We start from the raw sequence: 60948 nt of genomic DNA on the forward strand, positions 1-60948 counted from the left end.
GTTAGCAGCTGAGCTGTTGGTGGTGTTTGCAAAGTTTGGTTTCTCTGTGCTTTTCCAGTAGGAAGCTCGTTAGTTTTCAACCCAAACGCCATAATGCTTTAATTTAAGTGAATCGCGGTGTAGATTTGAGTCCATAGTCGAGTGGTACTACTTTCAAACTTTTTTTGTGTGTGTTCTGAAAATGTATTTCTGTTGTATTCTTAATATTGGGTACTTAATCATAGAAATGCGTTCATTCTAGGAGAGCAAGATGCACTGCCACCCACATTTAAAATAGGAAACTAATGGGAATAAGCATGCAAACATTCATACACGCACATACACACAAACATACATACACATACACACAAACATACATACACACGCACACACACACACACACACACACACACATGCACTCAAACATACATACACACACACACGCACGCACAACCATACAGTATGAAAAGCTTTGAGGAAGAATGGAGGCTTTCTTCAGTTTTCCTTCCCAACCTCACCTACCCCATGACCTTTCAGTTCACATCTCCACCCCACCCCCACCTACCCTCCTGTGTGGAGTTTCTTCAGGTGGAGCGATGGCCACGCCCACCCAAGAACCATCAGACGTGTAAACGGTGCTCATACACATGGAATTCCATCCCATAATCAATTGGCATTGTAGTTTGCATTCCAAATGTTCCTGCAGCTGATTGGTTAGGTTTTAATCCAAGAAGCTAATTAGATAGATAGATAGATAGATAGGAAATGCAGGTCATCCAGTAGCTTATACACATATACACTTATACACCTCACCGACATACATACATAAATCACATATACATAGGGAAGACAAAATGTACACAGAGTGTTTTCAGATACAGGAATGGGTATAGAATGCAATGATTGTGACAGTGTCGGTGTCCAGGAGGAAAGTGTTCTTGTGCTGCTGGTGTGGATAGTGAAAAAAAATATGGTGATCTTGTGCTTGTGTGGATGGATAGTGCAAGATAGTGTTCTTGTGCTTGTGTGTGTTTGGAAAGTGCAAAGAGCAAAGTGATAGTGCAGAATATATAAGTGGTAAAGTCTGTGCATGGGGCTGAGATGAGATAAGATGAGCAGGGGAAGGCAGACTGAGGTAGACTCATGCAGAGAAGTCCATCTCCCTCCCCCTCCCCTTCTGCATGGCGTTGTAAAGCTGAATGCCCCTGGGGACAAAGGACTTCCTCAGCCTGTCTGATGAGCATGACAGTGACAGGAGTCTACCACTGAATATGCTCCTCTGTCCATTGAGAGTACTGTGTAGTGGGTGGTGGACATTGTCAAAGATGTTCAGCAACCTACTCAGGATCCTTCTCTCCGCCACTGTAGTGAGGCAGTCCAGTTCAGTGCCAACAACAGCTCCCGCCCTCCTTACCAGCCTGTCCAGTCGGCCTGCATCCCTCTTCTTTATGCTGCCTCCCCAATTCAATTCAATTCAATTTTATTTATATAGCGCCATAACAATACAATTGTCTCTAGGCGCTTTACAGAGCCCAGAGCCTGAAACCCCCTTAGTGCAAGCACAATGGCAACACGGGCAAGAAAAAACTCCCTGTTAGTCAGGAAGGAACCTTAAGCAGAACCACGGCACATAAGGGGGAACCCATCTGCTTGAGGTCGGCCGGGTGGAGATAGGAAGGGGGAGGGTTGTGTGGCAGAAGGGGAAGGGAAACAACAGGTGTTGTACATAGCCTGCATTTGGTAGATGTACATCATATATATACAGACATCCAGTGGTAAATACATGATACAGACAAGACCAGTTTAGTGGATATACACTGTGCTGATAGGGTTACTATTACAGGGGTAAGGGGAGTAGGAACAGAGAAACATGTCGATGGTGGCAATAATATATATTGTATATAAATGCTTGCATAGGGTATGAGGTAGAGTAAGTGTACGGCAGTGCGGTGGCGGTGGGTGCAATTGGTCGAGGGTTTCTGCAGGTAGACCGGGTAGAGAGACTACAGCAGCGTCCCATGGCGAAGATAGTCTAGATTAGGAGAGAAAGAAAAAGAACAGAGTGAGTGGGTTATTATAGGCATTAGCAATGTGATAAGAAAGGAGAGGGAGAGAGAGAGAGAGAGAGAGAGAGAGAGGCTGCCTGGCTGGGTGTATGGGGATTTTATTTAGTAAATGTCTTTAACATATAAGACATTTAAAATGCCCGCCATCATTTTGTCTCCAGATATCTAACTCATGTGCCTGAATCTCTGCTTACATTAACAATGCAGTCTCTGGGTGTTCACTTCTAGCCTAAGGGACTTCCAAGTGATTTACTATCAAAAAAAATTTCAGTTTTCTAGTGCTAATGTTACAAATAGTGGAGAAAGAGGATATTATTTATAAAATATTTTCTTATGTTATAGGAGACGTTCAAATGATCCAATCATGCAAAAGGAGTACAGGGGAAAGAAGCAAGAAAGTCATCATACATCAGCAATCGAACACAAGGAAGGAAAGACATGAATGCTCCCAGTGTTTCAAAACCTTTGCTGCACCTTCCGCTCTTGCAATTCATCAACGAACACACACAGGAGAAAAGCCCCATCATTGTTCTCAGTGTGGGAAAGCCTTTAGTCAAATGTCTCATCTCAAAACACACCAGATGATCCATACTGGGGAAAAGCTAAATCAGTGTTCTCAGTGTGGAAAGGCCTTTACTCGAATAGGTGATCTCAAGACACACCTGAGGATCCACACTGGAAAAAAGCCATATCATTGTTCTCAGTGTGGAAAGGCCTTTAGTCAAATGTCTAATCTCAAGGCACACCAGATCATCCATACTGGGGAAAAGCCATATCTTTGTACTACATGTGGGAAGGGTTTCAGGAGAAGCAAATCACTTACCATCCACCAGCTGACACATACAGGAGAAAAGCCCCATCAATGTTCTCAGTGTGGAAAGACTTTTAGCCATACGTCTCATCTCAAGAGACACCAGAGGGTACATACAAGAGAAAAGCCCCATCAATGTTCTCAGTGTGGAAAGACCTTTATTCAAACGGCTGATCTCAATAGACACCAGACGATTCACACTGGGGATAAGCCATATCAGTGTACTACATGTGGGAAGGGTTTCTGGAGTAGCAGAGAACTTACCATCCACCAAATGACACATACTGGAGAAAAGCCACATCAATGCTCTCAGTGTGGAAAGACCTTTAGTCAAATGTCTAATCTCAAGACACACCAGAGGATACATACGGGAGAAAAGCCATATCAATGCTCTCAGTGTGGAAAGACCTTTGCTCGAACGCGTAATCTCAAGATACACCAGAGGATTCATACTGGAGAAAAACCACATCAATGCTCTCAGTGTGGAAAGACCTTTAGTCAAACGAGTGATCTCAAGAAACACCAGAGTATCCATAATGGGGAAAAGCTATATCAGTGTTCTCAGTGTGGAAAGTCCTTTAATCAAATGTCCACTCTCAAGAAACACCAGAGGATCCACACTGGAGAAAAGCCATATCAGTGTGCTCAGTGCGGAAAGACTTTTAGTCGAATGTATAATCTCAAGACACACCAGAAGATTCATACTGGAGAAAAGCCACATTAGTGTTTTCAGCAAGGAAAGACTTTTATTCGGATGTTTCATCTCAAGACACACCAGATGATCCATACAGGGGCAAAGCCTTATCATTGTCTTTAGGCTTTTAATAGAATATCTAGTATCAAGGTACCCCCATCACTTTCCATTGCACATAGCTCATTGGTTAGATTTTGAATCCAGGAAGATATTGTGTCAGAAAGAAGATTCATTATAATAACACCATAGAGTGGAGTCAGATTACTGAACTCACCTTTGTAAGGTGGCACTGTTGATAAGGTTACTGATGGGTGTGTATGAAATGTAGGCTCCCAATCATTCTTACAGTGTCTTTATGGCCTATTTACCAGCATGTTTATATTATGTCTGCTGGTGCAACTGTATTTAGATAAAAGTCCTGTTTGTTTAGTAGGAGTACCACCAACAATAAAGCTTTTGTATACATTCACGTGATTTGCGTTTATTCCTGTTGTGTTCCTAAAGTAAGATACACGTTCAAAAGGCCCTTAGTATATAGGGCCAATGATTTTCCGCGGTAACGGAAAACGGAATGAACCCTTTGAAACGAAATTGCAACTTTCAGACGGAAACATCATTTTGTGCATACAAATCGCCCAAATTCCCCTGTATTTTGGGCTGCAAGGCTATATTTCTTTCAAATAAACACAACAACGATTGCAACGATGAACAAACATTAATTAAAGAACAAAACCACTGAGAAAATGTCACGTCTGCGCTGAACTCTGCTCCGGCCACGCCCCCCTTTTCAACGGTTGACCCACAGACATCCGCTAAAGCCACATTCAGGGCCTCATTTACTAACAGGATTGCGCCCATTTCAGGCGTAAAATAGCGGGTAAAGACATAAAACCGTATTTCCAAAGGAGGCGCACCTGAGTAAAAGCGCAGATTACCGCTGCTGGGAGGGTATAAGGGAAAGTGGGTGTTCGTCGCAAAGAGATGAGAGGAGATGCGTAACGTGCGCCTAATTGTGTATTAGTAACGAAACAAGAGGTGTTTTAGCATGACATATCAGCTGCTAAATGAAAACTATGTGCCTGCGAGAAATTAGAAAAATACGAACATCAGAAATGTTATTTTTTTTTATGTTTATTTTTTATATATAATTTAATATAGGCATATACAAACTGTCCCACCAGCTAGCTGTTACGCAGAATCACCGCTCATTACATGGTTTAAACCGTATTTTCACTTATAGTTCAAGCACACAGAGTACAGTGCACACCTTCTGCGTAGGAGTAACGCGTATCTATTCAGGAAAAGTATTTGTACTCGAAGTACACTAACTAAACTACCGGTAAGTAAATTGTAGAGACAGAGCAGCATATTCATTTCACCTTCCATGTTTATTTTGATGTTATAGCCTTTTGAGCGCAAGCTACCCCCAGTGCCATGGCAACCAAACGTCTGAAAACTTCAGTTTCCCCTGTCCAGGCTACAACTCCAGTTTTCAAATGTATCCGCCTAGAGCAGCGTTTTTGAAAAGCATGGTTTTCAGTGCTGGAATACGCCGTTTTAAAGTAGGGGGTGTTGTGTATTCCTACAAGACTATTTAAAGGGATGCTATGGAGCAGTTAACCTGGCTATTAAGTATCCTAGCTATCTCTAGCTTAGGGAACCATCTTAACAGTTTGCAGTTGCCTGTGTGTGATTAACTAATATGTGTGAATATGAACTTGTGAACATAAACTCGTTAATATGAAACTGTACAGGCACCCTGGGGGTAACCATAGCAACCCAGAAACTCAATGTTCGCTGAAAAGATTAATTTCCCCAAATCAGCTCACCAATAAAAGACAGTCTTGAATTCAAAGTGATCACAACTTTTAGTGTGGACGGGAGGGCTAAACGGAGAAATATTTATGAGTTTCTATATTTACCCGGGTTAGTTTGCTGTAACCTCGTGAACCAAAAGCTCTAATTCTAATTCATCATCCATGGTGGCAGGAACACGCAGGCGCTAAATAACACTAATGGGCGGTGTTAGGCGCTGATTACGACGAGGTTCTAAATACCACGGAAAAATACCGTGCGGTATATGCGGTTTGGCAAAAGCGCAGATTAAGCTGCGGTCGCAATGTTAGTAAATGAGGCCCTCAGTCTCATTCACGCGCTCGTCTTCCCAATCGCATTTTAAACAAAAAATGTTTAGTCTTCTGTTCTGTTGATGGCTGGCAAACAACAATCTAAGAAGAGCACATATTATTCACTCATTTTAAGCCATCAATCTACCTCAGGGTGAACAAAATGAGCTGAAACGGAAAAAAAACGGAATTCACCAAATGTGAAACGGAAAATGCATTTTTTTGAAACGGAAAATCATTGGCCCTAAATATATAAGTAAAAAAAGTGGAAGTGCCTGGACTGAAACATGACTGTAAGACTGAAACAAAAACATCACCAACCTTGACCTGCAAAGAAGAAAAGTCTTGAAGATGAATCTGATTTAAGAGAAAATTATCGCATTGCCTATTCGCCCACAAGTAAGTTGCAGATTATTTTGTATCATGAGAAACCAAAAAAAACAACATTCATTGCAAAGTGTTAATTTTATTTACACCACCTGAAATTTAGTGAATGGCTTTAACTTGTACTTTATTCAATAAAACGTGAGATCTGTACAGAGAGTAGACATAATATGCATACTACCTTAATCAAGGGATAATATTATTGTCACATTCGAAAGCAAGAATAGCCAATAAATAAAAAGATATAAAAAATATGAAGAAATTCTTTGTATAATGAAAATCTTGACAAAAACGATAGTTAATATGCAGTGAATATGTAACCATGTTACTATGAAGCTTCAAGGGCAACCAGAGGGTTTCTGCCTATTGTAACTTTTTAACTATCCTATCTGTCTCTAGCTTAGGGAACCTTCTTCACATTTGGCAGCTGCTAGCGTGTGTTAATATTAACTCATGTTAATATCTGTGAATGCTAACTTGTGTCAATAAGAAGCTGCACAGGCACCCCGAGGGCTTGTACCTTTATCTATTATATTTGTATAAGATAAATTGAGGAGAATGTAACATCAGCTAGATCAGTGGTTCTCAAACTGGGGTCCGCGACGCCTTGCCTGGGGGTCCGCGAAAAAGTTTGGCTTCCAAAGGTTTTTTAATTTTTTTAATTTTTTATTTATTGCAATACAGTATACAAAACATATAGACTAATGTTGCACGGTGTACCGGTACTAGAAAGGTACCGGGAAACCTTACGTAAAAAACGATAAGGATTTGCATATTTTTAGTATAGGTACTTCATTAAAATAGCACGCAATCAGAGCGCACTCACTGTTCCGCTCCCTGTCAGGCTGCCTGCACGCATTGACTGCAAGGGCGGGGCTTCCCAGCTCTCACACACTGCGAGTGATCTCAGGGGAGACATGGCCTCATTTGCAGGAGCTCTTGCCGACCGTCCTCGGCTTGTATTAAAAAATATGTCAGAAATAAGATCTGGAAGTACTTCGGATACGAAGCAGAATGTGAAGGAAAGCCCATCGACACACAGAGACCCATCTGTAAAACATGCTTCAAAGTCACTCTGGCAAAGGGAGGCAACACGTCAAATATAACTAAGCACCTCTCAGACAGACACCCGAACTTTTCAGAGAGTTCAAAGAACGACAGGTTAGCAAATGTGATTATAAACATGAACACCCCCAAGCTCACCCATATACAGCCTTACACTAGTAGTTTTAGCCTAGTTTAGCGACAAGCGATTTTCCCCATCACAGAATTTTGACGATGCGTAGTACAATGATCATAATGCAGTGTGACTAACGTAACTAAACCGCATTTTTCACGCTAGTAATGTTAACTGCCATAATCTGAAAGTGATGTATTTAATCTTCCATCAGTACGGGTCGTGTTTATCGTTGCAGAAGGCCCTTTTTTAAAGATAGGTTAGCCGAAGGCATATCGGATGGCCCTATTGCATGTATTCTAGTTTAAGACGTTGATCTAGCTTTCAATTTGGCTGCAAGAACGTAGCCCAGTTCATTGTCAAAATTAACCTCTAGAAAGAAAACGCCATACGTGTATAATCAATGCTATGATGTCACCATGTTGTTTTCATTAGTATCTTGCTGGAGGCTAATACTAATATGAATGCCATTTGTTAAGTGTTCGTGACAACCCTAATACAGACAAGTGCTCATCACATCAGCCATAAAGCAACAGCAGATATCTGGCTTCCAAAGGTTGCCATCATTCAGTGACCGGGTAAATAAACTGGACTGGACAAACTATGTGCTGAGAGACAGGCACACCCTTCTCATTGATCACACACACACACACACACATCACCACCACTGAAAAGAGGTAATCATATTTTTTGTACTGAGATTTGTACGGAGTGTCAGTCGGGGATACAAGTTTTGGATAACATTAGGTGGATATTTCATGTTTGTTAATGTCTTTGTTAAAAATAAATCTTCAGAATCATCTCCGTTGGAAAACCCTACAATCTGCTTTGATAAAAAAAAAAATTCCATCAATATGTTTTTATGTAAGGTAAACATTATTTAGCTTCTCAGCACATTATACAAAAATATAATTAAAAAATGTATCCTACATACTGTCAAGTAATGCCAAATCTAATACAATGACTGTCTAAAACTCTTGTGATATTAGTACTATATGATTTTAGAGTAAAAGAGTCCAAAAGCATATAACATTACAAATAGCTATAAGCCTATATGGTTTAATTTGGGATGCGATTATGAGGGGGTCCTCGGAAAATGTTCTGTCCTTTGAGGGGTCCCTGGCCCCATAAAGTTTGAGAAACCCTGAGCTAGATAACTGATTGGATATTTAAAATAATAATAATATATTTTAAAAGATTTCATGCCATTGGAATTTAGACAATTTTACTGTTTAAGGCTGAATCAAAGTTGATTTAAAAAACAACAATTCAATCCCCCTGGCTTTATCTTCTGCTTTACTCAATGAAATGTGAGACCTATTGAGAGAATAGAGATACCATGGGAAGACCTTAATGATGGGATATAATTTGCAGTCTTTAACATTTTAAGACATTTAAAATGCCCGCCATCATTTTGTCTCCAGATCTCTAACTCATGTGCCTGAATCTCTGCTTACATTAACAGTGCAGTCTCTGGGTGTTCACTTTTAGCCTAAGGGACTTCCAAGTGATTTACTATTCTAGCAAATAGCCAGTCAATCATAAATACATTGTTTTCAGTTTTCTAGTGCTAATGTTTCAAATAGTGGAGAAAGAGGATATTATTTAAAAAATATTTTCTTATGTTATAGGAGATGTCCAAAGGATCCAATCAGGCAAAAGGAGTACAGGGGAAAGAAGAAAGAAAGTCATCATACATCAGCAATCGAACACAAGGAAGGAAAGACATGAATGCTCCCAGTGTTTTAAAACCTTTGCAGCACCTTCTGCTCTTGCAATTCATCAACGAACACACACAGGAGAAAAGCCCCATCAATGTTCTCAGTGTGGAAAGACTTTCAGCCATATGTTTAATCTCAAGAGACACCAGATGATCCATACTGGAGAAAAGCCATATCATTGTTCTCAGTGTGGAAAGGCCTTTATTCAAATGGGTGATCTCAAGACACACCTGAGGATCCACACTGGGGAAAAGCCATATCAGTGTACTACATGTCCGAAGGGTTTCGTGAGAAGCGAATCACTTACCATCCACCAGCTGACACATACTGTGGAAAAGCCATATCAGTGTTCTCACTGTGGTAAGACCTTTATTCAAATCCGTGATCTCAAGATACACCAGAGGATTCACACTGGCGAAAAGCCATATCAGTGTACTACATGTGGGAAGGGTTTCAGGAGTAGCAGAGTACTTACCATGCACCAGATGACACATACCGGAGAAAAGCCCCATCAATGCTCTCAGTGTGGAAAGACCTTTAGCCATATGGCTAATCTCAAGAAACACCAGAGGATCCATACTGGAGAAAAGCCACATCAGTGTTCTCAGTGTGGAAAAGCCTTTTGTGAAGTATCTAATCTCAAGAAACACCAGAGTATCCATACCGGAGAAAAGCCCCATCATTGCCCTCAGTGTGGAAAGACCTTTAGCCATATGTCTAATCTCAAGAAACACCAGAGGGTACATACTGGTGAAAAGCCATATCAGTGTTCTACATGTGGAAAGTCCTTTAGTCAAGCGGGTGATCTCAAGAAACACCAGATGATCCATACTGGTGAAAAGCCCCATCATTGTCCTCAGTGTGGAAAGACCTTTAGCCGTACGTCTAATCTTAAGAAACACCAGATGATCCATACTGGTGAAAAGCCACATCAGTGTTCTACATGTGGGAAATGTTTCAGGAGTGGCAGAGAACTTACCATCCACCAGAATACACATACGGGAGAAAAGCCACATTAGTGTTATCAGTATTGAAAGACTTTTATTCGGATGTGTCATCTCAAGACACACCAGATGATCCATACAGGGGTAAAGCCTTATCATTGTCTTCAGTTTGGAAAGGCCTTTAATAGAATATCTAGTATCAAGGTACCCTCTCCTTCCCCATCACTTTCCATTGCACAAAGCTCATTGGTTAGATTATGAATCCAAGAAGCTAATGGGTCAGATAGAAGATTCATTATATTAACACCACAGAGTGCAGTCAGATTACTGAACTCACATTTGTAAGGTGGCACTGATGATAAGGTTACTGATGGGTGTGTCTGAAATGTAGGCTCCCAATCATTCTTATGGTGGCTGTATGGCCTGTTTTCCTGCATGTTTATATTATGTTTGCTGGTGAAACTTGATAGTGAAATATGAAACTGTGACTTTAATCAAGCCTATGAGGCCCGTGCCGCTCCCTGAACTGCCAAGACTTGGGTTTGTTGTTGTTGTTGAATAAATGTACTTACATGCACCTCTGGAGTCCTGAGGTATCTTGAGTGAAATCTCACCTAAATAAAACTGTATGTAGATAGACGTCTGTTCCTGTTTGTGTAGTAGGTGTACTACCAAAAATAAAGCTTTTTTGTATTATACTCATGAATTGTGTTCATTCCTGTTGTATTCTTCCTGTCTGTTCACAAAGGTGCGTGGACGCTTCGAGGACCCCCCCCCCCCATGTTTTTAACACGTGTTCAAATTCCCCTTAACTAATCACGGCCAAGATAAATATATATTTTTCTGAAACAAACTTTAATAATAAAAGCCATATATGTTCTCTACGAAACTGTGTTGTTATAATTCGCCAAAGTACATTTAATTCCTTGTTCTTCGTTAATTTTCATTTGTACTACACACTGCTACCTAACTTTGGTATCACTGCTGGTTTTACGAAAATGGCTATTCCTCCTATCAAGTTACTAGAAACTGATTGACACTTAGTTTATCCAATAGTACTCATTCTCTGGTTTAAAATGTTACCTCCTTTGCCTGTCGTTGAGTAATGTAAAGGTCTGATTGGATAATACGTAACCGACTGAACAAGATTCATGACCCGTGCGTAATGACGCAGCCCATTGCTCTCTTCACTCTGACAACCGGCAGACGAAAGTGACGCGACAGACGAAATACGATTTTCATGCAAGTTCAGATCATAGTTTATATTATAGTCCTATAGTTTATATTATTTCATATTTTATATTATTGTCTATATTATTGTCTATTCCTTCATTCAAAAATGAAGAAATATACCACCGAACAAGCTTTAGAGTTTATGTCAGCGAAGAAGACGATGTTGGAAGCCTTGATTGGGCAGATGATAATTCCGATGGGGCAAGTATTGATTGGATTGGATTGGGAAGAACGCATTGACCGTGTCCTTGACATGTAAGTACAGATCTGCATTTACTACTATGAGCATGCATTTTGGTATGTTTCCACGATATTATTACCAAGTATTATCTGACTAAAAAGCATGAATGCTAGCAAGCTGGCTGAGCTACTTATGTTATGTTGAGCATCTTATTTTTTTGCTGTTTACATAGTAATAGTGTTGTAATAGTAATAATATAATAGAACTAATAGTGTTGTTTACATAGTAAGAAATGCTCATAAAAAGCACGAATGCTAGCAAGCTGGCTGAGCTACTTATGTTATGTGGGTGGATGCAGCCTTCATCACACATTGCTTATTTTATATTGACGTTTTCCTGGTCTTATTTGTTTGCTGTTTACATAGTAATAGTGTTGTAATAGTAGTAATATAATAGAACTAATAGTGTTGTTCACATAGTAAGAAATGCTCATATGACTGATGGAACAGAATATACTATTGTCTATAATCTTTGATTTACGGACACGCACCTGACCCATTCGCACCTCGATAAACCAGCCTCATTCCTGCTATCAAAAACCCTGATCTCATCCCATCAACCTTAGAGTATCCTCATTAGTATGTATTATCAGACTCTGTAACCCAGACATCTAGATATATACTCTCTTTTGTCTCACAGATAAATGAGCAATTAGCATCTGGAACTCTATAAACCAGCTCCCTTCTTGCTATCAACGACCCCCTCTTCACCCTTTGTCCCCTGTTCTCATCCCACCAACCATAGAGTATCCCCATTAGTATGTATTATCAGACTCTGTAACCCAGACATCTAGATATATATTTTCTTTTGTCTCACAGACAACTGAGCAATTAGCACCTAACCCCACCCCATAGCAGGAAGGAATAAACCAACCCCATGTTGCATATATCTTATTTTTAGTTGCATATTGTGTTTTGTTATTTTACTAAGTTGTTTTGGAGATGTTCAGTTATGCTTACTCAGTAATCTATAGTTTTATTTTCGCTGGGTTGCTTGTATAACATTTAGAGATGTCCCTGCACGAGACACACCTGTCCTCTCCCCTCTCCCAACACCCCTCAGCTCTTCTGACCTGCCTGGACCGTCAAGGCCTCCTCCAGCTCGAAGGCAGATGAAGGCCAAAAGGAGAGTGAGGTCATCCTCCAAGATAGCAACAGCATCCACACCATGGCTGCTTCCTTCAAAGAGGAGGAGACCTGCCCCACTGGGGGATAGAGGGCATGCTGGTGGTTCTGAGGAGAACGTGTGCCCATCACAGATTCCTGCAGGGCAGACGAGGGCCAAAAGGAGAATGAAGTCATCCTCCAAGACAGCAACAGCACCCATACCACTGCTGCCTCCTTCAAAGGCCCCCACCAGACCTGCCTCACAGGTGGATAGATGGCATGATGGTGCTGAGGAGGACGTGTGCCCCCCACAGTTTCCGTTCTGCCCTAAGAGGATGCCTGGACCGCAGCTTGATTCCCAGAAATCATACAGCCCCAAGGAAATCTTCTACCTGTTTTTCACAAACAGTGCCATTACAACGCTGTGTATCAACACAAATAAATATGCTGCCCGGAAGATTGCGGAGGGTGCAAAGATGCGGTGGAAAGACGTGAAGCCATCTGAGATGTGCAACTATTTGAGCATTGTGCTGTATCTCGGCCTGGTCAAGGTGACCACTGCAAGGGACCTGTGGAAGAAAGAAAACTTTTTCAAGTTTCCCTATCCTCGCAGTGTCATGAAAGGCTACAGGTATGAGGCCATCACAGCAAATTTACACATGAGTGACCCAGCTGCTGATGTGGTAAATGACCAGCTCCGTGGTCAGCCTGGGTATGATGGCCTTTTCTGCCTGAAGCCTCTTCACGATGACATCCTCACGGCCTGCAGGACACACTACCACCCACATAAGAACCTGTCAGTGGATGAGCGCATGGTAGCCACAAAGACAAGGATCGGGATGAAACAGTACATGAAGGATAAGCCCACCAAGTGGGGCTACAAGCTGTTTGTCCTTGCCGACAGCCAGAGTGGTTACACGTGTGACTTCACCATTTACGAGGGAAAGGCGACGTCTCCGAGTGGCAATGGACTAACTTTTGACGCAGTTGTCAACCTGCTCAAGATGCCCTATCTTGGCACGGGGTTCCATGTTTATGTAGACAACTTCTACACCAGCACCAAGCTTTTCACCTATCTACACCAGGTGCGCTTTGGGGCCTGTGGGACCATCCGGGAGAACCGTGTGGGGTTTCCACGGACAACAGACAATGCGCTGGGCAAGAAGGCTGCCAGAGGGGACATGCGCTGGATACGTGAGGGCTCCTTGCTTTATGTAAAGTGGAAGGACACACGTGACGTTACCATGTGTTCCACGATACACAAAGCGAACAGTGGGCAGTGTGTGCAGCGCCGTGTCCGCAACCCCGATGGTACCTGGTCCAGGAGGGAGTTTCCTGTGCCTGATCCGGTCAAGCAGTACACCAAGAGCATGGGTGGGGTCTGATGCTCCTCTCTGATGCTCTCATCAAATATTTCTCTGTTACCCGGAAAACAAGTAGATAATGCGGTGGTGAACAGTTTCCTCATCCACAAGGAGATGGCATTTGTAGGGACACACATTGTGGAGAGGCACAGGTCACTCTGCTATTATAAATATGTAGTAGTGAAACCACACACACACTTTCTGAATGCTAAACTCACATATGTATAGCCAACACCTATGTTTACAAGGTTTAGAGTTCAAAAGTCTCGGTCCGAAATCTTTACAATGTTTTTTTGTACAAATTCTGAGCAGCTCTGAATGAAGGTTTTCGTAAGGGTGATTTTACATTTGATTTAAATACAATTTTATTTTACTACATTCCTTTTACTCTAATGTTGTTATTGCTGATGTCTTCTATAACATAATCATATATGCCACTTGTGCATCAATACTTTTAGTTAGGGGAAATATACAAAAACATCAAGGCATGTGAGACTTTCTAAAAAAGTCAAAGGGTTAAGGGTAAGTCTCACTTTTAATGATGCTGAGATTACAGATACAAATATAACATAATAAATAACACAGTAAGAAAACAAATACAAATCGGACAATCTAAATGAGTTAATAAATCATAGCAAACAAACCAAAACAACAAAATGAATCAAAAGTTAAGCATACATTTTCTTAATTGACCGTTGGAAAGTAGAGTTGATTTTTAGAGTGTGTTGAAGATCATTCCAGGAAGTAGGAGCATTCAAACAAAAGGCTGTCTTTCCTAGTTGAGAGCGTGTTTGTGTGTCTCCCTTTATGTGTATGTGTGTGTGTGTGAGTGTGTGTGTGTGAGTGTGTGTGTGTACATGAGACACTTTATCATAAAGCCCCTACCCCAGTTACTGAGATAGGCCCCAAATAAGGCCCCAAATAATCCCTACTGCAGTTACTGAGACAGGCCCTAAATAATCCTTTAGTGCAAGAGATTCAAAGCACCTTGGTATGGTGATAGTTGGCATGGTGATAGTGTACCCTTTCATCTTCTGCAGTGTTTTCCAAAAATGATGTGGATGTTTGCATGTTGGAAACTTTGTTATTGTGTCCGATACTGATATGCTTGAGACAGATTTGTATATATTTTAATGGGGTACTAAGAAATGTGTCATGAACATTTTAAACATGGTAATCTGGAATGATATCCAAAGTGACATAGGCTGTAATGAAACAGGTGTAGTCATAAGTCACTGAGCAGGAACACTAAACTGGTGGTGGAAGACATGGCAGGGGTTTACATGAGTCACTGATGATCAGGCTACTGATGGGTCTATATGAAATGTAGGCTCTCATTCATTGTTATGGTGTCTGTGTGACTTAGTTACTTAGGAAAAATGGAAGTTTTCTTCAGTTCCCAACCCCATCTTCTCTCTCCTTCCCCATCACTTCTCAGTTCACACCCCCAGCCCCCTACTACACTCCTGCAGACGTGTAAACACCAGCGGTCCTCATACACATGATATTCCTGCCCATAATCCTTTGTCATTTTAGTTTACATTCCAGAAAGCTCCTCCAGCTCATTGGTTACATTTTGATTCCAAGAAGCAAATGAAGATCAGATAGAAGATTAATTATATTAAAACCACAGAGTGGAGTCAGATTACTGAACTCACCGTTGTAAGGTGGCACTGATGATAAGGTTACTGATGGGTGTGTATGACATGTAGGGTCCCAATCATTCTTATGGTGTCTTTATGGCCTATTTACCAGCATGTTTATATTATGTCTGCTGGTGAAACTCTATTTAGATAAAAGTCTGTTCATGTTTGTTTAGTAGGAGTACCACCAAAAATAAAGCTTTTGTATACATTCACGTGATTTGTGTTTATTCCTGTTGTATTCCTAAAGTAAGGTACACGTTGAAAAGGCCCTTAATATATATATATATATATATATATATATTTATATTTACATGAAAAGTTTCTTGTCGTATTCTTAAAGTAAGGTACACAATGAAAAGGCTCTTAAATTCTTCTTCAGGTGAGCATTCCACTGCCACCCTTAGTCAAAACATGAACAAATAAAAAGTATTCAGAGTGAACTGGGGAAAATGTCTGGGATTCTGGTGCAAATGATAATGCCCTCTGTGTGCTTAAAACAATATAGTTTCTTAGGTCAACTGTTTTTTATTGAACTCAGTTGTGTGGGGTTTTATATGAGGCACTGGTATGTAGGTCTGAAAAAAAACCTTATATCATTATTAAAATACTAACACAGAGGCTTTCTACAGTTTACCAACCTACCCAATCATCTTTCAGTTCACACCTCCACCCCACCCCCACCTACCCTCCTGTGTGGAGATTCTGCAGGCTGAGCTATAGCCACGCCCACCTTAGGGCCATCAGACGTGTAAACGGTGCTCATACGCATGGAATTCCTTCCATTATTCCTTTGGCCATTCTAGTTTGCATTCCAAAAGCTCCTGCAGCTGATTGGATGAGCCACCTTTTTAAGGCAGGCACTGGGATGGTCTGGAAGTTTAGCGTAGAAGTGAACCTCACAGGCAGTACAGCTATACAGTAATTCTTTGTCTGCATATGTTCACTATATTAGTCTTGCATTGAAGGCTAGTTCAAGGATTTATTTTGCAAAACAGAACTAAAATGTCAAGATCTACTGAACCATCACAACTGCTGATGTCAGTGAAGGAGGAGATAAAAGAAGAAGAATTTGATGATTTCCTGCAAGAGTATCTGTCTGCAAGTAAAAAAGTGGAAGTGCTTGGACTGAAACATGAGTGTAAGACTGAAACAGAAAGATCACCAACCTTGATCTGCAAAGAAGAAAAGTCTTCACTGAAAGTAATTAAACAGGAGGATGAATCTGATTTAAGAGAATATGATCACGTTGCCTCTTCGCCTACAAGTAAGTTGCATATTATTTTGTATCATGAGAAACTAAAAAAATAACATTAATTGCAAAGTGATATTTAAATATACACCACCTGAAATGAATTTGTACTTTATTCAATAAAACGTGAGATCTGTACAGAGAGTAGACATAATATGCATACTAACTTAATCAAGGGATAATATTATTGTTACATTTGAAAGAGATAAAGTGTGTACCGTTATCTTATCTAGCGTTTGTTTATATTTACTGATGTTACTATCTGTGAATGCTAACTTGTGTCAATAAGAAGCTGCACAGGCACCCCAAGGTTTTTTTTTTACCTTTTTCTATTATAGTGTTATGAGTTAAATTGAGGAGAATGTGACATCCGCTAGATAACTGATGGGATATTTAAAATAATAATAATATATTTAAAAATATTTCATGACATTGGAACTAAGACATTTTTACTGTCTCAGGTTCAATCAAAGTTGATTTAAAAAAACAAAAGTTAAAACCCACTGGTTTTATCTTCTGCTTTACTCATTGAAATGTGAGACCTATTGAGAGAATAGAGATACCATGGGAATACCTTAATGATGGGATATAATTTGCAGTCTTTAACATTTAAGACATTTAAAATGCCCGCCATCATTTTGTCTGCAGATCTCTAACTCATGTGCCTGAATCTCTGCTTACATTAACAGTGCAGTCTCTGGGTGTTCACTTTTAGCCTAAGGGACTTCCAAGTGATTTACTATTCTAGCAAATAGCCAGTCAATCATAAATACATTGTTTTCAGTTTTCTAGTGCTAATGTTTCAAATAGTGGAGAAAGAGGATATTATTTAAAAAATATTTTCTTATGTTATAGGAGATGTCCAAAGGATCCAATCAGGCAAAAGGAGTAGAGGGGAAAGAAGCAAGAAAGTCATCATACATCAGCAAACGAACACAAGGAAGAAAGAACATGAATGCTCCCAGTGTTTCAAAACCTTTGCTGCACCTTCCGCTCTTGCAATTCATCAACGAACACACACAGGAGAAAAGCCCCATCATTGTTCTCAGTGTGGGAAAGCCTTTAGACGAATGTCTCATCTCAAGACACACCTGAGGATCCACACTGGAGAAAAGCCATATCATTGTTCTCAGTGTGGAGAGACATTTAGCCATATGTTTATTCTCAAGAAACACCAGATGATCCATACAGGTGAAAAGCCATATCATTGTCCTCAGTGTGGAAATACCTTTATTCAATTAGCTGATCTCAAGACACACCTGAGGATCCACACTGGAGAAAAGCTATATCATTGTTCTCAGTGTGGAAAGGCCTTTAGTCAAATGTCTAATCTCAAGAGACACCAGAAGACTCACACTGGAGAAAAGCCATATCATTGTTCTCAGTGTGGCAATGCCTTTAGTCAAATGTTTCATCTCAAGACACACCAGATGATCCATACTGGGGAAAAGCCATATCAGTGTACTACATGTGGGAAGGGTTTCAGGAAAAGGCAATCACTTACCACCCACCAGCTGATCCATACTGGTGTAAAGCCATATCATTGTCCTCAGTGTGGAATGTCCTTTACTCAAAAGAGAGATCTCAAGATACACCAGAGGATTCACACTGGGGAAAAGCCATATCAGTGTACTACATGTGGGAAGGGTTTCAGGAGTAGCAAATCACTTACCTTCCACCAGATGACACATACTGGAGAAAAGCCACATCAATGCTCTCAGTGTGGAAAAACCTTTATTCAAATGTCTAAACTCAAGATACACCAGAGGATACATACGGGAGAAAAGCCATATAAGTGTTCTCAGTGTGGAAAGGCCTTTATTCGAACAAGTGATCTCAAGATACACCAGATGATTCACACTGGGGAAAAGCCATATCAGTGTTCTCAGTGTGGAAAGACTTTTAGTCATATGTCCGCTCTCAAGAGACACCAGAAGATTCATACTGGAGAAAAGCCACATTAGTGTTTTCAATAAGGAAAGACTTTTATTCGGATATGTGATCTCAAGACACACCAGATGATCCATACAGAGGTAAAGCCTTATCATTGTCTTCAGTTTGGAAAGGCCTTTAATAGAATATCTAGTATCAAGGTACCCTCTCCTTCCCCATCACTTTTCATTGCACATTGCTCATTGGTTAGATTTTGAATCCAGGAAGTTAATGGGTCAGATAGAAGATTCATTACATTAACACCACAGAGTGGATACTGATTACTGAACTCACATTTGTAAGGGGGCACTGATGATAAGGTTACTGATGGGTGTGTCTGAAATGTAGGCTCCCAATCATTCTTATGGTGGCTGTATGGCCTGTTTTCCTGCATGCTTATATTACGTTTGCTGGTGAAACTTGATAGTGAAATATGAAACTGTGACTTTAATCAAATCTCTGAGAGGGGCCCGTGCCGCTCCCTGAACTGCCAGGACGTGGGTTTGTTGTTGTTGTTGAATAAATGTACTTACATGCAACTCTGGAGTCCTGAGGTAACTTGAGTGAAATTTCACCTAACAAAACTCTATGTAGATAGACATCTGTTCCTGTTTGTCTAGTAGGAGTTCTACAAAAAATAAAGGTTTTTTATTATACTTGTGAATTGTGTTCGTCCTGTTGTATTCTTAAAGTATGGTACCAGCTGAATAGGCCCTTAATATATATATATATATTTATATAATATTTTTTTTTCACAATTGCTCTTATTCCTGTTGTATTTTTAAAGTAAGGTACACAATGAAAAGGCTCTTAAATTCTACTTCAGCAGATCATTCCACTGCCACCCTTAGTCAAAACATGAACAAATAAAAAGTATTCAGAGGGAACTGGGGTAAATGTCTGGGATTCTGGTGCAAATGATAATGCCCTCTGTGTGCTTAAAACAATATAGAAGTTTCTTAAGTCACCTGGTTTCTATTTAAGTCAGTTGTGTGGGTTTTTATATGAGGCTTCACACTGGTATGCAGGTCTGATAAAAACCCTTATATCATTATTAAAATACAAACACACAGGCTTTCTACATTTTACCAACCTAGCCTGTCCTACCCAATCACCTTTCAGTTGACACCTCCACCCCACCCCCACCTACCCTCCTGTGTGGAGTTTCTGCAGGCTGAGCTATAGCCACGCCCACCTTAGGGCCATCAGATGTGTAAACGGTGCTCATACACATGGAATTCCTTCCATTATTCCTTTGGGCAATCTAGTTTGCATTCCAAAAGCTCCTGCAGCTGATTGGATGAGCCACCTTTTTAAGGAAGGCACTGGGGTGATCTGGAAGTTTAGTGTAGAAGTGTAACTCACAGACAGTACAACTATACTGTAGTTCTTTGTCTGCATATGTTCACTATATTAGTCTTATATTGAAGGATAGTTCAAGGATTTATTTTGCAGAGCAGAACTAAAATGTCAGGATCTACTGAACCATCACAACTGCTGATATCAGTGAAGGAGGAGGTAAAAGAAGAAGAATTTGATGATTTCCTGCAAGAGTATTTGTCTGCAAGTAAAAAAGTGGAAGTGGCTGGACTGAATCATGACTGCAAGACTGAAACAAAAAGATCACCAACCTTGACCTGCAAAGAAGAAAAGTCTTCACTGACGGGAATTAAACAGGAAGATGAATCTGATTTAAGAGAATATGATCGAGTTGCCTCTTCGCCTACAAGTAAGTTGCAGATTATTTTGTGTCATGAGAAGCCAAAAAACATTCATTGCAAAGTGTTATTTATATTTACACCACCTGGAATTAATTTGTACTTTATTCAATAAAACGTGAGATCTGTACAGAGAGTAGACATAATATGCATACTACCTTAATCAAGGGATAATATTATTGTTACATTTGAAAGAGAGAAAGTGTTTCGGTAATCTTTTCTACAGCTCTGTAACTTTTTTGTGTGTAGTTAATAATAATAAAAGTTAATATACAGTGAATATGTAATCATGTTACTATGAAGCTTCAAGGGCACCCAGAGGGTTTCTGCCTACTGTAGCATTTTAACTACCTTATCCGTCTCTAGCTTAGGGAACCATCTTCACATTTGGTAGCTGCTAGCCTGTGGTAATATTAACTCATGTTACTATCTGTGAATGCTAACTTGTCTCAATAAGAAGCTGCACAGGAACCCCAAGGGCTTCTACCTTTTTCTATTAGAATTTCATGATTTGAATTGAAGAGAATGTAACATCAGCTATATAACTGATGGGATATTTAAAATAATAATAATATATTTTTTAAATATTTCATGCCATTGGAACTCAGCCATTTTAACTGTTTAATGTTGAATCAAAGTTGATTTAAAAAACAAGAGTTAAAACCCCCTGGTTTTATCTTCTGCTTTACTAAATGAAATTTGAGAGAATAGAGATACCATGGGAATACCTTAATGATGGGATATAATTTGCAGTTTAAGACATTTAAAATGCCCGCCATCCATTTTGTCTCCTGATCTCTAACTCATGCGCCTGAATCTCTGCTTACATTTACGGTGCAGTCTCAGGGTGCTCTCTTCTAGCCTAAGGGACTCCCAAGTGATATACTATCCTAGCAAATAGCCAGCCAATCAAAAATACATTGTATTCAGTGTTCTTGTGCTAATGTAACAAATAGAAGAGAAAAAGGATATTATTTTAAAAATATTTTCTATTGTTATAGGAGACGTTCAAATGATCCATTCTAGCAAAAGGAGTACAGGGGAAAGAAGAAAGAAAGTCATCACTCATCAGCAATCGAACACAGGGAAGAAACAACATGAATGCTCCCAGTGTTTTAAAACCTTTGCTGCACTTTCCGCTCTTGCAATTCATCAACTAACACACACAGGAGAAAAGCCACATCAGTGTTCTCAGTGTGGAAAGGCCTTTAGCCAAATGTCTCATCTCAAGACACACCAGAGGATTCACACTGGAGAAAAGCCATTTCAGTGTACTACATGTGGGAAGGCTTTCAGCCATATGAATAATCTCAAGAGACACCAGATGATCCATACTGGAGAAAAGCCATTTCAGTGTATTACATGTGGGAATGCTTTCAGGAGTAGCAATGCACTTACAATCCACCATCTGACACATACTGGGGAAAAGCCATATCAGTGTTCTCAGTGTGGACAGACATTTAGCCAAATGTATCATCTCAAGAGTCACCAGAGGATGCATACTTGGGAAAAGCCTTATCAGTGTGCTACATGTGGGAAGAGTTTTAGGAGTGGCTCAGATCTCACCATCCATCAGATTACACATACTGGAAAAAAGCCACATCAGTGTTCTCTGTGTGGAAATGCCTTTAGTACAATACATAGTCTCAATAGACACCAGATGATTCACACTGGGGAAAAGCCGTATGAGTGTTCTACATGTGGGAAGAGTTTCAGGAGCAGCAAAGAACTTACCATCCACCAGATGTCACATACTGGAGAAAAGCCACATCAGTGTTCTCAGTGTGGAAAAGCCTTTTGTCAAGTATCTGATCTCAAGAAACACCAGAGGATCCATACGGGAGAAAAGCCCTATCAGTGTACAATATGTGGGAAGAGTTTCAAGAGGAGCACACATCTTACCTCCCATCAGTTAAATATCCATTAGAGGACACTCAAAGGAGAAAAGGATTGTCAGTGGGGAAAGTCTTTCAATCAAACTTCTCTTTTTGAGAAACATTAGATATGGGAGAAAAACCTGACAAATGCTCAATATTACAATACAAAACCTTAAAAGAGTTTGTTGGAAATGGAGACAAGACAAAATTACTGGATTTGTAACTTTCACACTGTATTCCTCTTTGAGGAGTATGATTACAAAGGAGGAGTACAATCACAAATATGTTAAGTCTGTGTTACTGTGTTACTTGCATGGCGATATTGTAATGTCTGATAGTAAGCCTGTGCCTGTGTTTGAAGTGGGATTTCTGCCAAAAATAAAGCTTTTAAATAAGTGAATTGTATTTATTTTGTGCAGTGATTGATGCTCTGAATATTATAACAAGTGAAACTAATGTCCATTGACGTAGTGGTGTGAATTGTCGTTCATTCATTCAACCTTTATTTATTTCTCTGCAATGCATTAAGGGTAAGTCTCACTACCCACAATCCTTTGTCATTTTAGTTTGCATTCCAGAAAGCTCATCTAGTTCATTGGTTAGATTTTGAATCCAGGAAGCTAATGGGTCAGATAGAAAATGAATTATGTTAACAGCATAGTGGAGTCAGATTACTGAAAACCCCTTTGTAAGGTGGCACTGATGATAAGGTTACTGATGGGTGTGTATGATATGTAGGGTCCCAATCATTTCTATGGTGTCTTTATGGCCTATTTACCAGCATGTTTATATTATGTCTGCTGGTGAAACTCTATGTAGATAAAAGTCTGTTCCTGTTTGTTTAATAGGAGTAACACCAAAAATAAAGTTTTTGTATACATTCACGTGATTTGTGTTTATTCCTGTTGTATTCTTAAATTAAGGTACACTGTGTCAAGGCCCTTAATACAGCATATATAAACATATTTATATTTACATAAATAGGGTTTTTTCCTGTTGTATTACTGAACTCACCTTTGTAAGGTGGCACTGATGATAAGGTTACTGATGGATGTGTATGAAATGTAGGCTCCCAATCATTCTTACGGTGTCTTTATGGCCTGTTTACCAGCATGTTTATATTATGTCTGCTGGTGAAACTCTATTTAGACACAAGTCTGTTCCTGTTTGTTTAGTAGGAGTACCACAAAAAAAAAGCTTTTGTATACATTCAGGTGATTTGTGTTTATTCCTGTTGTGTTCCTAAAGTAAGGTTCACATTGAAAAGGCCCTTAATATATATACATATTTATATTTACATTAAAATAGTTTTTTTCCTGTTGTATTCTTAAAGTAAGATACACAATGAAAAGGCTCTTAAATTCTACTTCAGGTGAGCATTCCACTGCCACCCACAGTCAAAACATGAACAAATAAAAAGTATTCAGAGTGAACAAGGGGTAAATGTCTGGGATTCTGGTGTAAATGATAATACCCTCTGTGTGCTTAAAACAATAAAGATGTTTCTTAGGTCACCTGGTTTCTATTTAACTCAGTTGTGTGGGTTTTTATATGAGGATTTACACTGGTATGTAGGTCTGATATAACCCTTATATCATTATTTAAAATACAAACACTTTCTACAGTTTACCAACCCTCCCCTCTCCTACCTAATCACCTTTTAGTTCACACCTCCACCCCACCCCAAACCTGCCCTCCTGTGTGGAGATTCTGCAGGCTGAGCTATAGCCACGCCCACCTTAGGGCCATCAGATGTGTAAACGGTGGTCATACGCATGGAATTCCTTCCATTATTCCTTGGGCATTCTAGTTTGCATTCCAAAAGCTCCTGCAGCTGATTGGATGAGCCACCTTTTTAAGAGAGGCACTGGGATGGTCTGGAAGTTTAGTGTAGAAGTGAACCTCACAGGCAGTACAACTATACTGTAGTTCTTTGTCTGCATATGTTCTCTATATTAGTCTTGCATTGAAGGATAGTTCAAGGACTTATTTTGCAGTAGAGACCTAAAATGTCAGGATCTACTGAACCATCACAACTGCTGATGTCAGTGAAGGAGGAGGTAAAAGAAGAAGAATTTGATGATTTCCTGCAAGAGTATCTGTCTGCAAGTAAACAAGTGGAAGTGGCTGGACTGAAACATGAGTGTGAGACTGAAACAAAAAGATCACCAACCTTGTCCTGCAAAGAAGAAAAGTCTTCACTGATGGTAAATAAACAGGAAGATGAATCGGATTTGAGAGAATATGATCTCGTTGCCTCTTCACCTACAAGTAAGTTGCAGATTATTTTGTATCATGAGAAACCAAGAAACAACAACATCATTGCAAAGTATTTATTCACACCACCTGGAATTAATTAGTACTTTATTCAATAAAACGTGAGATTTGTACAGAGAGTAGACATAATATGCATACTACCTTAATCAAAGGATAATATTATTGTTACATTTGAAAGAGAGAAAGGGACTTTAGTCTTTTCTCCAGCTCTCTATCTTTTGTGTTTGTAGTTAACAATGATAATATTTAATAAGCAGTGAATATGTAATCATGTTACTATGAAGCTGCACAGGCACCCAAAGGGTTTCTACCTTTTTCTATTATAATTGTATGAGTTAAATTGAGGAAAATGTAACATCAGCTAGATAACTGATGGGATATTTAAAATAATAATAATATATTTAAAAATACTTCATGCCATTGGAACTCAGACAATTTTACTATTGAATCAAAGTTGATTTAAAAAACTAAAATTAAATCCCCCTGGCTTTATCTTCTGCTTTACTCAATGAAATGTGAGACCTATTGAGAGAATAGAAATACCATGGGAATACCTTAATGATGGGATATAATTTGCAGTCTTTAAAATGTAAGACATTTAACATGCCCGCCATCATTTTGTCTCCAGATCTCTAACTCATGTGCCTGAGTCTCTGCTTACATTTACGTTGCAGTCTCTGGGTGTTCACTTCTAGCCCAAGGGACTTCCAAGTGATATACTATTCTAGCAAATAGCCATTCAATCAAAAATACATTGTATTTAGTGTTCTAGTGCTAATGTTACAAATAGAGGAGAAAGAGGATATTATTTAACAAATATTTTCTAATATTATAGGAGACGTTCAAAGGATCCGTACAGGCAAAAGGAGTACAGAGGAAATAAGAAAGAAAGTCATCATACATCAGCAATCGAACACAAGGAAGGAAAGACATGAATGCTCCCAGTGTTTCAAAACCTTTGCTGCACCTTCCGCTCTTGCAATTCATCAACGAAGACACACAGGAGAAAAGCCCCATCATTGTTCTCAGTGTGGAAAGACATTTAGCCATATGTCTAATCTCAAAAGACACCAGAAGGTCCACACTGGGGAAAAGCCACATGAGTGTACTACATGTGGGAAGAGTTTCAGGAGCAGCGAAGAATTTACCATCGTCAAGATGACACATTCTGGAGAAAAGCCACATCAGTGTTCTCCGTGTGGAAAAGCCTTTTGTCGAGTATCTGATCCCAAGACACACCTGAGGATCCCCACTGGAGAAAAGCCATATCATTGTTCTCAGTGTGGAAAGGCCTTTAGTCGAATGTGTCATTTAAAGAGACACCAGATGATCCATACTGGGGAAAAGCCTCATCAGTGTATTACATGTGGGAAGGGTTTCAGGAGTAGCGAATCACTTACCATCCACCTGAGGATCCATACTGGGGAAAAGCCATATCATTGTCCTCAGTGTGGAAAGACTTTTAATCAAATGGGTGATCTCAAGATACACCAGAGGATTCACACTGGGGAAAAGCCATATCAGTGTACTACATGTGGGAAGGGTTTCAGGAGTTCAGGAGTACTTAATATCCACCAGAGAACACACACAAGAGAAAAGCCACAACAATGTTCTCAGTGTGGAAAGACTTTCAGCCATGTGTGTAAACTCGAGAGACACCAGATGATCCATACTGGAGAAAAGCCATAACAGTGTTCTCAGTGTGGAAAGACCTTTAGTCAAATGTCTAATCTCAAACAACACCAGAAGATTCATACTGGAGAACACATTAGTGTTTTGAGTAAGGAAAGACTTTTATTCGGATGTGTCATCTCAAGACACACCAGATGATCCATACAGGGGCAAAGCCTTCCCCATCACTTTTCATTGCACATAGCTCATTGGTTTGATTTTTAATTCAGGAAGCTAATGGGTCAGATAGAAGATGCATTATGTTAACACCATCAGATTACTGAACTCACCTTTGTAAGATGGCACTGATGATAAGGTTACTGATGGGTGTGTATGAAATGTAGGCTCCCAATCATTCTTATGGTGTCTATACGGCCTATTTTCCTGCATGTTTATATTATGTTTGCTGGTGAAACTTGATAGTGAAATATGAAACTGTGACTTTAATCAAGTCTCTGAGAGGGGCCCGTGCCGCTCCCTGAACTGCCAGGATGTGGGTTTGTTGTTGTTTTTGAATAAATGTACTTATGTGCAACTCTGGAGTCCTGAGGTAACTTGAGTGAAATTTCACCTAACAAAACTCTATGTAGATACACGTCTGTTCCTGTTTGTCTAGTAGGAGTTCTACAAAAAATAACGTTTTTTTTATTATACTCTTGAATTGTGTTCGTCCTGTTGTATTCTTAAAGTATGGTACCAGCTGATTAGGCCCTTAATATATATATATATATATATATATTTATGTAATATATATTTTTTTTCACATCAATTGTGCTTATTCCTGTTGTATTTTTAAAGTAAGGTACACAATGCACAATTGTACACAATGTACACAATTACTTCAGCTGATCATTCCACTGCCACCCTGAGCCTTAAGAGGCCTAGGCCTGTTTGACTTTTTTAGGAAGTCTCACATGCCTTGATGTTTTTGTATATTTCCCCTAGCTAAAAGTATTGATGCACAAGTGGCATATATGATTATGTTATAGAAGACATCAGCAATAACAACATTAGAGTAAAAGGAATGTAGTAAAATAAAATTGTATTTAAATCAAATGTAAAATCACCCTTACGAAAACCTTCATTCAGAGCTGCTCAGAATTTGTACAAAAAAACATTGTAAACATTTCGGACCGAGACTTTTGAACTCTGAACCTTGTAAACATAGGTGTTGGCTATACATATGTGAGTTTAGCATTCAGAAAGTGTGTGTGGTTTCACTACTACATATTTATAATAGCAGAGTGACCTGTGCCTCTCCACAATGTGTGTCCCTACAAATGCCATCTCCTTGTGGATGAGGAAACTGTTCACCACTGCATTATCTACTTGTTTTCCGGGTAACAGAGAAATATTTGATGAGAGCATCAGAGAGGAGCATCAGACCCCACCCATGCTCTTGGTGTACTGCTTGACCGGATCAGGCACAGGAAACTCCCTCCTGGACCAGGTACCATCGGGGTTGCGGACACGGCGCTGCACACACTGCCCACTGTTCGCTTTGTGTATCGTGGAACACATGGTAACGTCACGTGTGTCCTTCCACTTTACATAAAGCAAGGAGCCCTCACGTATCCAGCGCATGTCCCCTCTGGCAGCCTTCTTGCCCAGCGCATTGTCTGTTGTCCGTTGAAACCCCACACGGTTCTCCCGGATGGTCCCACAGGCCCCAGAGCGCACCTGGTGTAGATAGGTGAAAAGCTTGGTGCTGGTGTAGAAGTTGTCTACATAAACATGGAACCCCGTGCCAAGATAGGGCATCTTGAGCAGGTTGACAACTGCGTCAAAAGTTAGTCCATTGCCACTCGGAGACGGCGCCTTTCCCTCGTAAATGGTGAAGTCACACGTGTAACCACTCTGGCTGTCGGCAAGGACAAACAGCTTGTAGCCCCACTTGGTGGGCTTGTCCTTCATGTACTGTTTCATCCCGATCCTTGCCTTTGTGGCTACCATGCGCTCATCCACTGACAGGTTCTTATGTGGGTGGTAGTGTGTCCTGCAGGCCGTGAGGATGTCATCGTGAAGAGGCTTCAGGCGGAAAAGGCCATCATACCCATCATTTACCACATCAGCATCTGGGTCATTCATGTGTACATTTGCTGTGATGGCCTCATACCTGTAGCCTTTCATGACACTGCGAGGATAGGGAAACTTGAAAAAGTTTTCTTTCTTCCACAGGTCCCTTGCAGCGGTCACCTTGACCAGGCCGAGATACATCACAATGCTCAAATAGTTGCACATCTCAGATGGCTTCACGTCTTTCCACCGCATCTTTGCACCCTCCGCAATCTTCCGGGCAGCATATTTATTTGTGTTGATACACAGCGTTGTAATGGCATTGTTTGTGAAAAACAGGTAGAAGATTTCCTTGGGGCTGTATGATTTCTGGGAATCAAGCTGCGGTCCAGGCATCCTCTTAGGGCAGAACGGAAACTGTGGGGGGCACACGTCCTCCTCAGCACCATCATGCCATCTATACACCGGCGAGGCAGGTCTGGTGGGGGCCTTTGAAGGAGGCAGCAGTGGTATGGGTGCTGTTGCTGTCTTGGAGGATGACTTCACTCTCCTTTTGGCCCTCGTCTGCCTTGCAGGAATCTGTGAAGGGCACACGTTCTCCTCAGAACCACCAGCATGCCCTCTATCCCCCAGTGGGGCAGGTCTCCTCCTCTTTGAAGGAAGCAGCCATGGTGTGGATGCTGTTGCTGCCTTGGAGGATGACCTCACTCTCCTTTTGGCCTTCATCTGCCTTCGAGCTGGAGGAGGCCTTGACGGTCCAGGCAGGTCAGAAGAGCTGAGGGGTGTTGGGAGAGGGGAGAGGACAGGTGTGTCTCGTGCAGGGACATCTCTGAAAAAAAATAATCAATTGGCAAATGTTATACAAGCAACCCAGCGAAAATAAAACTATAGATTACTGAGTAAGCATAACTGAACATCTCCAAAACAACTTAGTAAAATAACAAAACACAATATGCAACTAAAAATAAGATATATGCAACATGGGGTTGGTTTATTCCTTCCTGCTATGGGGTGGGGTTAGGTGCTAATTGCTCAGTTGTCTGTGAGACAAAAGAAAATATATATCTAGATGTCTGGGTTACAGAGTCTGATAATACATACTAATGGGGATACTCTATGGTTGGTGGGATGAGAACAGGGGACAAAGGGTGAAGAGGGGGTCGTTGATAGCAAGAAGGGAGCTGGTTTATAGAGTTCCAGATGCTAATTGCTCATTTGTCTGTGAGACAAAAGAGAGTATATATCTAGATGTCTGGGTTACAGAGTCTGATAATACATACTAATGAGGATACTCTAAGGTTGATGGGATGAGATCAGGGTTTTTGAAAGCAGGAATGAGGCTGGTTTATCGAGGTGGGAATGGGTCAGGTGCGTGTCCGTAAATCAAAGATTATAGACAAGAGTATATTCTGTTCCATCAGTCATATGAGCATTTCTTACTATGTAAACAACACTATTAGTTCTATTATATTACTACTATTACAACACTATTACTATGTAAACAGCAAACAAATAAGACCAGGAAAACGTCAATATAAAATAAGCAATGCGTGATGAAGGCTGCATCCACCCACATAACATAAGTAGCTCAGCCAGCTTGCTAGCATTCATGCTTTTTATGAGCATTTCTTACTATGTAAACAACACTATTAGTTCTATTATATTATTACTATTACAACACTATTACTATGTAAACAGCAAAAAAATAAGATGCTCAACATAACATAAGTAGCTCAGCCAGCTTGCTAGCATTCATTCTTTTTAGTCAGATAATACTTGGTAATAATATCGTGGAAACATACCAAAATGCATGCTCATAGCAGTAAATGCAGATATGTACTTACATGTCAAGGACACGGTCAATGCGTTCTTCCCAATCCAACTCATCGAGGGAATCAATACTTGCCCCATCGGAATTATCATCTGCCCAGTCAAGGCTTCCAACATCGTCTTCTTCGCTGACATAAACTAAAGCTTGTTCGGTGGTATATTTCTTCATTTTTGAATGAAGGAATAGACAATAATATAGACAATAATAAAATAATATAAACTATAGGACTATAATATAAACTATGATCTGAACTTGCATGAAAATCATATTTCGTCCCTGAAGCGTCCACGCACCTTTGTGAACGAATACAACAGGAATGAACACAATTCATGAGTATAATACAAAAAAGCTTTATTTTTGGTAGTACACCTACTACACAAACAGGAACAGACGTCTATCTACATACAGTTTTATTTAGGTGAGATTTCACTCAAGTTACCTCAGGACTCCAGAGCTGCATGTAAGTACATTTATTCAACAACAACAACAAACCCACGTCCTGGCAGTTCAGGGAGCGGCACGGGCCCCTCTCAGAGACTTGATTAAAGTCACAGTTTCATATTTCACTATCAAGTTTCACCAGCAAACATAATATAAACATGCAGGAAAACAGGCCATATAGCCACCATAAGAATGATTGGGAGCCTACATTTCAGACACACCTAGTATCAGTAACCTTATCATCAGTGCCACCTTACAAATGTGAGTTCAGTAATCTGACTGCACTCTGTGGTGTTAATATATTGCATCTTCTATCTGACCCATTAGCTTCCTGGATTCAAAATCTTACCAATGAGCTATGTGTAATGTGCAATGAAAAGTGATGGGGAAGGAGAGGGTACATTGATACTAGAGATATTATATTAAAGGCCTTTCTAAACTGAAGACAATGATAAGGCTTTGCCCCTGTATGGATTTTCTGGTGTGCCTTGAGATGACACATCCGAATAAAAGTCTTTCCTTACTGAAAACACTAATGTGGCTTTTTTCCGGTATGAATCTTCTGGTGTTTCTTGAGATGAGGGATTTGACTAAAGGTCTTTCGACACTGAGAACACTGATAAGGCTTTTCTCCAGTATGTGTCATCTGGTGGATGGTTAGTTCTTTGCTACTCCTGAAATGCTTCCCACATGTAGAACATTGATATGGCTTTTCCCCAGTGTGAATCCTCTGGTGTATCTTGAGATCACCCGCTTGAATAAAGGTCTTTCCACACTCAGGACAATGATATGGCTTTTCACCAGTATGGATCATCTGGTGTTTCTTGAGATTAGACATAGTGCTGAATGTCTTTCCACACTGCGGACAATGATGGGGCTTTTCTCCAGTATGTGTCATCTGGTGGATGGTAAGTGCTCTGCTACTCCTGAAACCCTTCCCACATGTAGAACACTGATATGGCCTTTCCCCAGTGTGAATCATCTGGTGGATCTTGAGATCACTCGTTTGAATAAAGGTCTTTCCACACTGAGGACAATGATATGGCTTTTCACCAGTATGGATCATTTGGTGTTTCTTGAGACTAGACATTTGACTAAAGGATCTCCCACACTGAAAACATTGATGGGGCTTTTCTCCTGTGTGTGTTCGTTGATGAATTGCAAGAGCGTAAGGTTTAGCAAAGGTTTTGAGACAATGGGAGCATTCATGTCTTTCCTTCCTTGTGTTCGATTGCTGATGTATGATGACTTTCTTTCTTCTTTCCCCTGTACTCCTTTTGCCTGAATGGATCCTTTGAACGTCTCCTAAAACATTAGAAAATATGTTTTTTAACAATGTCCTCTTCTCTATTTGTATCATAAGCACTAGAACACTTAAAACAATGTATTTTTGATTGACTGGCTATTTGCTAGTATATCACTTGAAAGTCCCTTTGGCTAAAAGTAAACACCCAGAGACTGCACTGTAAATGAATGCCGAGATTCAGGCACATGAGTTAGAGATCTGTAGACAAAATGATGGCAGGCATTTTAAATATCTTAAATGTTAAAGACTGCAAATGATATCCCATCATTAAGGTATTCCCATGGTATCTCTTTTCTCTCAAAAGGTCTCACATTTCATTGAGTAAAGTAGAAGATAAAGCCAGGGGGTTTTAACTTTTGTTTTTTAAATCAACTTTGATTCAACCTTAAACAGTAAAAATGTCTCTGAGATCCAATGGCATGAAATATTTAAAAAATATATTATTATTATTTTAAATATCCCGTCAGTTATATAGCTGATGTTACATTCTCCTCAATTTAACTCATGAAATTATAATAGAAAAAGGTAGAACCCCTTGGGGTGCCTGTGCAGCTTCTTATTGACACAAGTTAGCATTCACAGATAGTAACATGAGTTGATATTAACACACGCTAGCAGCTGCCAAATGTGAAGATGGTTCCCTAAGCTAGAGACAGATAAGATAGTTAAAATGCTACAGTAGGCAGAAACCATATGGGTGCCCTTGAAGCTTCATAGTAACATGATTACATATTCACTGTTTATTAACTATTATCATTGTTAACTACAAACACAAAAGATAGAGAGCTGGAGAAAAGACTAAAGTCACTTTCTCTCTTTCAAATGTAACAATAATATTAGCCCTTGATTAAGGTAGTATGCATATTATGTCTACTCTCTGTACAAATCTCACATTTTATTGAAAATAAAGTACAAATTAATTCCAGGTGGTGTGAATAAATACTTTGCAATGATGTTGTTGTTTCTTGGTTTCTCATGATACAAAATAATCTGCAACTTACTTGTAGGCGAAGAGGCAACGAGATCATATTCTCGTAAATCAGATTCATCTTCCTGTTTAATTCCCGTCAGTGAAGACTTTTCTTCTTTACAGGACAAGGTTGGTGATCTTTTTGTTTCAGTCTTACAGTCATGTTTCAGTCCAGCCACTTCCAGTTTTTTACTTGCAGACAGATACTCTTGCAGGAAATCATCAAATTCTTCTTCTTTTACCTCCTCCTTCACTGACATCAGCAGTTGTGATGGTTCAGTAGATCCTGACATTTTAGTTCTGTTTTGCAAAATAAATCCTTGAACTTTCCTTCAATGCAAGACTAATAGAGAGAACATATGCAGACAAAGAACTACAATATAGTTGTACTGCCTGTGAGGTTCACTTCTACACTTAACCTCCAGACCATCCCAGTGTCTCTCTTAAAAAGGTGCCTCATCCAATCAGCTGCAAGAGCTTTTGGAATGCAAACTAGAATGGCCAAAGGAATAATGGGAAGGAATTCCATGCGTGTGAGCACCGTTTACACATCTGATGGCCCTAAGGTGGGCGTGGCTATAGCTCAGCCTGCAGAATCTCCACACTGGAGGGTAAGTGGGGGTGGGGTGGAGGTGTGAACTGAAAGGTGATTGGATATGTTGGTAAACTGTAGAAAGCCTCTGTGTTTGTATTTTAATAATATAAGGTTTTTTTTCAGACCTACATACCCATATGAAGCCTCAAATTAAAAACCCACACAACTGAGATAAATAGAAACCAGGTGACCTAAGAAACTTCACTATTGTTATAAGCACACAGAGGGTATTATCATTTGCACCATAATCCCAGAAATTTACCCCAGTTCACTCTGAGATTCTTTTTATTTGTTCATGTTTTGACTAAGGGTGGCTCAGCTGAAGTAGAATTTAAGAGCCTTTTCATTGTGTACCTTACTTTAAGAATACAATAGGAAACAACACTTTTAATGTAAATATAAATATGTATTTATATATATATATATATATATATATATATATATATATAGAAAGGGCCTTTTCAACGTGTACCTTACTTTAGGAATACAACAGGAATAAACACAAATCATGTGAATGTATACAAAAAGCTTTATTTTTGGTGGTACTCCTACTAAACAAACAGGAACAGACTTGTGTCTAAATAGAGTTTCACCAGCAGACATAATATAAACATGCTGGTAAACAGGCCATAAAGACACCGTAAGAATGATTGGGACCCTACATTTCATACACACCCATCAGTAACCTTATCATCAGTGCCACATTACAAAGGGGTTTTCAGTAATCTGACTCCACTCTATGGTGTTAACATAATGCATCTTCTATCTGACCCATTAGCTTCCTGGATTCAAAATGTAAGCGATGAGCTGGAGGAGCTTTCTGGAATGTAAACTAAAATGACAAAGGATTGTGGGCCGGAATATCATGTGTGTGAGCACCGTTGGTGTTTACACGTCTGAAGGAGTGTAGTAGGGGGGTGGGGGTGTGAATTGAGAAGTGATGGGGAAGGAGAGAGAAGATGGGGTTGGGAACTGAAGAAAACTTCCATTTTTCCAAGTAACTAAGTCACACAGACACCATAATAATGAATGAGAGCCTACATTTCATATAGACCCATCAGTAGCCTGATCATCAGTGATTCATGTAAACACCTTCATTTCATATAGACCCATCACTAGCCTGATCATCAGTGACTCATGTAAACACCTTCATTTCATATAGACCCATCAGTAGCCTGATCATCAGCGACTCATGTAAACATCTGCATTCAGCCATGTGTTCTTCCTCAGTGACGCCTGATTTATGACTACACCTGTTTCATTACAGCCTATGTCACTTTGGATATCATTCAAGATTACCATGTTTAAAATGTTCATGACACATTTCTTAGTACCCCATTAAAATATATAAACATATGTCTCAAGCATATCAGTATCGGACACAATAACAGAGTTTCCAGCATGCAAACATCTACATCATTTTTGGAAAACACTGCAGAAGATGAAAGGGTACACTATCACCATACCAAGGTGTTTTGAATCTCTTACACCAAAGGATTATTTAGGGCCTATCTCAGTAACTGTGGTAGGGATTATGTATGGCCTATTTCAGTAACTGTGGTAGGGACTTTATGATAAAGTGTCTCGTGTACACACACACACACACACACACATACACACAAAGGGAGACACACAAACACGCTCTCAACTAGGAAAGACAGCCTATTGTTTGAATGCTCCAACTTCCTGGAATGATCTTCAACACACTCTAAAAATCAACTCTACTTTCCTACGGACAATTAAGAAAATGTGTTTATCTTTTGATTCATTTTGTTGTTTTGGTTTGTTTGCTATTGTAAGGCAAAAATGTATCTTTGCAGTGGAAAATCACAGATGGCCTTATTCCTCTGGTAGCTGCTCATTTGGTGGGGCCTAGGTTTATGGTGCCCCCAACAAACATTCCAGAGATGCACTGTCCCAATGGTTGATCTTCCTACCCCCTGCTAAGACTCGTATCTCAAACCTATGTGTCTGGTTCTCTCTCTGTGCTTTTCCATGCCGGGGTGAAACTAGGGGCAGAGAAATGAATGTAAGAGTGCTAAAGTGAAATATTGCATTGTAAGATGATTTCTTTGTCATGTTTGGGTTTATTTGAATGGTCTCAGTCTGGGTGATAAAGTGGTCTCAGTCCTGAAGCTGCATAGATTTGTTTTAACATGGATCTCAGAGACATGAGAATTCTGTCTCAATTTGTCTTTGTTAATGTGTGATCCTAAGCACGAGAAACCACTGCTCATGGGGGTAATTATTAGACCAGATGCAGGACTAAAATGGGTACTTAATGCTTAAGAGGCCCTTTCCAACTGGTGGGAAAGCAATTCTTGTTGTTAAAGCTCCGCAAGTTTTTGTCCTAGACACATAAAAAGAAACCCCACAGCAACCTTTAACCCTTAACTTTTAAAATATATACAGTTCGAAAATAAAATATAAATAAGCACTTTGTAAGGAGAATAGAGCTGATCTCTTGCACATTTTAGTCTGTGAGTGAGGTTTCTGCTCCTAAGGACCCACCCATTAGCAAATGACAGCTATTCATATGATAAGTAATGGTGATTTTGTGATCTCTATTGGGCCATGGTGTGGCGAGAAAACCTGTGGGGGTAGTGGGCCACAAAGACATTCCAGGCCCATTATGTAATGGCCATTGTTCTTGTCCCAGGTAACTCATCAATATGCATTTGTAGGGTCACACATTTTGGAGAGGCACAGGTCACTCTGCTATTATAAATATGTAGTAGTGAAACCACACACACTTTCTGGATGCTAAACTCACATATGTATAGCCAACACCTATGTTTACAAGGTTCAGAGTTCAAAAGTCTCGGTCCAAAATCTTTACAATGTTTTTTTTGTACAAATTCTGAGCAGCTCTGAATGAAGGTTTTCGTAAGGGTGATTTTACATTTGATTTACATAACATTTTATTTTACTACATTCCTTTTACTCTAATGTGGTTATTGCTGAAGTTTTCTATAACATAAACATATATGCCACTTGTGCATCAATACTTTTAGCTAGGGGAAATATACAAAAACATCAAGGCATGTTAGACTTCCTAAAAAAGTCAAACAGGCCTCTGTCCCTGAAGGGTTAAGGGCCTCTCCATTGTCTAACTTACTTCAGAAATAAAACAGTGATAAACGCAATTAATGTGAATAAGAAATATATTAATCACCTGGTACATTACTTTAAGAATACAAAAGGAATGAACACAATTCACGTGTATAATTAAAAAAAAGCTTTATTTTTGTTAGTACTCCTACTACACAAACAGGAACAGAAAGGTGAAATTTCACTCAAGTTACCTCAGGACTCCAGAGGTGCAAGTAAGTACATTTATTCAACAACAACAAACCCACGTCCTGAAAGGTCAGGGAGCGGCACGGGCCCCTCTCAGAGACTTGATTAAAGTCACAGTTTCATATTCCACTATCAAGTTTCACAAGCAAACATAATATAAACATGCAGGGAAATAGGCCATTAAGACACCATAAGATGAGTGGAAGCCTTCATTTCATACACACCCATCAGTAATTTTATCATCAGTGCCACCTTACAAATGTGAGTTCAGTAATCTGACTCCACTCTGTGGTTTTAATATAATGAATCTTCTTTCTGACACATTGGCTTCCTGGATTCAAAATCTAACCAATGTGCTATGTGTAATGTGCAATGAAAAGTGATGGGGAAGGAGAGGGTACCATGATACTAGATATTCTATTAAAGGCCTTTCCAAACTGGAGACAATGATAAGGCTTTGCCCCTGTATAGATTATCTGGTGGGTCTTGAGATGACACATCCGATTAAAAGTCTTTTCATACTGAGAACACTAATGTGGCTTTTCTCCAGTATGAATCTTCTGGTGTCTTTTGAGATGAGACATTTGACTAAAGGCCTTTCCACACTGAGAACACTGATGTGGTTTTTCTCCAGTATGTGTCATCTGGTGTGTCTTGAGCTGAGACATTTGACTAAAGGCCTTTCCACACAGAAAACAATGATATGGCTTTTCTCCGGTATGGATCCTCTGGTGTTTCTTGAGATCAGATACTTTACAAAAGGCTTTTCCACACTGAGAACACTGATGTGGCTTTTCTCCAGTATGGATCCTCTGGTGTATCTTGAGATAAGACATTTGATTAAAGGTCTTTCCACACTGAGAGCATTGATGTGGCTTTTCACCAGTATGTGTCATCTGGTGGATGGTAAGTACTCTGCTACTACTGAAACCCTTCCCACATGTAGTACACTGATATGGCTTTTCCCCAGTGTGAATCCTCTGGTGTATCTTAAGATCACCCGTTCGAATAAAGGTCTTTCCACACTGAGGACAATGATATGGTTTTTCACCAGTATGGATCATCTGGTGTTTCTTGAGATAAGACATATGGAGAAATGTCTTTCCACACTGAGAACACTGATATGGCTTTTCCACAGTATGTGGCAGCTGGTGGATGGTAAGTGATTCTCTTCTCACAAAACCCTTCGGACATGTAGTACACTGATATGGCTTCTCAGTATGGATCCTCAGGTGTGTCTTGAGATGAGACATGCGCCTAAAGGCCTTTCCACACTGAGAACAATGATATGGCTTTTCTCCAGTGTGGATCCTCAGATGTGTCTTGAGCTCACCCATTTGAGTAAAGGCCTTTCCACACTGAGAACAATGATATGGCTTTTCTCCAGTATGGATCATCTGGTGTCTCTTGAAATTAAACAATTGGCTGAAAGTCTTTCCACACTGAGAACATTGATGGGGCTTTTCTCCTGTGTGTGTTCGTTGATGAATTGCAAGAGCGGAAGGCCCAGCAAAGGTTTTGAAACACTGGGAGCATTCATGTCTTTCCTTCCTTGTGTTCGATTGCTGATGTATGATGACTTTCTTTCTTCTTTCCCCTGTACTCCTTTTGCCTGAATGGACCCTTTGAACATCTCCTATAACATTAGAAAATGTTTTTTTAAATAATGTCCTTTTTCTCCTCTATTTGCAACATTAGCACTAGAACACTGAAAACAATGTATTTTTTGATTGACTGGCTATTTTTTATAATAGTATATCACTTGGAAGTCCCTTAGGTTAGAAGAGAGCACCCTGAGACTGCACTGTTAATGTAAGCAGAGAAGCAGAGATTCAGGCGCATGAGTTAGAGATCAGGAGACAAAAGGATGGCGGACATTTTAAATGTCTTAAATGTTAAAGACTGCAAATTATTTCCCATAATTAAGGTATTCCCATGGTATCTCTATTCTCTCAATAGGTCTCACATTTAATTGAGTAAAGCAGAAGATAAAGCCAGGGGGTTTTAACTTTTGTTTTTTTAAATCAACAGTAAAAATGTCTGAGTTCCAATGGCATGAAATATTTTTTTTAAATATTATTATTATTTTAAATATCCCATCAGTTATATAGCTGATGTTACATTCTCCTCAATTTAACTCATGAAATTATAATAGTAAAAGATAGAAGCCCTTGGGGTGCCTGTGCAGCTTCTTATTGACACAAGTTAGCATTCACAGATATTAACATGAGTAAATATAAACAAACGCTACCAGCTGCCAAATGTGAAGGAGGCTCCCTAAGCTAGAGATAGATAGGATAGTTAAAAAGCTACTGTAGGCAGAAACCCTCTGTGTGCCCTTGAAGCTTCATAGTAACATGATTACATATTCACTGCCTATTAACTATCATATTTGTCAAGATTTTCATTATACAAAGAATTTCTTCATATTTGTTATATCTTTATTCATTTGCTACTTGCTAGAATTGTACCTCATGTGGAAATAATTTAGGATGAAAGTGTTCAACAAGTGTCTACCTAGAGACTACATTTAAACAGAGATACACACACAAAAGTTACAGAGCTACTCTCTGTACAGATATCACGTTTTATTGAATAAAGTACAAATTAATTCCAGGTGGTGTAAATATAAATAACACTTTGCAATGAATGTAATTTTTTTAGTTTCTCATGACACAAAATAATATGCAACTTACTTGTAGGCGAAGAGGCAACGCGATCATATTCTCTTAAATCAGATTCATCCTCCTGTTTAATTACCGTCAGTGAAGACTTTTCTTCTTTGCAGGTCAAGGTTGGTGATCTTTCTGTTTCAGTCTTATACTCGTGTTTCAGTCCAGGCACTTCCACTTTTTTACTTGCAGAAAGATACTCTTGCAGAAAATCATCAAATTCTTCTTCTTTTACCTCCTCCTTCACTGACATCAGCAGTTGTGATGGTTCAGTAGATCCTGACATTTTAGTTCTGTTTTGCAAAATAAATCCTTGAATTCTCCTTCAATACAAGACTAATATAAAGAACATATGCAGACAAAGACCTACAGTGTAGTTGTACAACCTGTGAGGTTCACTTCTACACTAAACTTCCAGACCATCCCAGAGCCTGCCTTAAAAAGGTGGCTCATCCAATCAGCTGCAGGAGCTTTTGGAATGCAAACTAGAATGCCCAAGGAATAATGGAAGGAATTCCATGCGTATGACCACCGTTTACACGTCTGATGGCCCTAAGGTGGGCGTGGCTATATCTCAGCCTGCAGAATCTCCACACAGGAGGGTAGGTGGGGGTGGGGTGGAGGTGTGAACTGAAAGATGATTGGGTAGGTTGGTAAACTGTAGAAAGCCTCTGTGTTTGTATTTTAATAATATAAGGGTTTTTTCAGACCTACATACTAGTATGAAGCCTCATATAAAAACCCACACAGCTGAGATAAATAGAAACCAGGTGACCTAAGAAACTTCTATATTGTTTTAAACACACAGAGGGCATTATCATTTGCAGCAGAATCCCAGACTTTTACCCCAGTTCAGTTTTTGGTGGTACTCCTACTAAACAAACAGGAACAGACTTTTATCTAAATAGAGTTTCACCCGCAGACATAATATAAACATGCTGGTAAATAGGCCATAAAGACACCGTAAGAATGATTGGGAGCCTACATATCATACACATCCATCAGTAACCTTATCATCAGTGCCACCTTACAAAGGTGAGTTCAGTAATCTGACTCCACTCTGTGTGTGACTGCATCTTCTATACGTTATAATGCAATGTGACTGCATCTTCTAAACGTTATAATTCAATGTGACTGCATCTTCTAAACGTTATAATGCAATGTGACTGCATCTTCTATACGTTATAATTCAATGTGACTGCATCTTCTATACGTTATAATTCAATGTGACTGCATCTTCTATACGTTATAATGCAATATGACTGCATCTTTTATACGTTATAATTCGACCCATTGCATGTTTGGAATTGGTATGGTATGAACTGTGTACGTTGAGTCTGTTCTTGGTATTTTTAAGGCATTTAGCGTTGAAGTTGTAGTTAGATGTGTGAATTAAAAGGGTGTTGCAACATGAATTCTCCCCATTTTGTACTAATAAAACTGTTCGCTCAGATTATATAATATTGGATTATATAACATCATACCAGGCAAATCAATTGTTTACCTGGCTCCACATCCTTTTGGGAAAACATTGCAGAAGATGAATGGGTACACTATCACCATGCCAACTATCACCATACCAAGGTGTTTGGAATTTCTTGCACCAAAGGATTATTTAGGGCCTCTCTCAGTAACTGTGGTAGGGACTATTTAGGGCTTATCTCAGTAACTGTGGTAGGGACTTTAACCCTCTGAAGTCCGATATCCCTGTGCAGGGATATGGTGGTTTTTATGGGGAATTGCTTTTAAAGCTCAGCCAGTTTTTGTCGGAGAGACATAGAAATTACACCCCCAGAAACCTTGAACCCTTTTCTTTTCAAATTTACACAGTTTGAAACAAATATATAAATAAGCACTTTGTAAGGAGAATAGGACTAGTCTCTTGCACTTTTCAGTCTCTGAGTGAGGTTTCAGCTCCTAACGACCCGCCCATTAGCAAATGACAGCTATTCATATGATAAGGGTATGGTAATTCAGTGATCTCTATTGGGCCATGGTGTGTCAAGAAATCCTGTGGGGGGTACGGGCCACAAAGACATTCCAGGGCCATTAGGTAAGGGCCATTGTTCTTGTCTGAGGTGTCCCAGGTGTGTTTACACCTAACTCATCAATATGCATTAGTAGGGACACTAGTTTTGAAAAGGTACAGGTCACTCTAAAATTATAAATATATAGTAGTGAAACCACACACACTTTCTAAATGCTAAACTCACCTTTGTAAAACTAACACTTATGTTTACAAAGTTCAGAGTTCAAAAGCCTTGCTCCAAAATCTTTACAATGTATTTTTTGTACAAAGTCTGAGCACCTCTGAAAGTATGTTTTTGGAAGGGTTTGTTTAGATTTGATTTAAATTCAATCTTTTTTTACTACATTCCTTTCATTCCCATGTTATTATTGCTGAGGTATTCTAGAATATAATCATACATGCCACTTTTGCCTCAATGTTTTTAGTTAGGTGAAATAAACTAAAATATCAAGGCATGGCAGACTACCTAAGAGAGTGAAAAACAGGCTCGGACTCAGTAGTGTTAAGTGTCTCGTGTTCACACACACACAAAGGGAGACACACAAACACGCTCTCAATTAGGAAAGACAGCCTTTTGTTTTAATGCCCCAACTTCCTGTAATGATATTCAACACACTCTAAAAATCAACTCTACCTTCCTACAGACAATTAAGAAAATGTATTTATCTTTTGATTCACTTTAGTTTTTTTGGTTTGTTTGCTTTGATTTATTAACTCATTTACAGTGCCTCCCATAAGTATTCACCCCCTTGGATGTTTTACCCTTTTATTGCTTTTATAAATCAATCATGGTCAATATAAGTTGGCTTTTTTGACAAAAGTAATCACAAAAAGCCCTCTTTAATGTCAAAGTGATACACAGTTATATCAATTAAATAAAAATATGTAAGTGATTCCATAAGTATTCACCCCCTTTAAAGTGACTGACCTAATTCAACAGAGGTCCAGCCAATTGGTGCTAGAAGTCTCACAATTAGTGAAATGGGATCAGTGTGCAGTGAATGTGTCTCAAGTGATTGTAGTATAACAACACCTGTGTCTGGAAGGTCCATTCACTGGTCAGTATTCAGTAATCATATTCCTGGCTACCATTACACCATGAAGACCAAAGATCACTCCAAGCAACTCAGAGAAGAGGTTATTGAAAAGTATAAGTCAGGGGAAGGATACAAAAAAATGTCCAAGGCACTAAACATCCCCTGGAATTCTGTTAAATGCATCTTCAAGAAATGTAAGGAATATGGCACATTTGTAAATCTGGCTAGAGCAGGCCGTCCTCACAAACTGAGTGACCGTGCAAGAAGGAGACTAGTGAGAGAGGCCACCAAGACACCTGTGACTTCTCTGAAGGAGTTACAAGCTTCAGCAGCTGAGATGGGAGAGACTCTGCTTACAACAACTTTGGCCCTTGTTCTTCACCAATGAGTCTCCCCCCACATGCCTTGGCGAACTCTAGTTGATATTTAATATGAGTTTTTTTCAACAGTGTCTCTCTTCCATAAAGCTTTGACATTTATCATCTGGTGTACAAGACCCCCCTCCAAATACCCCCCCCCCCCCGGCGCCCCCCTGCGGTCTCATAAGGAAATTAAAAGGTAAAAAACAATATATTAATAGAAAACATCAAACAAAAAATAAGTAAATAAATAAAATTAGATACACCTTGCCTAGTTACTGTCCACTTGGATCTAGTTCCTGTGCTGTTGAGGTCAGCATGTCAGAGATTTGGGCTGCCGTAGCTCTCCACAGTTCGACAATTTTTACTTTTGCTTTGTGTTGCTGTATTGGATGCCTAGTATGTCATGGGTAAAGTCACTGGCCTGTTGTTTAATAGCAACACATTGGACTTGTTCCAGTTCATTTTATAACCAGAGAATAAGCAAAATTCACTAAAGATCTTGAGAATCTTTGGTATAGAGTCCTCAAGGTCAGATATGTACAACAAAATGTCATCTGCGAATTAAGATATTAAGCTGTTACTAGCTTTGAATTGGACATTGCAGATTTTATTTTGCCTCATTACTTGAGCTAGTGGTTCCAAAGAGATAGCAAACAGCATGGGTGAAAGTGGACATCCTTGTCGAGAGCCACGCTCCACAGGAAATGGCTGTGAGTGCAATCCAATAATTGAGACTATGGCTGTGGGATTTGCATATTAAATCCGCACCATCCCAATGAATTTGTGCCCAAGACCAAGCGCCTCCATTACTTGCCATAGGGAGTTCCACTCCAAGCGATCAAACGCCTTTTCAGCATCGACTGAAGCTGGTACCTTACTTTAGGAATACAACAGGAATGAACACAATTATAATAAAAAAAACTTTATTTTTGGAAGTACTCCTACTACACAAACAGGAACAGACATCTATCTACATAGATTTTTGTTAGGTGAAATTTCACTCAAGTTACCTCAGGACTCCAGAGTTGCATTTCAGTACAATTATTCAACAACAACATCAAACCCACGTCCTGGCAGGTCAGGGCCCCTCTCAGAGATTTGATTAAAGTCACAGTTTCATATTTCACTATCAAGTCTCACCAGCAAACAAAATATAAACATGCAGGAAAATAGGCCATATAGACACCATAAGAATGATTGGGAGCCTACATTTCATAGACACCCATCAGTATTCTTATCATCAGTGCCGCCTTACAAATATGAGTACAGTAATCTGACTGCACTCTGTGGTGTTAATATAATGCATCTTCTATCTGACCCATTAACTTCCTGGATTCAAAATCTAACCAATGAGGTATGTGCAATGTGCAATGGAAAGTGATGGGGAAGGAGAGGGTACCTTGATACTAGATATTCTATTAAAGGCCTTTCCAAACTGAAGACAATGATAAGGCTTTACCCCTGTATGGATCATCTGGTGTGTCTTGAGATGACACATCCGAATAAAAGTCTTTCCATACTGATAACACTAATGTGGCTTTTCTCCCGTATGTGTATTCTGGTGGATGGTAAGTTCTCTGCCACTCCTGAAACATTTCCCACATGTAGAACACTGATGTGGCTTTTCACCAGTATGGATCATCTGGTGTTTCTTAAGATTAGACGTACGGCTAAAGGTCTTTCCACACTGAGGACAATGATGGGGCTTTTCACCAGTATGGATCATCTGGTGTTTCTTGAGATCACCCGCTTGACTAAAGGACTTTCCACATGTAGAACACTGATATGGCTTTTCACCAGTATGTACCCTCTGGTGTTTCTTGAGATTAGACATATGGCGAAAGGTCTTTCCACACTGAGGGCAATGATGGGGCTTTTCTCCGGTATGGATCCTCTGGTGTGTCTTGAGAGAAGACGATTGATTAAAGGCCTTTCCACATGTACTGCACTGGTGTGGCTTTTCTCCGGTATGTGTAATCTGATGTCTGGTGAGGGTGTAGCTATCCCTGAAATACTTTCCACATGAAGTACACTGATGTGGCTTTTCTCCAGTATGGATCCTCATGTGTGCCTTGAGGTTAGATGTGTCATTGAAGGCCTTTCCACACTGAGAACACTGATGTGGCTTTTCCCCAGTATGGATCATCTGGTGTGTCTTGAGATGACTCATTTGACTAAAGGCCTTCCCACACGTACCACACTGATGGGACTTTTCTCCTGTGTGTATTCGTTGATGAATTGAAAGACAGGAAGTTTGAAATGGGTTTGAAAGTTTGAAATTTTCAAATGTTTTGAAAAACTGGGAGCATTCATGTTGTTTCTTCCTGGTGTCCAGTCGCTGATGTAATTCCTGGTATGAAGTCTCTCTGCATTGGGGGCGTTTATGAGGGCTGTCTTTGTTCCTTTTTTGCTGAGTGTTCCCTCTTTTGTTAGATTGGATCATTTGAATATCTCCTGTAATGTTAGAAAAAAAAGTATCAACATCCCTCTCCTCAGTAATTTCTACAATACTTGCAAACATCTCCTGACTTTTGATATATTTATACGTATTGGCCATTTGCTTAAATTGCACGTCACTTGGAAGTTACTTAATATAAAAGTGTCTACGTAGAGACTAAATGTAAATGTCAACAGAGATACATACACAATTGAGTTACAGAATTAGAGAAAAAATGATGGCAGACATTTCTTTCTTTTGAATGTAACAGACTGCAGATAGTATCCCATAAGTAAGGTATTCCCACAGTATCTCTGTTCATTGAATAGGTCTCACATTGTAAAGCACAAGTAAGCCATTCTCTAAAATTCAAGTATTTTAAATATACACAACCCTCTACAATAAGTAAGCAACTTACTTGTAGGTGAAGAGTCAAAGTCACCATATTCTCTTGAATCAAATTCTTCTTCATCTTTGATTTCCATTGGTGAACAGTTTTCTTCTTTCAAGGTCATGATGGTAGACGTGTACATTTCGGTCTTGCATTCATAATCCAGTCCAGGCTTTTCTTCCACTGTCTTAAAGGTAGACAGATACTCTTGTAGGAAATCATCAAATTCTTCTTTTATCTCCTTCTTCACTGAAGTGGGCAGTTGTGAAGGTTCAGTAAATCCAGACATTTCTGACTTTAGTTCTGTTGGGAAAAAGAAAATTGGTCACACTATCCTTCAATGCAAGGATTTTGTGAAAATCTCTGAAGAAAGAACTAGAGTATAGTTGTACTGCTGGTAAATTACACAAACAGTATACTTCCAGAGCACACCAGTGCCAGCCTTAAAAAGGTGAGTTTAGTAATCTGACTTTTTGTTGTTGTGTTAATATATAGCTTCTTCTGTCTGACCTATTATCTTCCTGAAATCAAACCTAGCCAATCAGCTCTAGGAGCCTTTGGAATGCAAAATAGCAGGACAAAGGATTATGGGCAGGAACTACATGTCTATGAGCACCGTTTACACATCTGATGGTGCTCAGGTGGGCATGGCCATACAGAAACTTCTTAAAGGGAGGTATGTGGGGGTGGGGTGGATGTGTGAACTGAGAAGTGGGGGTGGGCTGATGAACTGAAGAAAGCCTCCATTCATTTTCATACTGTATGTTTGTGTGTGTATTTATTTAACTTCATAAGAGGATAGAGGGTAAATATAATATCAGACCTAATATATTATTATAACTATATTTACCCAGTTAACATTTTCATGTTTTTCTTCTTAACTAGTTTTTTGCTCAGCTAGAATGGTTGCAAAGCTTTGATTAGGTACCCTACATTAAGAGCACAACCACAATCATTAAAATAAATAAAAATAAATCTAAATCTTTGGTTTGCAGTACTCCCACTACTTTAATCTGGTATATATATGTGCATTTTGTAACACTCCTGCAACCCTCTGGTTAATACTCAGGTGTAGACCATGAATGAGTTCTCTCTCACTATGTGGCAGGATTGTAGACATTGGGAGGTTTCCCTGATGTGGTTGTACTTATTACCTCCTTTCAGTAAAATAAACTCATCCTCCGCTTAGTTTCAGTGTAGAACTGGGTTTTGAATATAGCAGTGCTCCCACTACTGTAATCTGACTATTAACCCCATACTTGAAATCGTTCTCAATACATGGCAGGAGTGTAGATACTGGGAGGTTAGGTGTATGCAGTCACCAATTTCATCTAGGAGGAATGATAATTTTTCCTCTCTTTTTCAATTTTTGTAAACCCATAGCAAAACTTCCTGAGAAGTAGGTTTCACTGATGTTTTTGCATTTATTGTATTCTGTCAGGAAAAGTAACTCCACTAAGTTTCAGTGTAAAATGGGTTTTTAAATGTCCTAGGAAACTAGCATTTACATTTCCTAATGCAACAACATCTTGGCAGTGTGTGTAAAACTTTTGAAGCATATAGACAGAAGTTTACATGTGTAACACCAGTTTCCATATGGTGTCTTTAGACGTCTGCAAGTGTCTCATAACCTCTCCAAAATCACCAAATACAAAAACCTGTCACTGTATTTCAAGGATTCATACTTTTTCTTGCCTTCTGCACTATAGCAAACCATTTTAATTCATTTCAGTGTAATATATTGTATTTTCTTGTGTGCATGTGTGTATGAAATCTTTATTTAACCGTACTCCACTACTTTAATCTGGTTTATATATGCAGTTTATAACACTCCTGCAACCCTGTGGTTAACACTCAGGTGCAGACCATACATGAATTCTCTCTCAATATGTGGCAGGATTGTAGACATTGGGAGGTTTCCCTGATGTGGTTGTACTTATTTCATTCTGTCAGGAAAATAAAAACTCATCCTCCATTATGTTTCAGTGTAGAACTGGGTTTTAAATATAGAAGTGCGCCAACTACTGTAATCTGACTATTAACCGTATACATTAATTCCTTTTCAATATGTGGCAGGAGTGTAGATAGATGCAGTATACTTCCAGAGCATCCCAGTGCCAGCCTTAAAAATGTGAATTAATTAATCGGAGTCCATGATGTGGTGTTAATATAATGCTCCTTCTGTCTGAGCTACTATCTTCCTGGATTCAAACTTAGGCAATCAGCTGTAGGAGCTTTTGGAATGCAAACTAGTCTGACAAAGGATTATGGGCAGGAATTCCATGTCTATGAGCACCATTTACACGTCTGATGTTCCTCAGGTGGCCATGGCCATAGCTCAGCCTGCAGAAACTCCACAGAGGAGTGAATTAGGGGGCTGGGGGTGTGAACTGAGAAGTGATAGGGGATGGTGAGGGGAGGTTGGTGTGGGCTGGTAAACTTCTGGTTTCCATTCTGCCTCAAAGCTGGTTTATACTCTATGCATATGTGAGCATTTATGTAGCATGTGTGTGTTTATTATACTGATATAAGGAGAGAGAGTAAGTAAAATATCAGACCTACATACCAATGTGAAGTTCCATTTAAAAAATAATAAAATGAAACAGAATTCACGGAACTTAATAATACACAGAGGACATTATCATTTACACAGAATGTTTTTGCCTTACTGTGGATGGCAGTGGAACGTCTAGCTCAACAACAATATTAAGGATTTTGAACACATATGATTATGTACCTAAGTTTAAGAATACCAAAAGAACAGATAATAGCGTTACTCTTGGCAGCACTCCACCTAAAAAAAAATATTGATGAAATGCAGTGAGAATGATAAGATGATCTCAGATTAATACCATGGCATTACCGACGTCATGAATAAATCTAGGGTGGGATGGCGTATACTACCAGCACAGAAGGCCTTGGGCGATGACTTCTCTAATAGACTACACTACCAGCACAGAAGGCCTTGGGCGATGACTTCTCTAATAGATTAGACTACCAGCGGAGAAGGCCTTGGGCGATGACTTATATATATATATATTTTTTAGCAGTACTCCCACTATTGTAATCTGGTTTATGTTGATTTTGTAACATTCCTGCAGCCCTGTGGTTTATACTCAGGTGCAGACCATACATGCATTATCTCTCACTATGTCGCAGGAATGTAGATACTGGGTGGTTAGGTGTATATATATTTATTTATATGTATATATGTATATATAGATATATATATATATATATATTTCCTAAATTTCCCTCTGGATTAATAAAGTATCCATCTATCTATCTATATGTTCACCTATTTCATCTAGGAGGAATGATAATTTGTGTAAACCCAGAGCAAATATCTTCTGTTCTTTCCCTGATGTTGTTGTACTTATTGCATTCGGTCAGGAAAATAAACTCATCCCCCGCTAAGTTTCAGTGTAGAACTGGGTTTTGAATGTCCTAGGAAACTACCATTTACATTTCCTGATGTAACTAAATATTGACAGTGTGTGTAAAAAAAAATGTAAGCAGACGGACAAAAGTTTAAAAATGTTGCACATTAGTTTCCATATGTTGTCTTTAGACATCTCCAAGTGTCTTATAACCTCTTTAGACGTCTCCAAGTGTCTCATAACCTCTCCAAAATCACCAAATACAAAAGCAAATACCTGTCCCTGTATTTCAAGCATTCATACTTTTTTCTTGCCTTCTGTACTCACTGTGAATTCATTTCAGTGTAATATATAGTATTTTCTTGTGAGAATATATATGACAGTTTATAGTCTCTCCCAAATATACCCAACAACCTATCCCAATCCATATAGATGTACAATATAGAAGTGCTCCCACTACTGTAATCCGACTATTAACCCTATATATGAATTATTTATCAATATATGGCAGGAATGTGGATAATGTGAGGTTAGGTGTATGCATGTACTGTACAGCTATTTCACCTAGGAGGAATGATCATTTTTCTTCTCTTTTTTTATTTTTCTAAACCAAGAGCAAATATCTTCTGTTATTGAGAAGTAGGTCTCACTGATGTGGTTGTTCTTATTACATTCCATCAGGAAAAGAAACTCATCCTCCACTACCCCATTACTACAGTGAGTGCAGAGTCTGCTTTAAAGGCATATTGACAACGAGAACACATCCCCCCCCCCCCCGACATCCATCACATACTTAAACTGTTTCAGGTTTATTTACACATACACAACTTTTTTTTGTCCATGGGCTAGTAAGCTTATAGATTGTAGTTTGCATACAAACTTGACAAACTTTGGTTTCGATCTCTACCCCAACACATGCTTCAGACATAAAGAAATGATGCTGCATCATGCACCTCACCGCTGTTTAAAACTAATTTAATAAAACTCATTTACAGAAATGATACTTCATTATGTAATATCAGGGCAGCACATCAGTAGTGTGGATCCTCTTGTGTCTCTTGAGATTAGATATGTGATTAAAGGCCTTTCCACACTCAGAACACTGATAGGGCTTTTCTCCTGTATGTGTCATCTGATGGCTGATGAGATCTGAGGTACTCCAGAAACTCTTCCCACAAGTAGTGCACTGATATGCCTTTTCACCAGTATGGATCCTCTCGTGTCTCTTGAGATGATTCGTTGTCGTAAAGATCTTTCTACAATGAGAACACTGGTAAGGCCTTTCCCCAGTATGGATCCTCTGGTGTGCTTTGAGGTTAGATATGACATTAAAGGCCTTTCCACACTGAGGACACTGATAAGGCATTTCCCCAGTATGGATCCTCTGGTGTATCTTGAGATGAGATATGTAATTGAAGTTCTTTCCACACTGAGAACACTGATGTGGCTTTCCTCCAGTATGTGTCATCATATGCTCAGTTAGGGGTGAGCGATTGGGACATCTGTCTTTGTTTCTTTTTTCCTCAGTGTTCCCTCTCTTGTTAGATTGGATCCTTTGAGCATCTCCTATAACATTATATAAAAAAAATCAGCATGATATTCTCTCTTCTCTTCTATCTAGGATGTCATTTCTACAATACAGATACATATTTTTGATACATTGATTATTTGCTAGAAATGCACATCACTTGTAAGTGACGTAGGATAAAAGTGTCTACCTAGAGACCAAATGTAAATGTAAACTAAGATACACACACACACACATGAAATACAGAGTAAGATAAACAAAGACGTCAGACACTTTCTCTCTTTTGAGTCTCTTTAACAGACTGCAGATAGTATCTCATATATAAGGTATTCCCACAGTATCTCTGTTCTCTGAATAAGTCTCACATTGTGAAGCAACAGTTAGCCATTCTTTAAAATCTAAGTATTGGAAATGTTTTGCTACAATTTGTCTGGTCGGGAGTTTCGGGAAAAGATATATGGCAATAAGTTGGTATTTCATGTGTCTAGTGTGTATCAGTTATGGTTTGTGCACTTCTTGATGTGTTTTCATTTCACGCTGTCATTTTATGAATATGAGCTCTAACTGTCATTTCACGTGAGCCGTAATTTAAAAAGAAAGTCAAACAAACTAAACTCACTCACGACACCGTTACTCTGCAGATTCGAACCTAATTCATGTTCGCATTTACTAAAGCCACCTCTGCATATATCTCATGCCTAACATAGCATCGTTGGTATGTATTTGCCGGCTTAATGTCATTATCGGGAATCAAATATGTTTATTTTATCAGAACTCTATGTAATGTAAATATGTTTATGTGTATGTTAGCATTGACGTGCCTATGTCTTCTATATGTTTCAGTTTTACTTTTTCTATCGTCAATAAACCAGGGGACTTGATGTTGGGGAAGAGTTTAGCTGGATGTCAGCGTATTAAAGCAAACATACCGAAGACGGCACAGTAAATACAAACCACCCTCTACAATAAGCAAGCAACTTACTTGTAGGTGAAGAGTCAAAGTCACCATATTCTTTTGAATCTGTTTCATCTTTGATTTCCATTGGGGAATTGTTTTCTTCTTTCAAGGCCATGATGCTAGACGTGTACATTTCAGTCTTGCATTCATATTTGAGTCCAGGATTTTCTTCCACTGTCTTAAATGAAGACAGATACTCTTGTAGGAAATCATCAAATTCTTCTTCTTTTAACTCCTTCTTCACTGAAGTGGGCAGTTGTGAAGGTTCAGTAAATCCAGACATTTCTGACTTTGCTTTTCTTTTTCCGAAACAGAACTAATCACACTATTCCTTGATGCAAGAATTCAGTGAAAATCTGTGAAGAAGGAACTACAGTATAGTTGTACTGCTGGTAAATTACACATACACTATACTTCCAGAGTATACCAGTACCAGCCTTAAAAAGGTGAGTTTAGTAATCTGACTTTTTGCTGTTGTGTTAATATATAGCTTCTTCTGTCTGACCTATTATCTTCCTGGATTCAAACCTAGCCAATCAGCTCTAGGAGCTTTTGGAATGCAAACTAGCATGTCTATGAGCACCGTTTACACGTCTGATGGTCCTCAGGTGGGCGTGGTCATAGCTCAGCCTGCAGAAACTCCACAAAGGGAGATGGGTGGGGGGGGGGGGGTGTGAACTGAGAGGTGATGGAGTAGGAAAGGATAAGTGGGGGAGGGCTGATAAACTGAAGAAAGCCTTCATTCATTTTCATACTGTATGTTTCTTTGGTATTTATGCATGCAATGTGTGTGTATGGATGTTTGCATGTATGTAATGTGATAATGTAGAATTGGATACATATTATATCAGACCTGATATTATATTAGAACTATATTTACCCCAGTAAACATTTACATGTTTTTCTTTTGACAGTTGGTGAGTATTTTGCTGAGCTAAAATGTTTTCAATCCTTCGATTAAGTTCCCTACATTAAGAGCAGAACAGAAATAAATGTAAATCACATCATTAAAAAATTTTTATTTAGGGTTGCAGGAATGTTACAAAATACACATATAAACCAGATTGCAGTAGTGGGAGTACTCCCTTTGATTAATTCTCAGGTGCAGACCATACATGAATTCTCTCTGAATATGTTTCAGGAGTGGAGACATTGGCATAAAGACATATTTTTTCATAGCCTCTTTTGCTCATATTCACTAAGGGTGCCAATAATTGTGGAGGGCACTGTAGCTCTATTCTCTCCACTGGTCAAGTAAAGGACAAATTCGAACAGTAAATTAACAAATGACCAGGCATGTTTGTAAATATAAATGAAACATTGCAATAGATTTGGTTTGAGTTTTACCTAACCAAATATTCAGCAACTTACGTTTAGTGCCAAATTTTACTTCTGGACTGCATTCTGCAACATTTTCAAGCAGGGTATCCTAAGTTTTTGAAGAACATTATGTATAACACATAGATGTTTCTACTGGTTGTTCTCATATTTCATATCAGCATTCTTTGATTCTTACAAATAGGTAAGGTAATACATGCGCTGAACTCTTCGTGTTAATATGTGTTCATATGAACTCATGAATATGAACTCGTTCATACAAAGTTCCTCAGGCACCCTGAGGGTTTCTACCTTTTCCCATTATAATTTGATCAGTTAAATCGAGGAGACTATAACATCAGCTAGATAATTAGCTAGCAATTTATGTAAATGGGATTCTTCCATTTAAATCGTTTAAGGTTATTACAAGTTTCCTTAGCTAGTTAGCTAGCATAACTAAGTAACCATAGCGACCAGCTCAAAGTGGATACGTTTGTCCTCACCGCCTTCTTTACCATGCATTTAACATATGAATAGCCCTCATTTGCTAACTGGTGGGTCGTTAGCAGCTGTTTTGTCACTCAGAAAATGAAATGTGCAAGATTTTAGTTCTATTCTCCTTACAAAGTGCTAATTAGCCTATTATTATTTTTCGAACTGTATATATCGTTAAAGAAGAAGATTCAAGGTTTCTGGGGATATTCTTTTTATGACGCTAGGACAAAAACTTGCGGAGCTACAAAGGCATATTGACAACAATAACAAAAATTCGCACCAGTAGAAAATCCTCCTTGAAGGGGGGCGGCGAATTTGGCTATCGCACAGGGCGGCCAAAACCCCCGCTACGCCACTGCACCATAGTATATCTATTCTCTCCATGAGACTCACATTTTGCTAAGTAAAGCACAAGTAAAACCATTCGCTAACCATTCAGTGTTTAGTAAATGTTAACGAAATATTGTATTTAATTAGATCTGAGTTCTACTTAACCAACTATTCAGCAACTTACTTGTAGAAGAATCGTCATCACCACATTCTCTTAAATCTGGTCCTCTTTAATTTCCATCAGAGAAGAATTTTCTTCTTTGCAGGTCAAGGTTGGTGATGTGTGCGTCTCAGTCTTACAGTCATGTTCCAGTTCAGGCTTTTCCTCCACTGTCTGAATTTCAAACAAATACTCTTGTAGGAAATGATCAGATTCTTCTTCTTTTATATTCTTCACTGACATGAGTAGTTGTGATGGTTCAGTAGATCCTGACATTGTAGACCTTTGCTGTCTTTTGCACTGGAAACCCAGCAGGACATTTCTGCAATGCAAGTAAAATATTAGCAACATGCCCAAACACCACAAAGACACAAACAGACAGAAAGACACAACAAAAACACAAACAAAACAGCCTAACATCTGACAAAAGATAACCGGGGACAAATGGATGGTCTGTACAATATCACACAAATCAGACAAAAGTATTTTAAAGTCAGAAAAAAGAAACATTTTACAAAAGCATATTTGAACACATCTGTACGAGCTTAATATAGTCATCATCCTACCTAAATCAAACATATGTGCATGCTTAATGTAATCACCATCCTACCCAAATCAGACATCTGTACGGGCTTAATGTAATCACCATCCTACCCAAATCAGACATCTGTACAGGATCATTTCAGGTTCAGATTTTGTAATGTTTTTCTCATCAAAAGCTGCCCTTTCTCTCAAATAGCCCCTGCTTGCTTGCAAAATCGCTCTGCTCCTGCTCAAAACGGTTTGTCTGCACTCAAATACACGGTTGCTTGCAGAAATGTCCGGTGTTTCAGTTTAAGTTGTTGTCCTCACACTCGAGCTCACGTACTTCTGCTCGCTCTCGCTTTCTCTCTCTCTCTGATTGTTATGAAATTACCGTAGCAAAATTTACCAACCAATACAAAATAATAAAGTGAAATGAACGAAAAAGGCTCTCAAATTGAAAGACCACGCTCTAGATTAAAGGATAAAACTTTCATACTTCGACAAGTTTATTTACGTGAGATAATCAGCTATCGTTAGGCGCATATGAGTGCCTATAGCAAACTGTACACACACCAGATATGCCCGAGTAATGGCATACATTTGGCATCACAAGGCTACTCGACTTACCTAGAAAACGGGAGCTCCACAGAAACTTATGTTTGGCGTCGGCCAGTTTTGGTCATAGCCTCATAATGTTCACTGTCGGACCTCTTTTGCAGCCGTCTTCGGTTTCTTTAAGACAGCAACAGCTAAATTAAGATTTTAAAGAGATATTATCCAGCCTAGAACGCATTAATAGGAACCCTTTCTACTGCGTGTGCGTCTTGTTTCCGTGTTTACAACACGTTGTCTGCGATGAAAGTTCCTTGGAGGAGGCGACAATACGCGACATTAAAAGCGGTAAAGAGTGTCAAAATAAAAGTCAGTTAAATATTTTGGCTTGGCTAACGTTTCTACGTTTTGCACAACATATGCCCATTGTACTGCTAGCTAGCAAAGATAAATACAGTCGATGCTATATTGCATCCGCAAATATTTTTATTTCATTCCATTCAATTGAATTTTATTCATATAGCAACTGAAATTGTCTCGAGTCTCTTTACAGAAGGAAGGAGGAATACATATGAAATACACAAAATCAAATGGAGAGAGCCCGCATTTAAAGTATTGGTTGTAGAACAGCTAATGGGTACACAGTGTCCTCATAAGGTATCTATTATCAGGATAAAAAGAGCAAGGAAGCAGAAAACTACGTCAAACTTCATCAAAGCAGAGAAATATCTTGAAAATAACCAAGACAGAAATGAACACTAACCCATCCACATTACATTACAAGCCTTTGGCCACTAACCCATCCACATTACATCAAAGTCAAAGTAGCTTTATTGTCAATTTCTTCACATGTCAAGACATACAAAGGAATCGATAGGACGTTTCCCACTCTCCCACGGTGAAACCTATAAAGTGCACAGGCACAACAGATAAGAAAAGACATTTCCTGGCAGCAATACACATCCTGTAAGATGCATTAACAGTGTAAATAGAGCAGTAAGGTGGGTATGTAACGTAACACAAGTGATAAAAGTGCAAGAGACAGTTTGTTATAGAGTCATGAGTGATTTTAGGGGGGGTTGGGGTTTCTTCAGACTGGAGGATATGGCTGGGGGGATTGAGGGGAGAGAATTTAGCTTCTTGACAGCTTGGTGTATGAAGCTATTTCTGAGTCTGGTGGTGTGGCAACGGGGGCTCCTATACCCTCTTCCAGAGGGTAGGAGGCTGAACAGACTGTGTGCGGGGTGGCTTGTGTCACTCGCAATCGAGGTAGCTTTCCAGGTGAGGCGGGTGGTGTATATGTCTTGCAAGGAAGGGAGCGGGGCACCAATGATCTTACCAGCTGTGTTCACTATGGGTTGCAGTGCTTTCCTGCTGTGTTCAGTGCAGCTACAGCCCCACACAGTGATGCAGCTGGACAGGATGCTTTCTATGGTGCCCCGGTAGAATGTGTTCAGGATGGGTGTGGGAGCTTTCGTTCTCTTGAGCTTGCGGAGGAAGTAGAGGCGCCGCTGGGCTTTCTTCGCCAGTGATGCAGAGTTGGTGGCCCAGGAGAGGTCCCCAGGAATGTGGTGCTGCTCACTCGCTCCACAGAAGCACCATCGATGGTCAGTGGTGGGCGTTCAGTGTGGCTTTTCCTCAAGTCAACCACAATCTCCTTTGTTTTTGAGTCATACGGGGATATATAGTATGCATACTTATGGATTATAATTTCTGAGTCATTCGGGGGTATATAGTAATTATATTTCTTATGGATTATAATTTCTGAGTCATTCGGGGGTATATAGTAATTATATTTCTTATGGATTATAATTTCTGAGTCATTCGGGGGTATATAGTAATTATATTTCTTATGGATTATAATTTTGAGTCATACAGGCGTGTGAGGGACCGGCGGTCACCCCACGTTGTTTTGGGAGAGGTCGCGACTGGACTTGGCGGTGTAGTTGGGAAGAAGGGTGCAGGAGATGGTGGCTTTCATATACAAATATATCTCTCTTTTATTAACCGGGGGAATTCTCTACATCAACCCCAAACCATTGCACACAAAATAAACAAACATAAATCACATTCACCACGCACTCACAGTGCTACATTTAACTAGGCACAACTTCCTTTGCAGAATGGAGCTAGGCACAAATCCCTTAGCAGAATTAGACTATGCACAATTAACCACGCAGACTTAAACTAGGCACAATTCACTACATAGACTTAAACTAGGCACAGTTCACTACGTAGACTTAAACTAGGCACACTTCACTATACAGACTCACACTAGGCACACTTCACTACGCATAGTTAACTATAGTCCAGACTCACCATTATTACTGATCACAGTTCAGCAGAGCACACATAACAAGGCACAAGGTGTCATCACAGCTAGACACAGCTTCCCCTCCACCTCACAACAGGTAAGGGTTGCTCACAAATGCCTTCTCAATGCTTTCTGTTCAAAAGCTCTCTGCAAAGTTCTCTCATGGCCATCTCCAGAAAAGTCTCCCTCCATGAACATGAGGCGCCCTTTAAATAGGGGCAGCCAGCTGAGCTCAGTTGAAGCAATTTGGCCTCCTGGGTCCAGCCACTATGGTGGGGTAGCCCGGATCGAACCATTATGGCGGGGGAGTCCACACCAGGGCCAAACTCCTCATGAGACAGTGAGAAGGGGAAGAAATTTCACCTTCTCACAAGGCGAATATAGGGAACTCTATTTATTATGGATTATAACTTCTGATTGTAGTATTTTAAAGGGGAGTCATATAAATGGCACACAGGTAAATGTGAATATCTGAGAAAGTGTGCTCCTTTTTTAACTTAATCCATACAGGTGATGTCCCACATTTTTTCTGTCAACAATACGACAGTTCCCTCTGACTCTTTTCCAAATTTGACAAGAGAATGTTCAACCGAAGAATTACAGAGTTCCCTATGATGAGGAATGGAGAGACTTTAAGTTCCCCCTCTCCCATCTCTGACTTCAAGTTGTTTTTTCCCGATTTATGGGTCAATCTTAACCCTAGCACATGTTTCAAATATGAAGGAATTATATTTTTTCATGTACATCACATCAAAAATATTTCAATTTGCGATACGCCATTATGTATTATCAGGGGAGCTCTTTTTTCATTTGAATGAGTCCTCTGGTGTCTCTTTAGATAAGACATCCCACTAAAAGCCTTTCCACACTGAAAGCACTGATACAGCTTTTCATTTTCATACTGTATTTTTGTGTGTGTATTTATGTATGCATATGTTTGTGTATGAATGTTTGCATTTATGTTTTGTAATCGTATATAACTTAACATAAGATGAGGATACACATAATATCAGACGAAATATAATATTAGAACTATATTTACCCCAGTTAACATTTTCATTCTTTTGTCTCGTGGGGGAGCAGTAGGTGAATCTACCTAGTCACTGTTCCTTCCCCCATAAGTAATGAACAGACCCAGGCTTTTACAGAGCTGCAGTAACTTTTTGACATTTCTGTTTATATTACTGTCATTGCTCTCAAGTGGTCTTTCAAGATGTTTGCTTTGATTGATATGTGTGTCATTAATGTATGTATACCCATTGGATGTATCTGTGTGTCATAATGTATGTATTCCCATGTGATTTATCTGTCTTTCATAATGTAGGTAGTATTTGAAAGGGGAATCATATAGATGGCAAACAGGATAATGTGAAGATCTGAGAAAGTGAGTTCCTTTCATAACTTAATCCATACATGTGATGTCCCTTTCTGTTCAGGATGAATATAACTTGGAAGTTTATCGGTCAACAAAACAAAAGTTCCCTGTGACTCTTTTCCACATTTGTTAGTATTATATGTATAGGCTTTTATATGTATATTTAGTATTATATGTATAGGTTGTTATATGTCTAGCACATTGTATTGTATATTTTCTTGTATATTTAGTAAGGTTATTATATGTTTATTATGTGTAAATTATGTTCATAGTACTTGTGCAGAGTGTACGTCATGGTTTATTATGTTATATGTGATGTTATGGTATGGTAGGTTTGGGCGGCGCCTTGTCATAAGAATTTCAGTGCCCAGTCTGACCCTGAGTCATTTTGTGCATCTGACAAATAAAAGACTTGTAACTTGTAACTTGACATGAGAATGTTTAATAGAATTCGCTGGAATGGGGAACATATCATTAGTTTAGCTTATTACTGCTTGTCGATTATATATTGTACACCCACACACACGTACACAAATACCCCCCAACAGACACACACAAACATACTTGAAAAAAAAAAAAAACCCACTTCAAGTTTTTTTCAAATTCAATTCATGCGTCCTAACAATTCATATTTCAATCTCTACCCCAAGACACGTTCAAATATAATAAAAAAATACTTCATCTTGTACATCAAACTTTGTTTAAAACTCAGCTAATCAAGATATTTTTCAGTAAGTGATACTTCATCATGTATTAGCAGGGCAGCACATCATTTGAATGGATCCTCTGATGTGTCTTGAGAGCAGACATTCGACTAAAGGCCTTTCCACATTGAGAACACTGATAAGGCTTTTCCCCACTATGGATCCTCTGGTGTTTCTTGAGATCAGACATTGAACTAAAGGCCTTCCCACATGTACTGCACTGGTGTGGCTTTTCTCCAGTATGTGTAATCTGATGTCTGGTGAGGTTGGAGATAACCCTGAAATACTTTCCACATGAAGTACACTGATGTGGCTTTTCCCCAGTATGGATCTTCTGGTGTGTCTTGAGATTAGATATTTGAGTAAAGGCCTTTCCACATGTACTGCATTGATGGGGCTTTTCCCCAGTATGGATCCTCTGGTGTGTCTTGAGTTGAGTCTTGTTACTAAAGGCCTTCCCACATGTACTGCACTGGTGTGGCTTTTCCCCAGTATGGATCCTCTGGTGTGTCTTGAGAGTAGACATTTGACTAAAGGCCTTCCCACATGTACTGCACTGGTGTGGCTTTTCCCCAGTATGGATCCTCTGGTGTGTCTTGAGAGTAGACATTACACTAAAGGCTCTCCCACATGTACTGCACTGATGGGGCTTTTCTCCTGTGTGTATTTGTTGATGAATTGCAAGATCGGAACGTCTAGCAAATGTTTTGAAACACTGGGAGCATTCATGTTGTTCCTTCCTGGTGTCCAGTCGCTGATGTGATTCCTGGTATGAAGTCTTTCTGCACTGGGGGCGTTTTTGGCGTCTCTCTTTGTTTCTTTTTTCCTCAGAGTTTCCACTTTTGTTAGCTTGGATCCTTTGACTGTGTCCTAAAATATTATAAATAAAGTTCAGCAATATGTTCTCTCTCCTCCTCTATCTGGGCTGTAATTTCTACAACACTGGTACATATTTGTGATATGTTTTTTGACATATTGGTTATTTGATAGAAATCACTTGGAAGTTACTTAGTATAAAAGTGTCTACCAAGAGACTAAATGTAAATGTAAACAGAGATGAACACACAATTGAGTTACAGAATTAGAGAAAAAAATTATGGCAGACGCTTTCTCTCTTAATTGTAAAGGACTGCAGATATTATCCCATGACTAAAATATACCCACAGTATTTATTGTCTATTGAATAAGTCTCACGTTGTAAAGCACAAGTTGGCAATTCTCTAAAATTCATGCTTTGTAAATATACACAACCCTAACAATAAACAAGCAACTTACTTGTAGGTGAAGAGGCGAAGTCACCATATTCTCTTGAATCAAATTCTTCTTCCTCTTTGATTTCCATTGGTGAACAGTTTTCTTCTTTCAAGGTCATGATGGTAGACGTGTACATTTCGGCCTTGCATTCATATTCCAGTCCAGGCTTTTCTTCCACTGTCTTACATGTAGACAGATCCTCTTGTAGGAAATCATCAAATTCTTCTTCTTTTATCTCCTTCTTCGCTGAAGTGGGCAGTTGTGAAGGTTCAGTAAATCCAGACATTTCTGATTTTAGTTCTGTTTTGGGAAAAGAAAATCGGTTACACTATCCTTTGATGCAATAATTCAATGAAAATCTCTGAAGAATGAACTACAGTATAGTTGTACTGTTGGTGAAATACACATACAGCATACTACCACACCAGTGGCAGCCTTAAAAAGGTGAGTTTA

At 39.3% G+C, this 60948-nt stretch overlaps 1 protein-coding gene and 1 pseudogene across 1 annotated transcript; both read right to left on the bottom strand.

Annotated features, from left to right (window-relative positions):
• Positions 1–27596: 27596 nt before the first annotated feature.
• Positions 27597–45821, bottom strand: LOC116219716 (annotated as a pseudogene).
• Positions 45822–49151: 3330 nt separating this feature from the next.
• LOC105900840 (zinc finger protein 501-like) lies at positions 49152–60732 on the bottom strand. The gene is made up of 4 exons (XM_042703909.1): positions 60517–60732; positions 59569–60111; positions 59317–59484; positions 49152–50444 (listed from the first exon to the last, which is right to left on the bottom strand). The coding sequence occupies exons 1-4, from the start codon at positions 60629–60631 to the stop codon at positions 50002–50004; spliced, it is 1269 nt and encodes a 422-aa protein (XP_042559843.1). The 5' UTR covers positions 60632–60732; the 3' UTR covers positions 49152–50001.
• Positions 60733–60948: the final 216 nt, after the last annotated feature.

This window comes from Clupea harengus, chromosome 26, assembly GCF_900700415.2.
Source record: "Clupea harengus chromosome 26, Ch_v2.0.2, whole genome shotgun sequence".
Taxonomy (NCBI): Eukaryota; Metazoa; Chordata; class Actinopteri; order Clupeiformes; family Clupeidae; genus Clupea; species Clupea harengus.

What these genes read in the sequence shown, in the direction of transcription:
- LOC105900840 (XM_042703909.1), bottom strand. Translation starts at nt 60,631, where the DNA reads ATGTACACGTCTACCATCATGACCTTGAAAGAAGAAAACTGTTCACCA. An exon ending in CTTCGCCTCTTCACCTACAA is followed by an intron (nt 60,112 to 60,516) that starts GTAAGTTGCTTG and finishes ATAATATTTTAG; the next exon opens with GACACAGTCAAAGGATCCAA. An exon ending in CAAGACACACCAGAAGATCC is followed by an intron (nt 59,485 to 59,568) that starts ATACTGGGGAAA and finishes ATCAGATTACAC; the next exon opens with ATACTGGAGAAAAGCCACAC.